Genomic DNA, 72089 nt, shown 5'->3' with positions numbered 1-72089 from the left:
ACGAGTGAAGTAGTTGCTTACCTCTTGGAGCTCCTATGCTATTGCTTGGCGTCTCTGGTGGCTGCTGCAACTGCGAGTGAAGTTGGTGCTGGTAGTGAAGATCTCCAGGAAAACCCCCCTTCTCCCTTGAGTGGCTGACCTCTCCTTTCTCTTTGCTGTAAAAATGCTGGATGCTCTGGATGATGATCGAAGATGAAGGTTCGAAGACGCCGTCTCCAATCCTCCTCCCCTTCTTTTTTTTTTATCTCCAGCAATGGATTTCTCTCCTTTGATGAAGGCCCCTGTAGCTCCTCCCAAAATCCCACTTTCTCTATGCTTTTCTCTGCTTTCTGTGCCACCCTGCCATTCCGTATATCAAATCGTGTATGTGCCATGCAGGCTCCAAAACGTCTCTGCCATCCCAAAACGTGCCTTGTCCTTGCCTGCTCCCAAAACCAGTTTGTCTCCCACAGCAGGAAACCGTTTTCCTCCATCGTGTCCCCTCGCCAATTTGTCCTTTTCTCATTTTTGATTCATTTCATTTGTTATATTTATATATTTTTTTTATTTTTATTTTATTTTAAAACCTTTTAACTAATAATAATTATGAAAAGATAAAAATTTAAGAAAAATAAGAATTAAAATGAAAACGAAGAATTAAAAGAAAATAAAAATAAATAATAAATAAATAAATAAAAGGAAAAAAAAGTAAAATAAATGAAAGAGATAGAATAAAAACAAAATAAGCAATAAAGAAAAAGGGTAATAAAACAATAAGATAAAATAAATAGAACTAAAAAAGAAATAGGTAAATGAATAATAAAAAGGTTAAATATGTGACAACCAAAATGCAATAAAACTATAAAAATAATCCGGACGAAATTGGGTATTGACAGCTGCCCCTCTTTACTTAGATTTTACTAGATAATATGACAATGTAATGTCTTCATATTATTTAGTAAAAGATAAGTAAAGATAGAAATACTAATTTCGTCTGGATTTCTAAGGAAGCAAAATGAATACGAAACATAAGTTAAACAAATCGATGAAGAATGTGAGATTGCAGCATAAACGATCATTGCCGAGCAGAGGAGCCCAAAATCAAAGAAAAACTAGAGGCGCCAGACAAGACTGGGCTTAAAACGTCAAACCAAAACCGTGCCCGAGGGGAACGAGGTGTACAAACCTCGTGGAGGGTGTACAAACCCTGAATGAATGATATGAGGTGTACTAACCTCGTGGAGGGTGTACAAACCCTGAATGAATGATGTGAGGTGTACTAACCTCGTGGAGGGTGTACAAACCCTGTGGATGAATGGTGTGAGGTGTACTAACCTCGTGGAGGGTGTACAAACCCTGAACAAATGATGTGAGGTGTACTAACCTCTTGGAGGGTGTACAAACCCTGTGGATGAATGATGTGAGGTGTACTAACCTCTTGGGGGGTGTACAAACCCTATGGATGAATGCTATGAGGTGTACTAACCTCGTGGAGGGTGTACAAACCCTATGGATGAATGATATGAGGTGTACTAACCTCGTGGAGGGTGTACAAACCCTATGGAAGTGAATGATGTGAGGTGTACTAACCTCTTGGAGGGTGTACAAACCCTATGGATGAATGCTATGAGGTGTACTAACCTCGTGGAGGGTGTACAAACCCTATGGATGACTGTGTGTGAGGTGAGCTATCGTAGAAACAACTCTGGGATTCAGATTTTTTTTGAAGAAACATTGGTAGATACTGAGAAAAACATTAGAGAGATTTAGATATAAAGGTCTGCCAACCTTTTTCATCACTTCAATTTCCCCTTACGGATTTTTGAAATTTTTTTGCTTTCTATGAAATGATGTTATGTTATGATGGTGCATGAATGCATATGAGCCATTGGTTTCGTTCCCTTCTTTTGCTCTCGCTTTCTCTTTCTTACACCCTCTTTTTTTTTTTTTTTTTTTTTTTTTTTTTTTTTTTTTTTTTTTTTTTGAAAATTCTATGCATGGAATCCGTCGTCGATGTTGACGTCAAACGCGATGTACGTTCGAAATGCATTCAGTCAAAATAATGGCAAGGAGCAGTGGGTTCTTTGATGCAAGGAAGCGAACGTAACTAGGGGTTCAAATTCCCTCTAGCACTAGCTTGAACCTGAAAAGGGTGCGGGAGATGAGTACGAAAGGCAGATGGTTGAATGACTACCTGTGGGTAAGGTTAGCATTTGAATTTTTCTTACTTTGGGAGGTGTTATTAGTATCTACACACGCATGACCCGCAAGGGCTGCCCCAACTTTGTTGCGTATAGTAAACTCGATTTGGAGAATTGAAAGGTTCAGGTAGGAAGGATTGCCCCAATTTGGCGATTCTTGATTGACGGGGAGACTTCACATTTTTTGTCTTTTTTTTTTCTTTTTTTTGTTTCATTTTCTTTCCTTCTTTTTTTTTTTGTTCTTTTGAGTGATTGTGTCATTCACCACATCGTTTCGTTTCAGGGTTAAAATCGTGAGAAAGATTAGGACAAACAGTCTTCAGTCAGCGTGGACTTTTATTGGCTTGTACCGTGGCCAAAGGTCAAAGGGTTTTGAAAGAAATGGATAATGAAGGCTCAAATAAGTGTTTGGCGGTTAAATTGTTTCAACAAGAATCATTTGCAAGGTATCGAGTCAACTATCCTTAAAGATCTGAAACTTCGGGCATCCTTTTATTTTCATTGCTGTTTTTTTTTTCTTTCTTCCCCTTTTGGGTCGCTTGCTTCGTGGTCTCTGTTGTGTACTTCTTCGAGACTTTATATATTTTTTATTTCTTTTTTCCTTCTTTTTTTTTTTAGAAATCCCCTCCTTGATTTCGGATGCCCTTGATGTACCCTTTAGGTTGACGTCGATGTGCTAATGATTCTTGTCGGGGGTGATGAAAACAAATATAATTTATGGCTCAAAAGGGGTGCAATTGGATAAACTTCTTTTAACGTAAAGAAAAAATGGCCACACGTCACTCTGAATCTTTGCTTACCTTACTTTCTCGCGACCTTAGCCCTGGAATAAAACTCGGTAGTGGTTGACACATTGACTTCATTTTTTTTTATTTTATTTTTTTTTATCTCCCAATCAACAGATCGTTGGGGATGTGTACCATGATGAACACTGCCCCAGTATTGTATTCATGACAATCCTTTGTTTTAATGGGAAATGAAAAGGTTGAGGGTTCAAGTAGTATGAATGCAGATGCTCTAGCTGGAAAAGAACGATGGTTACCCCCGAAACCTTGCATCAGGAGAAGACCCAACTTTGGTATTTTCAAAATTTATTTGGCTTTTGCTTTTCGAAAACACTACGCCCTTGACAACCTCATTGACAACGAATTCAGCATGTGTCTTTTCTTTTGCTTTCTTTTTTTTTTTTTTTTTTTTTTTTTTTTTTTTTTTCTTACCTTTTTTACGACACCCACCAGGACCGAGCTAAGCCGACTGAATACCCGTGATGCTTTTATTGACATTTGTTCAATTATTTTCGTTTTCATTCCTCTTTATTTACCTAAACAGCTCAGCGCGACATGCAATAATTTCAGAAAGTATGAACAAAAATTCAATATGCGGTATTTATTGAACGAAATAACACAGATTACAAGAATTTAAAAGACAATGTTAATATTCGCTAACGACAACCCCTATCACAGAATCATCATACATAGAACTTTTTGACCGCATCAGAATTAACCGGTAACGGTAATTCCTCCCCATCCATCCTTGTGAGAATTAGTGCCCCACCAGAGAATGCTCTCTTCACCACAAATGGCCCTTCATAGTTTGGGGTCCACTTGCCTCGATGATCTTTTTGGATGGGCAAAATCCTCTTCAACACCAGTTCGCCTTCATGAAACTCTCTTGGGTGCACCCTTTTGTCAAACGCCTTTTTCATTCTCCTTTGATACAGCTGTCCATGACACACTGCTGTTAACCTTTTCTCTTCGATAAGGTTGAGTTGGTCGAATCGGGTTTGAACCCACTCAGCTTCCTCTAACTTAGTTTCCATTAACACGCGTAAGGAGGGAATTTCGACCTCAAATGGAAGTACCGCTTCCATCCCATACACTAGCGAGAACGGCGTGGCCCCAGTTGATGTTCGTACTGATGTGCGGTATCCGTGCAAAGCGAAAGGAAGCATTTCGTGCCAGTCCTTGTAGGTGACCACCATCTTCTGCACAATCTTCTTGATGTTCTTGTTAGCAGCCTCTACTGCCCCATTCATCTTTGGACGATAAGGAGAGGAATTATGGTGGTGAATTTTGAATTCCTCACATAACTCCGCCATCATCTGATTGTTCAAGTTGGTAGCGTTATCAGTGATGATCTTGTTAGGTAGCCCATACCTACAGATCAACTCCTTCCTTATGAATCTAACCACAACCTTTCTAGTCACGTTGGCATACGAAGCAGCCTCAACCCACTTGGTGAAATAGTCGATTGCGACTAGTATGAAGCGATGTCCATTTGACGCTTTTGGTTCTATAGCTCCGATGACATCTATTCCCCACATCGAAAATGGCCATGGTGCAGACAACACGTTCAGAGTAGTGGGTGGCACATTGATATTATCTGCATATATCTGACATTTCTCACACTTCCTCACGTGTATGCAACAATCGTTTTCCATGGTCAACCAGAAGTAACCAGCTCTTAAGATCTTCCTGGCCATCGAATGTCCATTCATGTGTGTACCAAATGTACCTTCGTGCACTTCTTTCAATATCAACTCGGCTTCCTTTGCATCCACACATCTGAGGAGGACCATGTCATGGTTTCTCTTGTATAAAACATCCCCACTTAAGATGAAACTGCCGGCCAACCTTCTTAGTGCTCTTTTATCGTTTTCAGACGCATCCTCAGGGTATTCTCGGGTTTTAAGATAACGCTTGATATCAAAGTACCAAGGCTTACCGTCTAACTCCTCCTCGATGAAGTGGCAATATGCTGGCTCTGCATGGCTTTTCATTTTGATTTTTGGTAATTCTGCATCTTGATCAACCTCAAACATTGACGACAAGGTGGCCAGTGAGTCTGCTAATTGATTATCTTCTCGAGGTATATGGTTAAATGTGATGGAATCGAAATACTCCATTAATCCCCTGATGTAAGCTTGGTAGGGAATTAATTTTGTATCCCTAGTTTCCCATTCTCCTTTCAGTTGATGGATGACCAAAGCCGAATCTCCATACACATCCAGAATTTTTGCCTTAGACTCAATTGCTGCTCGAATACCCATAGCACAGGCTTCATATTCAGCGATGTTATTTGTGCAGCTAAAACACAACCTTGCCGTCATTGGTATATACTGACGCTCTGGGGAGATAAGCACTGCCCCTATTCCATGTCCCATCACATTCGAGGCTCCGTCGAATAACACCGTCCATGCTTTTTCGTTTCGGTCTTCTTTGTTCTCTTCGAATAGAGCCATGATATCCTCATCAGGAAATTCAGGTTGCATTGGTTGATAATCACAAAGGGGTTGATGAGCCAGGTATTCTGCTAGTGCGCTACCCTTGACAGATTTTTGAGTGACATATACGATGTCGTACTCTGACAATAGCATCTGCCATCGAGCTATCCTTCCAGTAAGAGCAGGCTTTTCAAAAATATACTTGATAGGATCCATCTTGGATATCAACCATGTAGAATGACTCAACATGTATTGCCTTAAACGATGAGCGGCCCACGCCAATGCGCAGCAAGTCCGCTCTAACGATGAATATCGTTGTTCGCAGTCTGTGAACTTCTTGCTCAAGTAATATATAGCGTGCTCTCTTTTGCCATCCTCATCATGCTGACCCAACACACAACCCATTGACTCATCCAATACAGTCAAATACAAAATGAGTGGCCTTCCTGGTTCTGGTGGACGTAATACAGGAGGGTTTTGTAAGTATTGTTTGACTCTCTCAAAAGCGGCCTGACAATCCTCATTCCACACCACAGCCTGATTCTTTCGTAACAACTTGAACAGTGGTTCACAAGTAGCAGTTAAGTGGGAGATGAATCTAGCAATGTAATTCAATCTACCCAAAAACCCTCGAACTTCTTTTTCCGTTTTAGGCGCAGGCATTTCCATTATCGCTCGCACTTTATCTGGATCCACCTCTATCCCCCTCTGGCTGACAATAAAGCCCAACAATTTCCCGGATTTCACTCCAAATGTACATTTGGCGGGATTCAGCCTAAGCTTATACTTCCTCAATCTCTCGAATAACTTTCTCAAGTTGAGGACGTGTTCTTCTTCTGATTCGGACTTCGCGATCATGTCGTCCACATAAACTTCAATCTCCTTGTGCATCATATCATGGAAAAGTGCCACCATCGCCCTTTGATATGTTGCCCCAGCATTCTTGAGTCCAAAAGACATCACTTTATAACAAAATGTGCCCCACAATGTAATAAAAGTAGTCTTTTCCATATCTTCTGGCGCCATCTTGATCTGGTTATACCCCGAAAAACCATCCATGAACGAAAACAGTGAATACTTGGCTGTATTATCAACCAGGGTGTCGATGTGTGGTAATGGGAAATTGTCCTTTGGGCTTGCGCGGTTCAAATCTCGATAATCGACACACATCCGAACTTTACCATCCTTCTTAGGCACCGGTACAATGTTTGCTACCCATTCTGGGTATCTTGCCACAGCTAGAAACCCTGCATCGAATTGCTTCTGTACCTCCTCCTTGATCTTCAAGGACATTTCCGGCTTCATCCTTCTTAGCTTTTGCTTTACCGGTGGGCATTCCGGCTTGAGTGGGAGCTTGTGTTGTACAATATCTGTATCGAGGCCTGGCATGTCATTGTAAGACCAAGCAAACACATCCCTGAACTCCCTCAATAAGTCACACAATTTTTCTTTCACTTCTGCTTTCATGGCTGTACCTATCTTCACCTCCTTTACCTCATCCCCATTCCCTAAATTGAGTACTTCAACATCTTCCTGGTGAGGTTTCATCTCCTTACACTCTTGTTCCACTAGTCTCAACAGTTCAGGAGGGGGTTCCGGGTCATCATCACAATCATCTTCCGTATTATTGACAGGGCGCCCAAAATCAGGAATATCAACATAATTACTTTCAAAACATTCATTGTCATATCTGCATTATTTGAGTTTATGAAAAGGAAATAAATAAACGAAAAACGACGAGGAATGCAAAATGATGATAAAACACAAACAAACACACTTTGATTATCGCGCTGAGCATAATAAACTAAAAGCGTCAACCCGTAAGTCATGAATCCTAAAGCCCCGGGCAAAGCTATAGGATTAATTAAAGTTATTACATCTTATTCAAATTAAGCATCACGGGCAAATCCAGCATCTCCCAGTTGTCGAGTCGTGCATCCGGGGAGCAGGCCCACACGAAACTGGAACCTTCCGATCCATCTTCATCTCCCACAGCTGCTATGTGGCCAGCGTTAACCCAACCAGCACTGCGAAAGCTCTCCTTGAGGTCACAGATACGAATTCTTCCCACTTTGGGCTCCCGTCTTTCCATCCGAGCCAGACTGCGCTCCCTCCTTTCTTCTATCAGCCTTCTCCTATCCTCCTTGGTGGGCTTGTATCCCAGGCCATACCTATTCTTGTTCTCGACGACCTCCAGAGGGAATGCTCGCCCCTGTCCATACCTACCCAAACCTTTCCCATGCATGTAACCTTCTTTTATCATGACTTTGGCCATCATGATAGAAGCACGCGACAGATGTGGACTGATCGCGAATGGCTCCACGTAGGTGTTTCCCACGATCTCCAGAGATTGGAAAGTTGCCTCGAGAGCTTCCTCGGCTACTTCAATATAACGGGAGGATGATGGTCCGCTCACAAGGAGGTCCTCCTCTCCTGATACTATCACCAGCTTATCTCCCATAACATATTTCAGCTTTTGGTGTAGTGTGGAAGGCACAACTCCTGCAGAATGGATCCACGGGCGACCCAACAAACAGCTATAAGCCGGGAGGATATCCATAACTTGAAAGGTCACTTGAAAGACACAAGGACCGACTTGAACGGGCAATTCAATTTCTCCCATTACTACCCTTTTACTGCCGTCAAATGCCCTCACAATCATAGAGCTCGGCTTCATATGCATTCCATCACAGGGGAGCTTCTCCAATGTCGATTTTGGCATGACGTTCAGAGAGGAGCCATTGTCCACCAAGACACGCGCTATAACGTGATCCAGGCATTTCACAGAGACATGAAGAGCCTTGTTATGCCCTCTCCCCTCAATGGGTATCTCCTCATCAGTAAAGGTGAGGTAATTATTAGCGACGATGTTGCCAACAATACCCTCGAACTTGTTCAGAGAAATACCTTGTTCCACATGAGCCTCACTGAGTATCTTCATCAACAACTTTCGGTGCGAGGCAGAGTGCATGAGTAATTCTAGCAAGGAGATCCGGGCAGGCATGCGATTCAACTGTTCCACCACTTTGTACTCACTCTGTTGTATGAACTTTAGGAATTCACCAACTTCTTCTTCAGATATTTCCCTCTTCTCCTCTGTGTTGGGGGTCTCCTCGGCCTCCACGTTCTTCCCCCTCAAGAACTCCTTTGCTTTTGCAGCCATTGTTGCTTCCCTATCATTGGTCCTTTCTCTCGCCAATTCTGGTGGTGTAAAGATTCGACCACTTCTGGTCATCCCACCAATGCCTGATATGTTTTCCACAGTCGGATTTGCATATTCTCCCTCATCTAATGCAGTTGCCCCATATCTCCATGGGACGGCTTTCTCGTTCATATAAGGGAAAGGAGTTGGCACTCGGATGACCACAGACGGATTTCCTTCAGTTACCAGTGCAGGGGTGGTCCTAGTAAAATGGATCACCAAAGGTTCGGGTAGAGTCACATCAGATTCTCCACCAATTTGTGCAAATACTTCCTCCTCTCTGACCTTGCGGCACACTTGCATCAGATTTCTATCAAGTAAGTCTTGTAGAAAAATCTCAAATTCCATACATTCCTCAATAGAGTGCCCGGCCTCCGGATGGAGTGCACACGTTACACCCAGATCATAATCGCCCTTCACTAGGCCCTCCTTCAACAAAGCTTCAAAGATAAACCTCCTAGAACTTCGGATTTCGCCCACATCTCTTATCAGATCATGGTTTCCCACCTCGACGGCGTTCGTCGAGGAACTCCCGTGCCCGGACAATGGATTAGTATTGACGTTGGGCTGGTCCTCTTGAAACTTTAACCAACCCGAATCTATCAGAGCCTGAACTTTGTATTTGAGAGCCATACATCCTTCGGTCGAGTGGCCAATGCCTCCTGCATGATAACTACACCTGGCATTTGCGTCATAACCCCTAGGGTACGGCGGCTGTACAGGCTTCATCGGGCAAATGGCGACCAGACCCTTTTTGACTAGGTTCGGTAACAATTCAGTGTAGGTCATAGGGATCGGGGTGAACCTAACAAATTGATTTCCCCTTGGGATGTTGTTGTGACCCACATTCAGATTTGGGCCCATGTTTGCGGCCGGTCTTGGAGCTTCGGTTGGGATACGCTGCGGTGGATAATACACTTGTTGCTGTTGAGGCCTAGCTTGGTGAACAAACGTGGTGTTAGCAGCATAAGGAGGTGGGTTTAAGTATGGCCGATAATTAGGATTGGGAGCTCGTCCTCTCCACGCAGGCATTACCGACGCAGCATGTACCTCCCCCTCTTTTTTCTTCCCCTGATTGAAACTGGGCTTTTTGTAGTTTGTAGCTGCAGGTGGGCCATATGCTATCTTCCCGTTTTTCAATCCAATTTCTATCCTCTCACCAATGATGATGGTGTCAGCAAAATTGACAGATACATTCCCAACCATATGCTCATAAAATGGCGGCTGGAGTGTGTTTACGAACATCGACACCATCTCCTTATCAAACAACGGCGGCTCAACCTGCGCAGCCAACTCTCTCCATCGCTGGGCGTACTCTTTGAAAGTTTCATTGTCCTTTTTTGTCATATTCTGCAGCTGCAGACGGTCTGGAGCAACATGAGTATTGTATACATATTGCTTTACGAAGGCATCAGCTAGATCCGCCCAACAACGAATTCGGTGTGGCTCCAAGTGGGTGTACCAGTTCAATGCCACCCCAGCCAAACTTTCCTGAAAAACGTGGATGAGTAGCTGCTCATCATGAGCATACGCAGCCATCTTTCTGCAGTACATGGTCACATGGCTTTTAGGGCAAGCGTTACCCCTATATTTTTCAAATTCCGGCGCCTTGAACTTAGGCGGGATTTTCAAGCCCGGAACCAAACTCAATCGGGCCGCATCTCCAAACCCGTAGCTCTCAACCCCCTCAACAGCTCTCAACCTCGCCTCCAGACTTTCCAACCTACCCGTAGCTCCAACGAGGCTACCGAATCCCCCAACCACCGTGGCGTGTGGTGCAGCTTCGGCTGAAAAATCCTCCCTAGCAACCACAGGCGGTACTGGGGTCACCCGAATTCCATCAGTGGTGTTGGTCTCATTCATTCCCGTGCCCACCGTGGGAGCCGACACTAAGACAGGTCCCTGAGTGCCGATTGGTGGTATATTGACAGTCGCGGGAAACGAGAATGAAGCGTGCTCAGCTTCTGAGTACTCTCCTACAGGAGGAGTGTAACCCGTAGGTAAACCATACAGTGGGAAAGGAACAGATTGGCTCGCAGCGTTGAACATTGGGGGATAAGGGTGAGCATTCCCCTCAACATGCGCAGATGAAGACTCTCCAGTAGTCTTCATGGATTCAAGCGCCGCCAAGATCTGGCCGATCTGGTCCTTCAACTGGCCAACATCCGCTTTGAGAGACTCTTGTGACTCCTCCCAGCTTGCCATGGCTTTTGAGTTTGCCCGGGTCCGGTAGGGATGTCGTGGAAATTTGGTCGTCGTTTTTTCTCACGCGTACTGCTTTATTATTTTAATTAATTAGATGGAAATGAAACATGCTGAACAAAAGAAAAGATGATGCATGCTAGTAATAGGGGGAAATCACAATATTGTAATGACATTACTGATGGAAATTAACACAAGCAGATGCTAAACAACATCCCACACCTTTCATTTAAAGGGAAACAAGTTCATTACATTTCTTACAGGACACAAATCATAAAGATCTCAAAATACATCAATTCCTATCCCGAGTGATGAGGGATTTCATCTCGTCTATCAACTGTTTACAGTGATTAATAAAAAGCTCTATCTCTACTGGTGGGCTATAAAAGTGGGTACTCGCTTCAGCTTCCGACACCATTCTGGGGATGTCTTCAATTGCCCCATTTGCCAAAGCAGCCAACTGAGAGAAGCTTTCCTTCCAATGCTTTACGGCCGTTTCTTGCTCTGCGATGTGCTCTTTCATCCGCTTTATCAAGGCCTGATGCCTTTCTTCAAATTCCATCGACCTCCATCGCTCCTCCTGTTCCTCGATGTAATCCTCCATCTGCTTTAACATGGCTCGATATTCCCCTTCAGCCTCTGCCAGCTTCCAGCGCTCCTGATTCAACTCCGCTTCAAATGATGTAGCCATTTCCTTCATTTGATGCCCCGATTCTTGTACTTGGACTTGCGCTTCCCTTAGTCTTTTTAGGGCTTCCCTTTTATCCCTCTTGGCTTCTTCATAGAGTTGTTTCCACTGTCTGCCCTCTTCTAGAGCCACATTCTTCTCATTCACCCTCATGGATAACTCCTTACTCGCGGCCGCAAGATCCTGTTTTACTCGGAACGTATAATCTCTCTCTGCCTTCTGGCTTTTGACAATGTTTTCATAAGCCTGTGACTTTTCTACGTTATCATTCCTCATATCCACAAAATCATTGCGAGCTTTCTGTAATTCATTTTCCAACCTAGCATTCCTCACCCTCAATTTCTCCACCTCAGCCTTCAGCTGTTTCACCTCTTCACTTTCTGGGGCTTGGGATGTTCCTTCACTCGCCGATTGATCATTGATGGGCTTGAAAGGCAACTTGACTTCTCTTACCCTCTCCAGAATCCAGGTATGATAACTAACCCTGCTATCCATCACTCCACTCCTCAGGTCCTTCTCTGCTCTCACCACATTTTCCCAGGCACTTCTGACTCTCCTCAACATTTCAGTACAATGTCCGTCCTCATAGTAGATGAAGAAGGCTGTGAGATAATCTGGTGAAGGCGCTCCCTTCATAGGATATCCGAACTGTCTCTGGACCAAAATAGGGTTGTAGTTAATACAATACCTAGCACCTATGAGAGGTATGTTAGGGAAGTTGCCACAATGTTGGATAGATGGTTTAGTCTCAAGCCAAGGAAGGCGCCATTTTACGTTTCCCTCTCTCAAACCGGCAAAGAAAAGAGCCCACCCATTACCTCCTTGATGCGACAGATTCTCGGGTGAACTTCTAACATCGACTACCCCCTTAAATACTCGTGCCGTCATCCACGCATATAACGCCGGCAAACAACAAAGAATCCTCTTCCCTTTTCTCTCCTGGCAAAAACTCATAGTCCCATACACATCTGCGAGGACTGCTGTTACGGGGTTTTCTGATCTCGTCTTTTTTGCCACGAAGACATCAATAGCAGTGTAATCTACAAAGTCTTCCAGCTTGGGAAACAGGACAATGCCAAACACAGTGAGGGCTAGTACATCCATAAAGGTCTCCCATTCTTCCCTATCCCCCAGGTCGTGCAAATATTGTTCAAGGTAACCTTGTGTCAGCCCCCGAATTTGATGTCTCGTTATCAACCGGTTCTCCAATTCATTGGGCTGTAATTTCATTATAACAGCAAGGGTAGAAACAGAGGCATGATGCTCCAAGTGCTGATATGGCTTGGTACCCTCTAATGGCAAGCCCAGAATATGCTCAAATTCTTCTACAGTTGGTGCCAGCTGGAAGTCCTGGAAGGTAAAACATCTCAGGGGAGAATCATAATACTGAGCTAGAGCTGTAATAGCGGGCAACTGTACTTTCACCTCCATTAAACTCAACAAATTCCCATATTTCCTCCCGAAGGCTTCTCTCTGTATGGTCTTGAGTCTTCGGCCTAAATTTATCAACCCGGTCAAATTTCCAACATGTGTCCTTAGGCTAGACTTCTTTCTTAAAATGGCGGAGTTGGTATGCAGTGTAGCATCAGATCTGGTGTCAACATCCATCTCGTGTGAAGTCAAGTGTATACCTGTGATTTCCCCTAAAACCAACATGTTACTAAATGATGCATGAATATGATGCATGATAATAAAACAACACGATGAATCAAATGCATGCATGGTATGAAAATGCAATAACATAATTTTCGAAAGAGAACGAACAGCGTGAGGATTATAAGAATACACGTTTCTCCCTTCGTGCCCTAATAAAGGTTCAATGGCTTGGATTCGATGTCAAGTATATGCAATCTCACAAGGATGGTCTCCTGAACCTAGAGGTCAATGGTCACTAGAGCTATGGCCCCCTTCATAGCATCTCCACAACAGTCGAGTAATCAACTAGATGAGGAGACACAAGTGAAGAGAACAAACTCTAGCTGGAGTTCTCACGATAGCCAGACAGGAAGTACATCCCAGAATGACACCGCTACACAACTCCTCTAATTCTAAGTTGCGCTCAGACCCGGGTATAGGGCCCCACTCATGATATGCACAAAGTGTGTGTGTGAAGGGAGAATGCAATGCATACCCAAACCCTCACCTGCAAAACAACCAGAAAAAATTCCCAGGCAGATATAAACATGTTTTCTACCCTAGGGTTCCATATTCAACAATTCACATGCAGTTATTCCAACTATCAGACACAGATAAAGAAAAGACAACAGGGGAAGAAAAACACAAAGAAAAATCATGTCAAATTCGCGCATCTAATTAAATGGCCTGACTCTCGAGTTCCCCAGCGGAGTCGCCATCTGTCGCAACCGGAATCGCGACGGGACGACGATCCAAAAAGAAATCGGTTTTGGAAAAGAGATTTTGGAGTCGCCACCATAGTTTATTTTGGAAAACTACGGAAAAACCATAAAACGATAAAGCATGGTTCACGAAAACCAAAGATTGGGTTCGGGAGTCGGTTACGCGTGGGAAAGGTGTTAGCACCCCACAACGCCTGCCCTAAGGCAGTACCTTTAACTAAATGCACGAATATGATGTGATTTTCAAAATGTTTAACTATCCCCTAAAATAAAATCCTAAAATAAACAAAACATATTTTTTAGTTTTTTGGGCCCGACAAGGATTGACCTTGCTCCTACGTATTCTCATTCATAATGAGAAATCAGGGTTACGTAGTTCTTTTTGAAGATGTTTGAGAGATTTGTTTGAGAAATTGATTGAAAGATTTGTTTGAGAAAATGATTACGGATAAATTTGGATTTTTGGGAAAGTGAACCTGACAAGGACTAGCCTTGCTCCTACGTATCTCCACTCTTGATGGAGAATCAAGGATCACGTAGTTCTGGGTAGCAAGACTACTTGTTGTTTAAAATTGTTGATGTTTTCGGGTTTTTGAAGATTTTATACCCTTTTTTGTATTTTGTTTAAGAAAGAGAAAAGGTTGTTAGCACAAGGACGATGCGTGCGATCACACATGTGCATAAACCTTTAAAACTTACTTTTTTTGTAATTTTAATTAAGAAAGCGAAAAGGTTTTCAGCACAAGGACGATGCGTGCGATCACACATGTGCCTAAACCCCTAAAACATATTTTTTGTAATTTTAATTAAGAAAGCGAAAAGGTTTTTAGCACAAGGACGATGCGTGCGATCACACATGTGCCTAAACCCTTAAAAACATATTTTTTTGTAATTTTTAAATAAGAAAGAGAAAAGGTTTTCAGCACAAGGACGATGCGTGCGATCACACATGTGCCTAAACCTTCAAAACATATCTTTGTAATTTTATTTAAGAAAGAGAAAAGGCTTTCAGCACAAGGACGATGCGTGCGATCACACATGTGCCTAAACCTTTAAAAACATATCTTTATAAATTCCTTTATTTAAATTGTAAATATTGCATTATTAAATATATATTTAGGAAAAGTAAATATCTAGAATAAGTAGATAGAACAAAATAAAATAATAAATAAAAATAAATAAAACAAATGAAATAAGACAGACAAAATAAATAGGATAAAATAAAATAAGAAAAAACAAACAAATAACGAGCGTTAGGGGATTTATGAACGGACGTTGGGGGTGAATGTGAGATAACGAGCGTTCGTTGCGAATGACGAGGACGAACGAGTGTTAACGGACGCTCGTTGAGGATGAGAGTAAGACCGAGCGTTCGTTCGTTGTGAATGAGGAGGACGAACGAGCGTTGGTGGGAATCTGGATGACGAGCGTTCAATGGGAGAGATAACGAGCGGACGTTGAGAACAGGAGGGTGGATGACGAGCGTTCGTTGGGACGAGCGTTCGTTAGGGTAGGGGCTGAAGGACGAGCGCTCGTTGGGATGCGCGTTCGTTGGGAAGATCGAGACTGGATGACGAACGGATTCTGGGAAAGGGGCTGAATGACGAGCGCTCGTTGGGGACGAGCGTTCGGTTTGGAGTTGAATGATGAGCGTTCGCTGTGGACGAGGTTGAATGACGAGCGCTCGTTGGGGACGAGCGTTCGGTTTGGAGTTGAATGCGAGCGTTCGCTGTGGACGAGGCTGAATGACGAGCGCTCGTTGGGACGAGCGTTCGTTAGGGTAGGGGCTGAAGGACGAGCGCTCGTTGGGATGCGCGTTCGTTGGGAAGATCGAGACTGGATGACGAACGGATTCTGGGAAAGGGGCTGAATGACGAGCGCTCGTTGGGGACGAGCGTTCGGTTTGGAGTTGAATGATGAGCGTTCGCTGTGGACGAGGTTGAATGACGAGCGCTCGTTGGGGACGAGCGTTCGGTTTGGAGTTGAATGCGAGCGTTCGCTGTGGACGAGGCTGAATGACGAGCGCTCGTTGGGGACGAGCGTTCGGTTTGGAGTTGAATGCGAGCGTTCGCTGTGGACGAGGCTGAATGACGAGCGCTCGTTGTGGACGAGCGTTCGGTTGGAGTTGAATGCGAGTGTCTGCTGTGGACGAGGCTGAATGACGAGCGCTCGTTGTGGAGTTGAATGCGAGCGTTCGCTGTGGACGAGGCTGAATGACGAGCGCTCGTTGTGGACGAGCGCTCGTTTCGGAGTTGAATGCGAGCGACGAACGCTCGTTCTGGACGAGGCGTTCGTTGGGAAGGAAGATTGGTGCTCGTTGAGAAGATGTGGATGACGGATGACGAACGCTCGTTCTGGACGAGCGTTCGTTGGGAAGAATATTGAAAGCTCGTTACGAACGAGCGTTCGTTTGGAAGATGTGGGAAAGGACGAACGCTCGGAAAAGGCCAAATAACGCGCGTTCGTTCTGGGCTTGGCCCACCCGGGTGGTTTCTGACCTAGAATTCCCCTAGGGGTTCCGCCTTCCCATCCCCATTCCTCACCCACTCAGACCCAACACTCTCCCAGAGATCCAAGGTCTCTTGCTCTCTCCGCAGGCCCACCGTCGCCTATGCCAGCGCCGACCACCGCTTGTGCCACCGGAGCCCTCGTTAGCTCAAGCCGAGTCCGCAAGCTCTTTCTCTTCTCGCGCGGCTCGAAGACGGGTTTCTGCTTCCTCTCCCTTTCTTCTTCACGCAAGACCCAGACTCAATCGCCAACACACGCGGTTGCCGGGGGAGCTCCAGATTCGGCGCCAGTGATAACGGCGACAGCCTCGGTGGGTGCTTGGATTAATTATTTTTCACACAGGAAAATGGCATTGGTATGGGGTTGTGTATGAAGGATATCAGTTTACAGGTTTGGATTCTGCAAAGAGAGCATTGGTCTCTTGTTGAAGGTCGTGGGGCGTGTTTGGGTTGTTGGGAATGGATGAAGGAGGTATCTGCAGAGTGAAGTGGAGGCCTTAAGGGTGTTTTTGTGCGATGATAGGTGTAGTGGATGATGGGTTATGTTCCTCGATGGAGGTGTTCACGGGTGCTGGAGATGATGGAGAAGAGTGGAGAATCAGAGGGGTTGATGGAAGCTTGCGAGGGAGGGAGACAAAGGTTGGAGTAGGGAAATGGATGAAGATGGTTAAGGGTAGGATGAGGCTGGGGTGGTGAGTCTGTTTTGGTGGTGATGAAGGTGAAGGCTGATTCGGGGATGAAGATGATGAAGTGGGGAGCGGCGGTGATTGCGTGAAGGAGGATGACGGGTTCACGGGGTGATGGGCAGACGTTGGAGGTATAGTGGATGACGGAGTTGAAGGTGATGAAGATGAATATGAAGATGGCGGAAGTTAGAAGTGGGAGCGTGAAGGTTGTGGGTTAAGGTGTTGTTGATTGGAAATGAAGGGAAACTTGAAGGGTGAAAATTGGGAGTGGAAGAAAAGGGTGGCTGAAAGGGTGTTGGTTACTATAGTAGCCGGAAACGATGGTGAAGGTTCAAATACACCAATCTTAAACAGAGCAATATCAAGTGTAAAAAACGCAATAACGAGTATAAAAAGGCAATAGCAACCATAAAAGCTCCAGTGTTCATTCCATCATACAGGACAATATGAACGAGTGAAGTAGTTGCTTACCTCTTGGAGCTCCTATGCTATTGCTTGGCGTCTCTGGTGGCTGCTGCAACTGCGAGTGAAGTTGGTGCTGGTAGTGAAGATCTCCAGGAAAACCCCCCTTCTCCCTTGAGTGGCTGACCTCTCCTTTCTCTTTGCTGTAAAAATGCTGGATGCTCTGGATGATGATCGAAGATGAAGGTTCGAAGACGCCGTCTCCAATCCTCCTCCCCTTCTTTTTTTTTTATCTCCAGCAATGGATTTCTCTCCTTTGATGAAGGCCCCTGTAGCTCCTCCCAAAATCCCACTTTCTCTATGCTTTTCTCTGCTTTCTGTGCCACCCTGCCATTCCGTATATCAAATCGTGTATGTGCCATGCAGGCTCCAAAACGTCTCTGCCATCCCAAAACGTGCCTTGTCCTTGCCTGCTCCCAAAACCAGTTTGTCTCCCACAGCAGGAAACCGTTTTCCTCCATCGTGTCCCCTCGCCAATTTGTCCTTTTCTCATTTTTGATTCATTTCATTTGTTATATTTATATATTTTTTTTATTTTTATTTTATTTTAAAACCTTTTAACTAATAATAATTATGAAAAGATAAAAATTTAAGAAAAATAAGAATTAAAATGAAAACGAAGAATTAAAAGAAAATAAAAATAAATAATAAATAAATAAATAAAAGGAAAAAAAAGTAAAATAAATGAAAGAGATAGAATAAAAACAAAATAAGCAATAAAGAAAAAGGGTAATAAAACAATAAGATAAAATAAATAGAACTAAAAAAGAAATAGGTAAATGAATAATAAAAAGGTTAAATATGTGACAACCAAAATGCAATAAAACTATAAAAATAATCCGGACGAAATTGGGTATTGACAATAACAACATGAGTTATACGATTGTACAAACACAAATAAGCAAGGGCGAATACATAACAACTCACCTACACTACTCAAACCAACAATTACGGAGTTAACATATAAACAATATGGAACAACCCACAAACAACATGGTTCAACACTTTATCAACATGTATCAAAGCTTAGAAGCACAACCATAATTACATAGAACTCAGCTTTAACCATCAATGTACTTTATTCAACATCTAAACATCCCACATTCAATCTTAAACAACACTATTGTTCAAACTCCAAACAACCTGGTACAACCATAAACCACCAGTGCAACGAAGGGTTACGACAACGGTTATTTTGGACATTTGACAGCGATTTTCGAACCAAGATATATTCTGATGCGGTAAAAAATAGGGAGTTTTTTTGTCTTAGTTCAAAAGAACCGAAGCAAAATTGTCATCATTTTACCTCAGTTCAAAAGAACCAAAGTAGTAAACCCAAAAATAATAAAAGAAAATAAAAAAAGTTGGGTTTCTGGCAACGGTTCCTAAGAGAACTGTCGTCATATAACCTTAAAATAAAAAAAAAAACATAAAAATCGTCAATTTGTCGATTTGGTTATAATATTTGATTCGGTTGGCCAATTTAGCCATATTATATATCGATTTAGGGTAGAAAAAAATGTTCAACGCCGTAGCAGCCCGTGTAGCCGGCTGTTCCTTCTAGATTTAAAAAAAATGATTTTCTATTTTTCGTCAATTTTTTTTTCAAACTTCGCAAAAATATTTCACATACTTACACTTTAAATTGTCATCCAAATTTTTTTGTGGGAGCTTTTTATGGTATTTTGGTGGTTTGAAAATATTTCTAGGTCATTTGAATATATTTTCAACTTTACCCTATGGTGTATGAACAACAAACGAGCTTAAAAACCGAAAACAAAAACGAAATTTTATTAAAACATAAAATGAAACTAACCATAAAGATGAGTTCAGTGTCGAAATAAATCTCTGCATTGGTGAGGGACAAAAGATTATCAGTGAAAATGAAAGAGTACATGTACATGAAACTAATCAGTCAAAACGAAAGAAAATCAACCCTAAAGCAAGTTAATCAACAAGAATTTGTGTAAAATGAAAGAAAAATTACCTATGATGGTCGCTTAAAGCTTCGTCGTAGCAGAGAAGAAGGAGAAGAAGAAGAAGAAGCGAAGAGAAAATGAAGAAAAATGTAAAAGGAGACTTTGTTATTTTGCAAAATATAACCATAGGACACCTCTATGGCATTGATTCTACTAAGAACCATTGCTTAAAGCCTTCTGAAAAAGTAAAAAAATAATATTTTCAGGTGAAAATTTTGAATTTTTTCCAAACTATATGCTTCGGTTCGCGGTATAACCGAAGCATAAAGTCCTCTATGACATCGGTTTTCAAAATAACCAAGGACATAGGATTGCCAATTGAAAAGTCAACATGCAACGTCAGGACCCTAAGCCAACGGTTCTACAAAGAATCGAGGCCAAAAGTCCTGTCAAATGAAAAGTCTTAAATTTTCAATTTCGCAAGACCTTATAACAGCAGTTCTGCAAATAACCAAGGCCAAAAGTCCTGTACAAAAAAAAAATCAGTTGAAAAGTCTTAAATTGCCAGTTTCGCAAGACCCTACAACATCGGTTCTGTAGAGAACTGAGGCCAAAAGTCCTGTACAAATTTTTTTTCAATTGGAAAGTCTTAAATTGTCAGTTTCGTAGAACCATATGACAGCGGTTCTACAGAGAACCGAGGTTAACAATCTTGTACAATAAACTTTTCAGTTGAAAAGTCTTAAATTGTTAGTTTCGCAGACCCTATGACAGGGATTCTGTAGAGAACCGGTACCAAAACTACGCTACGGCTTCAGGTTTTTTAGAGCCGAGGTCTATATGTTTGCGAAAATTGCAAAAATGTTACCACGTCTTTTTATGCTTCGACTTCGTGAGAACCGAAGCGTAATAGGCCCATTAAAAAGTCCTTTTTTTACTAGTGAACCAGATTGGTGGAAAACCTAACTAGCACTTATCTAGACATAGAGAGCACATGTTCAAGCTTAGACACCATGGATTACACTTCCAACATCATGAATCAACGCCTAACAACTCGACTTATGGAAAAATTAGAAAATAATCCACTATAACTTAAACCAACACATTCATACACTGCACAATTCAGTCCTCTAACAAAATAATTATTTCATTGACAAATAAACATCATTGCATTATGCCTATTACCATGTATCAACATCTAAAATTATCAACCAGAAACCATGCATTGCACACCCAAAAACATGACCAGTGATAAACCTAAAATTTTGCAAAAATAGTATGCATACAAATCACTAAACAACTTGCCACAATCATATTAACCCTCAAACATAACATTATCCACAACCACATCACAACACAAATAAATCATAATTGCATACACTAAAGGATCAATCACATACTTGCACTTTCTTCTCTTACAATGAAACTATGAACCATGAAACATAAAATTTTATTCTACACCATCAGGATAAACAAATGCTCACAAAAAATCATTAACAACAACCAATATATACTTCCCAATAGCACACGATCAATGTATAACCACCACATAGAATAAAAGATAAAAACAACTTCCCTTACATTCATCATACTCAAAAATTCATACCAAAACCTGTACTAAGATTAACACCCCTTACCTTTTCTTCGCAAAAATGTTTCCCTCCTAAACAACTCTTGCTTTTCCTCTTTCTTTACATTGCTAAATAGCTAGCTTTCATTTGAACAAAATAAAGCTCTTCCCAACCCTAAAAGAAAGGTTGTGCACTATCTTTTAGTAACTACCACTTAATTCATCTTAATAACTCTTCATATTCTATAAATTCACAGTAAACCTAAAAAAACCATACTTTTGCTCTAGCCAAGGCTTGAACACACTGCCCCAAGTTGCATACAACCACGCCAAACCTAACAAACCATCATAATTAGCTTACTATAAACATACACCTCAAAAAATACAAATATAGACACATACCACATGGTCAATTAATATAATTAATATAAATAATTAATATACTTTCAAAGGCACACAACAAGAATCAAACACATGACTACTAATTATGACAAAGAGTTCTAACCAACTATGTTACACTTAACTTGTGTATAACTTAACATTTCTTGTAGAGCTGTCAAAATGGGTCACAACGGTTTGAGTCGGGTTGGGTTTGAAAAAATTATATTTTTTTATGCAAGTCAGATTTCAACCCGGCTCATTTAAACCCGGCTCATGCGGGTTGAACCTGTGGTAGGCCGGGTTGGACCACCAACCTACCTACCTAATTTTATTTTATTAAAATTTAATTTTAATTTTATAAAAAATATTTATTATTTTGTTTTTGGGAGTGAAATTTGTTTAGATTTAAATTATAGAAAATTTGTAATTTTTTTATTTTAAAAAAATTGTAATTAAGTGAGCTAGTGAGCCAACCCGTTTACCCACCAACCCGTAATGGGTCGGGCCGGATTCGAATTTTTCTAGCTTGCTAATAAATGAGTCGGGTTGGATTGGCTCACTAAGTGACCAACCCGTGATGGGTCGGGCCGGATGGCCCGTTTTGACAGCTCTAATTTCTTGTTTTAATAAACAGTGTTCATGCCCAAATGCTCACATGCAAGAAGAAAAACATGTTAGACCAAGAGAAAAGGATTAGAAAATTAACTTATGCAAATAGATAAACTGATTTATTCAAATTGAAGAATTCGCCACAAGGTTCATTTCTATCGTCTCAGATATTCAATAAGATGAACAAAAGCGAGAAAAAAAAGGTCAAAGAACTTTAGAATAATGATTTATAGAGAAATGATGTGTTTTAAAATAATGAAAATCGTTTATACCAAAACTATTTATACTAAATATTTTTAATATAAATATAATCGAGTCTCATTATTTTTAAACCCTTATCCATTCTAAAATCCTATTTTATAAGTCTTCACACGAAATATAAAACAAATAATATTTGAGCATTTAAAAACGTATTGTTATAAGCTAATTTTCTTATATAATAATAAGAAACTAATGTAATCAATGTTAGGGTAATACCCGTAAACAATTGGGCAAACGTAAATGCAAAGATAAAAGAACAAAATATTAGTAATTTTCATAAAGCTTCCTATCATAGTTATTAAAATGTTAGAATAGTTTACTCAATAATTATTAAAAATGTGAAACATACGCATTTTAAATAAATATATTCATCATTGTTAAAGATTGAAATTGATTGGAAATTTGAATCGTTGTGATTCTTGTTTATTGTTATCATTAATACATGTTAATGTAATACTTGTCTAGAGTAGTTTTTATTTTTTAAGCATTACAAATGTAAAATTTTAAAATTTTAGGTTTTATATGTGTAAATAGGTTTTTCTCTGCATCACAATCAAGTTCTCTTAAAATTTGTAATTAAATAAATAATATATTTTTAGATTTAATTAAGTTTTGAGTAAATGATAAATTTAAGAACTTTCAATTGAATTCTTAATAAATTTTTATAGTTCATTAAGCATATAACAAAATTATATTTTTCAATTAAATCCTTATGGTTTAATTTTTTTGATAACTTTTTGTGATGAGACTGTTAATTGGGTAATATGGTTGTTAACTAAATGATATGATTGATATCTTATTGGTTTAATCCTTTTTGAGGTCCCTATTTGTGTAGGAATGTCTCAGATAGGTCCTCGTTTTCTAAAGTGTATGAAAATGGTCCTTAATTTTGAAAATTGATATCAATTGAGTCCTTTCCGTTAAGTTGGCTGGACGGCGTTAAAAAAATTGATGAGTGAGATGCTGAGATGACGAACGAACGCTCGTCCACCAGCGAACGAACGCTCGTCGACCTCTTACCGCTGGACGATCGTTCGTTCTACACTGGACAACCGTTCGTTCGGTGGTCGCCGAGCATTCGTTCGGTGGTGGACGAGCGTTCGTTCGGTGGTGGACGAGCGTTCGTTCGTCATCTCAGCATCCCACTCATCAATTTTTTTAACGCCGTCCAGCCAACTTAACGGAAAGGACTCAATTGATATCAATTTTCAAAATTAAGGACCATTTTGATACACTTTAGAAAACGAGGACCTATCTGAGACATTCCTACACAAATAGGGACGTCAAAAAGGATTAAACCTATCTTATTTGGTCACCCATATTTATCGCGACATCTAAATTTATAATTTTATAATTTATAATTCTATAATTTTGTACTTTTATAGTTTGAATAGTTATGTACTTCTCTTGTTATACACTTTTATACTTCTAGTTTTATACTTCTATACTTTTATGGTTCATACTTCTATACTTATTTAGTTTATAGTTTTATACTTTTTGTAGTTCTATATTTTTATACTTCTATAGTTATATAATTTTACACTATTTTTATAATTATATAATTTTGTAATTTTATACCTTTATAATTTACAATCCAACATAAATAAATTTTTATCCTCGTCGGTAATCTCTTCATTAGAAATTCTTTTATTCATTGGTAAAGAACTAATAAAGAAGTTTAAAAAAAGTTAGGAGCCTTATCGATAAATATTACAAAACATGGAGGTATGACGGAACTGGAAAGTTGGTTCCATAAGTTAAAACACATAAAGCTTCAACATGATTCCCATGGTGAGAACAAGTATAGAGAAAGTGTTATTTTTTATGGTGAGGTCCTTGTACTCTTTTATTGGGCAAGTATGTAGATCACCGAGAGTACTAAGTCATAGCATCAAAGTTGTATTCTCGTAAGGTGAGTAATGTAATTGTTGGGCGAGTCTCCTTTTAGTGAACACTCACTAAGCGAGACATGTATTCGTCAAGCAAAAATGTACATACTTGAATGATTGAATGTGTTTTATTTTTTTAATGTTTTACTTTATGATTTATATGAATGATGTGGAAGGATAAGAAAATGATTCTTAGGTTGAGAATATTACTATATAGGGTGATGTGAGAAGTGTGTTGACATCCAAGCATAATGGAGACTATCCTAACTCTACTAAATATTGAACTCAAGTAGAAGAGGATACTTAGTTGTCAAAGATGTTTTTGTATTTGGCATGCAGTGTGAAAAAGAAGCATATATCGCAAATATAAGAAATTTATCTTGTCATACTTCTTGGTAAGAGACATAAACTTATCACAATATAGTTATAACTTTTGAGAGACAAGGGTGAGTATTATATGGGCATGGTCTTATAGTTTACTCAATACACTAGTCTTCTAGATATCATGTCAAATGTATGTTTGAGTATGAACATTTTTCATATATATATATATAAAATGACTACCTCCTCTTCAAGCTACAACCATAATTCTAATTTCATCTATAAAAACCCTTTAAGCTAATCAAGAAAGCAGAGAAAATTATCCAAAACCATCTCCGCAATGAGAATCAACCAAGCTATCTTTTCCATCTTGAGAAATCTTGCCCGTTCGAGTATTAGAAGGTTCTTTCAGATATCAACAACGGTATCGAGATCGTCGTCACACAGTTTAACACTAGTAAACTCTTTACCGATCGTTCCCATCTCTTTGCCTAATCTCATTTGCCACGTTAAGCACTTCGACATTGTTCTCGACTAATTAATTATTTGTATTTTGTAAGACCAATTACTCATGTTAATTAAAAGTTTTTTAAATAAAATAAATTTTTTTGTTTTTTAGTATAATTTTTGTTTTTTTATATGTTCCGTTTTAAAGTATTATAATAAATAAATGAAGTTTATTAAATATATAATTTTTCTCAAATAGTTTAGGAGACTTACATTTAAAAATGGTTTTAGAACTTTATCTCATATATCGAGTATCGCTCTTTTATTACCACACTATCATTCTAATTATATAATAATAAAACTTTTCATTATGATTATGAAATTGTCTAATAATGTATTGGGATCGAAAATTTTAAAGAGATAGTTAATTTGTTTTAACTTGAAATATTTTATAATAAAATATGTTGTTCTGTAAGCAATTATAAAAAATTTAAAATTTAAAAATTTCATTAAAATAATTAAATTGCTTAATATAATATTTTTTTATTGAAAACGTTATTTGTTTGAGCAAGACCGACACCCTTGTATACTATTATTTATTTATTTATTGTTTTATATTAGTTAGAATTCTCTCAACTAAGGCATAGAAAATATTTTCTTATATTTGTAAATTATTTTTTTATGTTGCCATTATTATTTTATTGATATTTTGTACTAAATATTTTTATCAAATATTTTGCAGATATTTTGTTTAAAATATTATGTTTGTTTCCTTTAACATTAAGTGAAAAACTTTCAACCTAACATTAAAATATATACAATTTTATCATTTTTAAGATTAATTAATTAAAATAAAAGAAATAATATATATATATATATATATATAATTTTTTGTCAAAGTAAAAAAATTATGCATACGTGAGATAAGTTATTCAGTTATTTTGAAATATAAAACAAGTATTCAATTATTTTATTAAATACATAAAAAAGTTACTTTTATTCATTAAAAATATGAAAATATTCAATTAACAAGTAGTATTAAATAAAATTACTAAATAATATAACCTTTTTATATATTGATGTAATTAAATAAAAAAAATTTATTTATCAAAAGATAAATATGTGATTTACTATACGACAATATCACATAAAAGGCTCAAGAATCTTTAAAGTAAACTATCAAAACTGACAGTTGAACGTTTAAAAATTTGATTAAGAAAATTCAAAAGTCGAAACTGTTAGGAAATTGAAAATTAACATTAAACATTTGAAAATTAGGGTTATATAAAAGAATAATAATACTTTCACAATATTTTTTTTACAATATTTTAATATTATTTACATTGACAATTTTCTTTTATAATATTTTAATATTATTTACAGGTTCAAAATTATTTCATAATTAATAATAATAATTATAAATACCAATATAAAACCAATCATATATAATATAATGACACTTTATATAATATTAAAATGTTGTCAAAATATCGTTATTACGATAAAAAGAAATTTTCACCAAGACAAGGTTGAAAATATGAAAGTATCTTGGAAAAGTAAGACTGAAACCGTTGAAACTGGTAGGAAAATTGAAAATATTTGTTTATTATTTTTCCCAATTCATTTGAAAGTTGAAAATTTATAATTTGTTTATTAAAATAATGCGGTTAGATATTTATAAATACATATTTCTTATAACAAACGGTGTTCTGTCATGAAAAACGGTGTTCAGGACAGAAACCAGTTTAGTAAAAGGAAAGAGTGAAACGGTGTTGGCGCGTAGTGTGTAACCGTAACTGTAACTGTAAGTGTAACTGTAGGTTATTATATATATGTATGTAGTGGTTGCCCAAATCGAAAGCTAGGGTTAACTTCATTCCTTAAGTATTTTCTTTCCCTTTGGGTTTGGTTTGAAATGGAAACCATGGACGCTCAACTCGAAGTTGAAGACTGGGAGTTTCTCCATCCAAACGACGACGTTCCCATCGTCTTCGCCGGGCCCACGCTCAACGCCATTCGCCACGACCACTTCGCCCTCCTCCCTGAAGATCATCAACCCAATTCCAATTCCAATTCCGATTCCAATTCCAATTCCGATTCTAATTCCAATTCCACTTCCAATTCCGATGTCGATCGCAACTTCGATGATTCCTATGTCGCCAATCAGATTTTCTCCAATACCACCGCTCCATGGACTGCAGATTCCGATTCCGACACGGCCACCGCGGTGACGGTGCCCGAGGCGGAGCCTGCGGTGGTGGAGAGTTTGAACGCGGAAGAAGAGCAAGGAGAGAATCGAGAAGTAGAGGAAGTGAAAGAGGAGGGGGAGGAGAAAAGATTGGTGTGGTGGAAGGTTCCGTTTGAAGTGTTGAGGTGTTGGGTGAACCCTCTGCCTCTGCCTCTCCCTGTCTGGTCTCTCTCTGTGGCTGCTGCTGCTGCTTTTCTCGGACTCCTCTTCCTCGGTAGGAGGTTGAACAGAATGAAGCGCAAGACTCAGACCTTGAAGCTCAACCTTGCTCTCGATGATAAGGTCCTTGCTTCCTTCATACACATACATATATACACCCATACATACATTGTTTTGAAGACGTAATTGTTTTTTTTTTTGAACTGTGACAGAGATTTTTGAAAATTAAGCATTTTCCATAGCATGTGTGATTGGTCAAGTTTATTTTGCTTGTGTAGTTGTTTGTCTAATGAATGGAACTTGGGCTTGGCGGAAGAGGTTAGGTGGCAAAATGGGCTAGTCGAACAAATAGACTTTGTTGTTTATGTCCGAATAATCAAATCATACTACAAAAGCCTACGTTTAGTTCAGGATCAAAATTAAAAGCCGAAGCCCTATATTTTTTTAGGTGTGCTTGGGTCAACCAAATTAGCGTAACCCGTTTTGATACCTATAGGCGTTGGTCTAAGTCGTATCGAGTATTTGACTGTCTTAAATTATTTTTCTTTTAAAATAAGTATGATGCCTTTTAGACAGAAAAAAAAAAGATGTTTCTCTTTATCAAAGAATAATAAGCTGTGACTTTTGGAAAATTAGCAAGTGTGTTTGGTTTGGATTATTTTCAAGAGATAATTGCTTGCTTGTCTTTAGGGATTTATTCCTGAAATTTGAGTGTTAATTTTTCCTGAACATGCATTGATTAGCTGCTATAAATTGGTTGGGATTGACTGTGTAAGCATGCTTAAAGTTAAATTGTTGAATGGGTACATATATAATTCGATTCCTGAAGATGTTACTCGACGTGGTTACTTTGATTACTCCAATGTTTTGTCTTGTACATGATTTGGCAGTTTCGGAGATTGCTTTGCATATATGCAGGGACTTTTAAGGATAAATACAATCCAAGAACATATTTTTTGGGAATAAATTGTATGTTTACTCAATAGTGTTTGCTGATTTTTGTTACATAATGACAATATATGTCTCATCTCAAATTGGCTGCTGGTATCCGTAAGAAAATTAATTGTAAATTCTACAGCCAGGTCTGTGTTTTATGCTATTGACTTTAATGCTGATCAAAAAACGAGAGAGAATGACTTATGCATTATGCTGGAATTTCTTGTTGTAGCAACTAAATTTTATGAATCGAAACATGATTAGATCGAGATTCTCAATTAATAAAAAAGGTGTGTTTAATCTGCTGTTGTGCCGCTATCACTACTAACTCTTGAGCAGTTTTGGACAGTTCATCAACTTTTTGGTACATACTGAAACCAAAAGAGGGCTGAAGTTTATTGTCTGTGTGATTGTGTGTTGTCTTATGGTTTACCCTTCAACATATTATGGAGTACAGTATTGTCCATGGGTTCTCTATGGCGTTTTAACTTTTCTTCACTCTGGAGTTTTTGTTCTCCCCTTTAGTATCTAGAATTTTTGTGACGATGTGAGCAGAAGCCAATGCGGGCTCTTGATTCAGTAGAGTTCATCGAGCGAATGGTAGCCAATCAATTGAGGTAGTGGAAGACTTAAGAAACCCTCGTCTATAAGTTTTTAGCGACAACTTTGTTCTTGTTTGAATAAAGTGGAGTCGTCCGTGTATATTTAGCCTAACCAACCTTGTGGAAATAACTTTCATTTCCATTGTACCTAGATTTTTTTTTTTCAATTTTGAGGTTGTCTGTTCTTTCCCCAAGTTCCACTTTATGCATTTTGTCTGCAATGCTAATTCTTATCAAATAAATGCGTCATTTGTTGGAGGTGGCTATATGTAATAATAAAGGGTACCTTATGTATTCATTCAGTTAACCAAAATATGGTATTTGAACCTTAAATTCAGGAGAACTGAGAGAGAGTAAGACAAATGCAAATATGCTTGCGTAGCCTATATCTGCTTGATATCTGTCTTGGATAAGTTCTTATTCTATTTGTGCCCTGCACATCGTGGGTCAATATGCTGCCTTTTAAAGAATGCAGACCATGTTTAGTGTGTGGAGCAATTGGTACCTGTTTCACTGCAGTTCATCAGTTAAAAAATGTTTGTGGAGATCATAAATTAAAAAAATCGTGACTTCAAATATTATGATTTGAAGTTGTTGAGCAGTGGTCATGCATCCATACATCCATACAAACTTACATGCATATGATGGTTTTGTTGGTACTTGTCTATGTGGTGATATATTAAATTTTGTGGGTCTCTCAAAACAACTTTTTCAGAAGGTGTCTCAGCTCATGGGTCGTGTAGCACGTCTTAATGAAGCATTTTCAGTGGTGAGACGTGTTCCAATAGTGCGACCACCATCTCTGCCAGCTTCAAGTGTGACTCTGAGGCCTGTGATGAGCATGAGATGAAGGGATTTACAGATTACATGGTTGAAAGTAGTGTGAAATGCAATAATAATTGTTTAATACTAACTCTTGTATGAATCATGTACGTACGTATGTTGTATCTATTACGTGTGTGGAACTTGGATTTTCTGAAGCTTTTCAGCAGCTTCTTGTATATCATTATATCCTATCATATTACTTTTCAATGTCTTCCCAATGTTTGTGCTGCCAAGTTTACTTTTTGTTATGATAAATTACAGGCTAGTTTCCAGTTATGATTGTTAACTACCAAATTCACAGAAGTAATGGATTGTGTCAGTGCTATTGGTTTTATTATAATATTTTAATTTGTTTTCTCTATTTCCATCTCATCATTCATCTAACATTTATTTTGGATTATATTCTACTTTAAGTCAGTCATTTATGATTATATATATTTATTGTTTGTAGTACATTCACTTTCAAACAAGTAAAACATGATTTAAAGTTTCAATAGAATATTTTTGTTGCACTAAAATAATTTTAAGTTTTAATTTATAATTAATATTTATTCTTGAAATCATTAATTATATAAGTTGGTTATATTAATTTCTTTCCTATCTATTTAAGTATTTTTTGAAAAATTATCGAGATAAATTATAAAATAAGAAAAGAATGTATTCATGTGGTAAATGTTTTTTGAAATATCACACATTCCCATGAAAAAAAATCTGAACTGAGAAGGTTGTGTGTAACATCCCAATAAATGATAATTACCATAGATCAGAAGTAAATTACATTTACAGTAATTATAGTGCAGTCTTAAGATTTACAGTAGCTGCTCTGAAAAGAAACAGCACATTCAGCAATTTACATCAACTGCTCACGCATTTTAAACTGAATGTGCAGCACTTTACAGTATTTAGAAATTCAAAAAGGTACAAAACCAGTTACTGGACAAACGTTCTGCAGAAATATACAGTCAACGTCCCAAAATGCTATACAGAAAGACTAAATACTACTAATACTGTATGAACAGCGCTGCAAGACTATACACAGAACTATCAAAAATACATCACTGAAAAGTGCTAAAGCTAATACAGAAACGGGTCTCTACTGCTCAGCTTTAACTTCAACTTCCACAAGGTTGGCATCCTCCAAATTTTCTTCTTCCAGTATAGTTTCAAGGGGTGCCTCACCATCTGCTCACATCCACAACGGATGATCATTGCATTGACAAGACGGACATACAGAAACAGTAGACAACACAAGGAAATTGCAAGGGTAAGCTTAGGTAATTTAATTCAATAAAATCAACATAATTTAACTTATAAAATCAGTCATACAATTCATACAACATTAAACACATATCCATTCAAACAGTAACTCATCCAATTCTCATAATTAAAGACTGTCCGGACTGTATGATCCATGTATCTACAGGCGTTCTTTGCACCCGGGTGATGTAGTAACTGGGATACCCTCAACAGCTGCCACCCGAGGTTAACCCTTATCAGCCCAAGTACTATAAGGACTAGGGCCTCCTGCCATTCCCACGCATGAACTACTCTCCTCTACATGAGGATGAGCAATCATGGAATATCAGGATGAACAGCCATCAGTAGCTTAATCCATGGTCATACTACACTACTTCTCATATTCACATCATGGAGACGTTCCTCCTTGAAACGCTCTTTCATAATCCAATCCAATAAATCCATTCCAAATACCATTCGCATATATTCACAATTTCTCTTATTCAAATTTTCATTCTGTGTTCACTCTCTTTATTTTAAAGAACGTTCATCACTCAATAAATAGGGACGAACATAATACAGTACTCAAACATTCACGTTTCTGAACAATAGAAACGTACCATTTATCAACTTAACTACATTACAACACTTAATAATTGGAAGAAAACTGATCTGAGAAGAGATGAGTAATACTTAGAAGAATCTTAAATCTAAAGACTCCAGGTAGAATCCAAAGGATAAAGCCAATAATAAATATTTAGATAAACAATCAAATGTAATTGAATTCAGAAAAACAACACTGCCAGTCAAAGGCTGAACGTTAATTAACAATTTGAACGAACGTCATATACGTTCGCTCACGAAGCAATAATAAGACGAGCGTTCAATTATAAAAGCAAACATTGCTCAGGACGAACGCCAGGTCAATGACCGAGCATCAAATAGAACGAACGCACATAGAAACGAATGTGCACGGAAACGAACACGCATGGGAACGAACGTTCAGTATCAGACCGAACGCTAACTGGGACGAACGCTCAATCTAAGATTGAGAGTTCATTTGGACGAACGCTCAGTATAATACTAAGCGCCCCTTATGACGAACGCTGGTAAACAAAACCGAGCGTCCTAACTATACTTCACTTTACATTTTTAATGGTTGGACCCGCTAGGCTAAGCCGAACGCTCACCTAACTCTTAACACCAACAACGCTCGTTCTTGATCAGGTCCTTTCCAAATGAAAGAGCCCTTATTCTAAGTGATATTCCAGGGAAACCGAACGGTATAAGACCGTTCGATAACGAGCGTACATGATCAATCAGAGAAGATCAGATTTCCAGATTTTTCAGACACTATACTTCACAGTTTTTATACGATTTGTAACTTAGAATTTTCATCTTCACCATAAATCTTATACATTACAGAATTCATATTATCTCCTCAAACTATACAGAGTTTTCCATCTTTCCAGTTCAAACATATCACCATCAACATACAGTAAAAATCATCTTTCCAAATTATACAGAATTCAATCAAATCTCAACTCATACATATCATTCTCTGCATACAGTTCAAACAATAACATCATCCACATACATTTCCAAACTTTATCAATCATATACAACCAGTACAACAGACTCATACATGCATACTCCAAAATTCATACAATTCAAACATCCAGTACACTTCATTACTGTCATAAACATCAACCAAGTATTAAATCAAATTACTCAAGCTTCCCTTACCTGTTACTGCAGTGTACTTCCAATTGCTCAGAATTTCACTCTTTCACTCACGGCTTTCTATCCAGAAATTCACTGAACCACTTCTACTAAATCTAATACACCAAAAATCATAACAGATCAGACTTCTAATCCTGCATGCAACCAGAATTTTGGTTCGCATGAACTAAGTGGACAATTGTGCAGAAACGAGAACTTACCAGTTCAGTTCTCAATTCTGTTCGGATCAGAATAGTGCTCACGGTGCAGGGAAACTTTCTCCTATGTCTGAAATGAGATCAGAGGGTTTGATGGTAAGTTATCTTAAAGAGGAGATGAACAAGTTCAGAGAAATATCAGAGAGAATTTGAGGTTAGAATTTTCGAGAGAAGGAAGGTGATTGCATGCAGAGAATGGGAAGAGTTTTCCTGAAAATTTACTTCCTTCTTTCACAGAAACTAACTCCCATTCTCCATACACCACTTGTCTTCCATTATCATTCGCAGAGTGCTTCCACTGTGACACATGGCAGACACATGCAGTGGGAATGTGAGTGGATTTTGACGTGGCAAAACGCATCATAAGAGTGATCAGAGAGTGGTTTTGTGTGCTAATTAAATCAGGTTCTCACATTCCCCCTAACTACAAAAATTTTCGTCCTCGAAAATTCTAAAGCTTACCAGGGAATAGATGTGGATATAATTCTCTCACAGCTTCTTCAACCTCCCATGTTGAGTCACCAGTCTTTGCATTCCACACCACTTTCACAAGACGAACCTCCTTCCCTTTGTAAAGTCTGGTGCGAATGTCTTCAATGCAGACTGGTTGCATCTCCAGTGTTCTATCTGGCCGAAGTTGGATATCTTCTAACTCCAATACGTGTGATGGATCCGCTATATATTTGCGGAGTTGAGAGACATGAAAGACTGGATGAAGGTTGGACAGTTGAGGTGGTAAAGCCAATTCATACGCCACTGCTCCAATCTTCTTCAGAATTAGATAAGGTCCAACATACTTGGGAGAAAGCTTCTTTGGACGAAAGACTCTTCCCACACCAGTGATTGGATTTAACCTCAGAAACACATGATCTCCAGCAGTGAATTCTAAGGGTCTTCTTCTCTTATCTGCATATGATTTCTGCCTGCTTTGAGAAGTCTTCAAACGCTCTTGGATCAGTTTCACTTTCTCTGTTGTTTGCTGGATTAATTCTGGTCCAGTGACTGCAGTTTCACCTTCTTGGAACCAACACAAAGGAGTTCTACACTTTCTTCCATAAAGAGCTTCGAACGGTGCCATTCCTATGCTTGCTTGATAACTGTTATTATACGTGAATTCCACAAGCGGCAGAACCTCATCCCATACTCCCATATGATCTATAACGCAGGTCCTCAACAAGTCTTCAAGAGTTTGGATGGTTCGTTCAGATTGGCCATCCGTCTGAGGGTGATATGCAGAACTCATTTGAAGTTTGCTTCCCAATTCTCCTTGCAATGACTGCCAAAAACGAGATGTGAATCTCGTGTCTCGATCTGATATAATGCTTGAAGGAACTCCATGCAGTCTAACAATCTCATTAACGTACAGCTTGGCCAAGTTTGTCATAGACATCCTTAAATTAACAGCCAGGAAGTGAGCACTCTTAGTCAATCTATCCACAATCACCCAAATTGAATCATGGTTTCGGACTGTACGTGGCAGATGAGTCACGAAATCCATAGAGATGCTGTCCCACTTCCATTCTGGAATTTCCAATGGCTGCAGTAATCCTCCTGGTCTTTGATGTTCAGCTTTGGCTCTTTGACAAGTTAAGCAAGAGGACACAAAACGTGCAATGTCACTCTTCATACCAGGCCACCAGAAAGACAAACGAAGGTCATGATACATCTTAGTCATGCCAGGATGCATGCTAAGACGGCTGTGATGTGCTTCCTCCAATATGATTCTCTTCAGCTCGCCATCATTAGGGACACACGTCCTTCCCCGGTAACGCAACATGCCATCTGTTCCTGCATTGAAGTCCTTATCTTTACTCAAACTGAGCGCGCTTAATATCTTCACCAGCTCTTCATCTTCACGTTGCTTCTTCCAGATTCGGTCAAATACATCACTGGAAATTCTGAGATTACAGCATCTGATAACATCCGTTCCCAAGTCAAACTGCAATCTTAGATCTCTAAAGCTTTCCACCAAATTCAGCTCCTTCACCATCATTGCAGAGACCCTTACGGCTTTCCTACTCAAGGCGTCAGCCACCACATTTGCTTTCCCAGGATGATACAACAATTCGAATTCATAATCCTTCAAGAATTCAAGCCACCTCCTTTGCCTCATATTCAACTCCTTTTGATCAAAGAGGTACTTGAGACTCTTGTGATCACTAAATACTTGAAACGTTGCACCATACAGATAGTGTCTCCAGATTTTTAAAGCAAACACGACTGCTGCCAGCTCCAAGTCGTGTGTGGGGTAATTCTTTTCATGGACTTTCAACTGCCTGGAAGCGTATGCCACTGCCTTTCTTTCCTGCATCAGTACACAGCCCAAGCCTTGATACGACGCATCACAATATACTTCAAAAGGCTTGGCTGTGTCTGGAATCACCAACACAGGAGCACTTGTTAATTTCTTCTTCAGTTCTTGAAAGCTTTCCTCACATCTATCTGTCCAAGCAAAAGGCTGGTCCTTCCTGGTGAGGTAAGTCAGAGGGGCTACTATCTTAGAAAATCCCTCAATGAACCTCCTATAGTAACCAGCGAGTCCCACAAAACTCCTAACCTCCGTGACTGAACGTGGACTCTCCCAATCCAGCACTGCCTTCACCTTGGCTGGATCCACTGCAATACCACCAGCAGACACAACGTGTCCCAAAAATTGGATCTCCTTCATCCAGAATTCACACTTTGAACGCTTGGCATACAGCTCTTTCTCCCTCAACACGCTCAAGACAATTCTCAAGTGGTCTTCATGCTCTTCCACGTTCTTGGAATAGATCAGGATGTCATCAATAAACACCACAACAAATTTATCCAGGTACGGTCTAAAAATTCTGTTCATATAATCCATGAAGATTGCAGGTGCGTTAGTCACTCCAAAGGGCATCACCACATACTCATAATGGCCATAACGAGACCGAAATGCAGTCTTCTGAATGTCCTCCTCTTTAACTCTGATTTGATGATAGCCCGACCGTAAATCAATTTTTGAAAATACGCAAGCACCATGCAATTGATCCAGCAGATCGTCTATCCTCGGCAGTGGATACTTGTTCTTGATGGTCAGCTTATTAAGTTGCCTATAATCAATACAGAGACGGGAGCTGCCATCCTTCTTCTTTACCAACAATACAGGTGCTCCCCACGGTGAAGCACTTGGACGGATGAACCTCTTGTCCATCAATTCCTCAATCTGTTTCTTAAGTTCCACTAATTCAGCTGGTGCCATTCTGTAAGGTTGAACCGAGATGGGTGCAGCAGTGGTCACCAAGTCAATTGTGAATTCTACCTCACGAATGGGAGGTAAACCAGGTACTTCATCCGGAAAAACATCTGAAAACTCATCCACTACTGTTCTCCCTCCACTGTTATCAATATCAGATGAACACCCCATCTCATTGCCTTCATATGTCATGATAAGGAAACAGCTTGCTCCTTCCATGATGTCTTCCTTTAACTGCCCAAGAGTGATTGACAGTTCTTCATCTTCTTCAGCTGGAAAGACTAATTCCTTCTTCCCACAGTCAATGAGGATCCGATTGGTAGCCAACCAATCCATCCCCAAAATTACTTCTAAGTCCTGAAGGGGTAGGCAAATGAGATTAACCTTATATCTACGCCCCTCAACTTCTATAGGACATCTTACACAAACTGTAGATGTCTTAATCCCACCAGCTGCTGGGGTTGACACCACCAGATCAAACTGTAACTCGCTCTCCACTAGCCCCAACTTCTCAACACATGCCTTCGATATGAAGGAATGAGTTGCCCCCGAATCATACAACACATCACACGGTTTTCCAAACAGTAAGCAAGTGCTGGTGATGAGTGTACCTGAACGAGCAGCTTCAGCACCAGTAATAGCATACACCCTTCCTGTTGCTCGAGCACGTCCACCTCTACCTTGTTGAGCTCTTCCAGCATTTGGCGGTCTCATTACCGCACGGCCTCCCATATTACACTCCTGATCCGAGTGTCCATTTCTCCCACATTTATTGCAATGCTTCACTCCAGTCAATTGAGGACAAGCCCATCTCAAATGTGGTCCTCCACACTGATAGCACGTTAAAGTCCTTGGCTGTCCAGTTTGGCCAACAGTGACCAAGGCCTGTGATCCACCAGATGATTGAGTTGGACGAACGTATGGGGATCTTCTTACGTTCGTATTGTTTCTGGATACAACCTGCCCCCTATTCAACTGCTGTTTCTTCTGTTGCTCGGCCTCAGCAACGTTCTTCTCCAATACCTTTGCTCTTTCAACCATGGCAGGGAAAGATCTGATACATAAGCAGGATATTAACACCTTCAAATCACTCCTCAGCCCATTTTCAAATTTCCTGCACTGCCATTCTTCACTGGTTGCCATGGTATTAAAACGGACCAGATGCTTGAATTTGTTGGTGTATTCTGAGACAGACATACCACCCTGTACCAACTGAAGGAACTCCACCTCCTTTGCAAACCGCACACTGTCCGGGAAATATTCTTCATAAAATTTTGCTCTAAAAACCTCCCAATTAATGGGATTCTGCGCGTCCCTCATTATGGCTTTCATACTCGCCCACCAGTGACTAGCCTCACCGGTTAACAAATATTCTGTAAACGCCAACCGGTTGTCATCTGGACATCTTTTTGCATCATAGATCCGTTCCATATCCCTCAACCACTGATCCGCTTCATCCGGCAGTCCTTTCCCATTAAATTTGGCTGGGTGGTGTTGTAAGAAACTCTCCAAACTCCATTCTGCATGGGGTGCAGCATTAGAGGAGGAGGCTCCTGGTGTGCCTCGGCCAGCTGCCAAGATGTCCATTAGTTGTCTTTGCGTTGCTTCTGAGTGAACACGAGAAGCCTCCATACTTTGCATTGCTTCCTGGTTTTGCCTCATCAAGGCAGCATTCTGCTCAACCAAAGTTGTGTTTTGTTGTTGAAGCCTGTCTATGACTGCCTCCAACACACGAGCACTAATTGGTGCATCAGATTCATTCGGCTGAGGTGGGGGAGGAAGTCTAGGAGCCATTCGTTTTCTGGATCAGAGAAAACTTACGTTAGCTATGTTCAAGAGTTAAAATTTAATAACTCATCAAACACATATCAAGCACACAACGAAAAGCACAGTGCACTCATACCCTATATGTCCTTAAAAGAACAAAACTGCTCTGATACCAATAAATGTAACATCCCAATAAATGATAATTACCATAGATCAGAAGTAAATTACATTTACAGTAATTATAGTGCAGTCTTAAGATTTACAGTAGCTGCTCTGAAAAGAAACAGCACATTCAGCAATTTACATCAACTGCTCACGCATTTTAAACTGAATGTGCAGCACTTTACAGTATTTAGAAATTCAAAAAGGTACAAAACCAGTTACTGGACAAACGTTCTGCAGAAATATACAGTCAACGTCCCAAAATGCTATACAGAAAGACTAAATACTACTAATACTGTATGAACAGCGCTGCAAGACTATACACAGAACTATCAAAAATACAGCACTGAAAAGTGCTAAAGCTAATACAGAAACGGGTCTCTACTGCTCAGCTTTAACTTCAACTTCCACAAGGTTGGCATCCTCCAAATTTTCTTCTTCCAGTATAGTTTCAAGGGGTGCCTCACCATCTGCTCACATCCACAACGGATGATCATTGCATTGACAAGACGGACATACAGAAACAGTAGACAACACAAGGAAATTGCAAGGGTAAGCTTAGGTAATTTAATTCAATAAAATCAACATAATTTAACTTATAAAATCAGTCATACAATTCATACAACATTAAACACATATCCATTCAAACAGTAACTCATCCAATTCTCATAATTAAAGACTGTCCGGACTGTATGATCCATGTATCTACAGGCGTTCTTTGCACCCGGGTGATGTAGTAACTGGGATACCCTCAACAGCTGCCACCCGAGGTTAACCCTTATCAGCCCAAGTACTATAAGGACTAGGGCCTCCTGCCATTCCCACGCATGAACTACTCTCCTCTACATGAGGATGAGCAATCATGGAATATCAGGATGAACAGCCATCAGTAGCTTAATCCATGGTCATACTACACTACTTCTCATATTCACATCATGGAGACGTTCCTCCTTGAAACGCTCTTTCATAATCCAATCCAATAAATCCATTCCAAATACCATTCGCATATATTCACAATTTCTCTTATTCAAATTTTCATTCTGTGTTCACTCTCTTTATTTTAAAGAACGTTCATCACTCAATAAATAGGGACGAACATAATACAGTACTCAAACATTCACGTTTCTGAACAATAGAAACGTACCATTTATCAACTTAACTACATTACAACACTTAATAATTGGAAGAAAACTGATCTGAGAAGAGATGAGTAATACTTAGAAGAATCTTAAATCTAAAGACTCCAGGTAGAATCCAAAGGATAAAGCCAATAATAAATATTTAGATAAACAATCAAATGTAATTGAATTCAGAAAAACAACACTGCCAGTCAAAGGCTGAACGTTAATTAACAATTTGAACGAACGTCATATACGTTCGCTCACGAAGCAATAATAAGACGAGCGTTCAATTATAAAAGCAAACATTGCTCAGGACGAACGCCAGGTCAATGACCGAGCATCAAATAGAACGAACGCACATAGAAACGAATGTGCACGGAAACGAACACGCATGGGAACGAACGTTCAGTATCAGACCGAACGCTAACTGGGACGAACGCTCAATCTAAGATTGAGAGTTCATTTGGACGAACGCTCAGTATAATACTAAGCGCCCCTTATGACGAACGCTGGTAAACAAAACCGAGCGTCCTAACTATACTTCACTTTACATTTTTAATGGTTGGACCCGCTAGGCTAAGCCGAACGCTCACCTAACTCTTAACACCAACAACGCTCGTTCTTGATCAGGTCCTTTCCAAATGAAAGAGCCCTTATTCTAAGTGATATTCCAGGGAAACCGAACGGTATAAGACCGTTCGATAACGAGCGTACATGATCAATCAGAGAAGATCAGATTTCCAGATTTTTCAGACACTATACTTCACAGTTTTTATACGATTTGTAACTTAGAATTTTCATCTTCACCATAAATCTTATACATTACAGAATTCATATTATCTCCTCAAACTATACAGAGTTTTCCATCTTTCCAGTTCAAACATATCACCATCAACATACAGTAAAAATCATCTTTCCAAATTATACAGAATTCAATCAAATCTCAACTCATACATATCATTCTCTGCATACAGTTCAAACAATAACATCATCCACATACATTTCCAAACTTTATCAATCATATACAACCAGTACAACAGACTCATACATGCATACTCCAAAATTCATACAATTCAAACATCCAGTACACTTCATTACTGTCATAAACATCAACCAAGTATTAAATCAAATTACTCAAGCTTCCCTTACCTGTTACTGCAGTGTACTTCCAATTGCTCAGAATTTCACTCTTTCACTCACGGCTTTCTATCCAGAAATTCACTGAACCACTTCTACTAAATCTAATACACCAAAAATCATAACAGATCAGACTTCTAATCCTGCATGCAACCAGAATTTTGGTTCGCATGAACTAAGTGGACAATTGTGCAGAAACGAGAACTTACCAGTTCAGTTCTCAATTCTGTTCGGATCAGAATAGTGCTCACGGTGCAGGGAAACTTTCTCCTATGTCTGAAATGAGATCAGAGGGTTTGATGGTAAGTTATCTTAAAGAGGAGATGAACAAGTTCAGAGAAATATCAGAGAGAATTTGAGGTTAGAATTTTCGAGAGAAGGAAGGTGATTGCATGCAGAGAATGGGAAGAGTTTTCCTGAAAATTTACTTCCTTCTTTCACAGAAACTAACTCCCATTCTCCATACACCACTTGTCTTCCATTATCATTCGCAGAGTGCTTCCACTGTGACACATGGCAGACACATGCAGTGGGAATGTGAGTGGATTTTGACGTGGCAAAACGCATCATAAGAGTGATCAGAGAGTGGTTTTGTGTGCTAATTAAATCAGGTTCTCACATTGTGGAAGTTGAAATAATGGAGATTAATTTAAATTGATTGGTGAAAATTTCAGAAGATGATAAATTAGAAGGGAATATGAAATCTATTTCACCAAATCCAACCCATCTATTGTTGATCAAATTATCCAACTCAATATATTTCTATAACACAGCAACAATTAACACATGTGATAAAACAAATGAATGTAATGCTAAAAATAAATTTACAAATAAAATGAAAAGAAATTGGAAAAAATCTAACAAGTTTATGAAATGCAAAGATAAAAATTGAAATACATGATAGCTAGGAATTATGTTAAAAATTAAAAAGATTCGATAGTTTCGAAATCTGTGAATTAATTTGTTTTGATGATCTCAAAAGTCTCATTTTACAATGAGGCTAATGATAGTTTATGCATATAGCTTAAAAAATATATTTAATTTATCTTAATAATTCGTCTAATGATATTCCACGTTCTCTTTTTGATAAAAACTTATTATAGTTTTTATGCTAATAAGGAATGATAACGAAAATAACTAAAATTCTAACATCCCAATATATATAGTGTAAACTATAATAAAGAGAAAAAATATGATGATAAAGTAGTACAGTTATCCATCTAAGACATAAGACATAAAGTGATATCTTTACAGTCATCCAAAAATAATTATAAATTTAAAACTTTATTTACAGACCGAAAACTATTCCAAAACTATACACAAGACTCTAAAGAACCAAAAGCAACTAATCAGTAGCAGCATCACCTCCATTCAATGCTTGCTCCAAAGAAACCTCTTCTTCCGCTGCTCAGATCCAAAGGATGGTCATCGCAGAAGAAAACAGCCGAAACATACAAAACACAAGCATACAACATGGTAAGCTAGTTTAAACAAAGACTAATCATACAACAATTTATTTAACATCATACAAGCATATTATACATTCACATCACTTAAACCATTCACACATAACACACACTGACTCTGACTGTCCGGACTTAGAATGATTGCCGAGCTATGACAGGTCGTGCACTCGTGGTGGCTTCTACTGCTTTGCAAAGCCATTGTCAATGGGTTTCACCCTACCACACTCACGAGGTTAATCCGTTATCACTCACCTTGGGCCATACTGGAAGCACCCAAGACTAGGACCTCCTGCTACTCCTCACGACATGGATCAATCCTCTCTACTTGAGAATGAAAGACCATTGGAGTTTCAGGATAACCCCCAAGACTAAGCTCCTGCATCCATTCTAAACTTACTTAAATCTCAACTAGAGATTCCACTTTGAATCACAACATAGGGCACCACCATGTCTCCTCTCCCTGAGGATCATGGAATTACGTCCATACCATACTTGAACTTTACACTTTTGATTACAACATACCACAATCACCACAGATATTACATGATACAACTTCAACTTGCTTCATACAACACTCATTGATACATATCAGACAACATAAGAATACACAAAACTGGAACTATAACGTACCTCTCGCACAGCGCACACCTTCGCATAGTGAGACCATAAGCTTCTCGCACAGCGACCTAACTCGCCTTGCGAAAGCCCTAGATAGAGACCAACTACTCTGGATCTCTCGCATAACGACTAAACTTGTTATGCGAATAAAATTGAAAAGCATCAGACCCCAACCCCTCGCATAGCGACTCAATCTCGCTACGCAAGAATCTCATCCAGAGACTTGACACCCCAAACACTCGCAGAGCGAGACCCACTCGCTAATCGAATAAACTGAATAATAGTTCCAGACCCCAACCAGTCGCATAGCGATCCAATTCGCTTTGCGGATTGACAAACAGAGAGCAACCCTCTCAATTCACTCGCACAGCGCACCCATTCGCTATGCGAGTACATTGGCAGATAGCACCTCGCCAAGGTAACTCGCTATGCGAATCCATTCGCACAACAAGTCTGCATAATCTGCAGAACGAAATTCTGCAGAATTACACAACTCAACCAGTCTTTACCAATTCTACTCAACCTGGCCAACTTCTAACACTTCTAATTCGATGTATATACTAAATTAAACTTGCCTAAAGGATTCTAAACATTCCTAACACCAATCTAAAGTGTTTATGCACCAATCTCTACTCTAAAACCTCCAATTCACCAACTTATAGGCCCAAAACCAATTCTACCACTTGGAACCTGTTTTTGACCATTTTGATGACTCAAACCAGTCACATATAACCTATCTACACTATCCCAACATTCACCAACAGCACTTGACCACAAATTCTCAAATTCACTACCTCACTTCCTCTAAAATACACTAAACCAGCCCAAAATTCACATTACACTTTACTTCCTCAACACTACAACACATCACAGTCAATAACCATCACCAATTTGCACACATTACAACATATAGATTAATCCAAATCAGCTCATCAATCACAATTCACAGTTTCTACCATTTTAACCGTTAAGAGCATACATTCACAAGCTGAAATGGTAACTGCACAACACTTAATCACAGAATTCATTACATACAACCACAACTAATAATTAAATCATAACCTAGCTTCCCTTACCTCAGAGATAACAGCCACACATACAGAAACGTTCCAGCCGTACCTTGCACAACAAGGAAACTCAACAGAAACCTACAAATCACCAATTGGTGATAGAGAACCACACTTAGAACCTAAATTGAGCTAGAAAAGGAAGAAATAACTACTAATCACATGCAACGAGAATCATTGCATGTTCACAACTCAGAGAAGAACAGACAGAAAAAGGGAGACAACTTACCAGCTGAAGAACGAGAAATTGATCGGTCCAAACTCAAGCCCTCAACGTCAGGATCGCTTAGACACTTCCTGATCGTTGAACAGATAACTCAGCAAGAAGAAATTGTAGAGAATTCAGAGAACTCTGAGGAATAGAGTTCTAGAGAGATGAAATGTTCTTAGAATAATGAGATATGTTTATAAAAATTCTATTTATATTATAAGATTATTTTAAAGTAAAATAATCTATCTCATTATTTTAATACATCAATCTGCTCTATAACACTCTATTTTTCAGGTCTTTACAAAAGTAAATTCAAAATCTAACACCATACTTATTAAATAACAACTTTTCTTTTCTTTCTTTATTTATAAATTTATTTTTCAATTAGTATTAATTTGTTTTCAGTTATATTTGGTAGATATCAATAAACAAGGGGAATGTTCTTGTTTGCCTATCCTAGTTTATCATTTTACTCTAAAAGGAATTTTATATTTAGAAATAATTATTGGATTACGTGAGATAATAATAAATCTAGCTACACTACATTATTTTTCTCAAATTTCAAAGAAAAAATATCTTACATTATCGAAAATAATCTCATTAAATTTTAGAAGTAATAATTACATAAGAGGTGTCTTTTAGCGTTATAATAATAACAATTAAATAAAGTATAATGATGAAGTATTAGGGGTAAAACATTACCTTCGTCTTTGGTCATTAATGTTATTAAGCAAAATATCTAAATTTTTAATTTAACGGTCATTAATTAATAATCCAAAATATTTAAACTGTAAATTTAATCTTCAATAGTCAATTAATATAATTTTTATAAATCAAATAATTCAGTATAAACAATCGTATAACACCCATTTTTTTATTATCTGTCATGTTCTAGACTAATGTATAGCTTAAAGTCAGAAAAGAAAGAAAAAAAAAAGAAAAAGTTAATCATATAAAAAGTTGTATATTAACTAATTAGGAATGATATCAATGTTCAAAATTGATTTAATTATTATCTATAAATATTATTGAACAATAAAAAAGGTTTCTATGTTTATGGAAGTATAAAAGTGAAAGTTATATTTTTTTAGCTTAATCTACTAATTAATTATTATAAAATTTAATGATTAAACCATTTATCATGTAATTGGAAAGAAAAAACATGAAGTAAATTTTTTCCATGTAGTTTTAGTTATGTAAGTAACATTTTTGTTGTTACCATTGAAAGCAAAAGAGAGAGAGAAAGAATGGTTTTGAATTCAAAAGGAGTGGACAAGACAAGACAACCTGGATGCAGTTTCCACGCGTTGTGTTCCTTCTCCTACAAACCCCATTTCCTTCATTCACTCAACATTCTCAATGATTCCCAATTGCTAGAACAACACTTTCTCCACACCCAAGTTCACTGCTTCTCAATCCCAAAGGTCAAACTTCATCATTCAATTGTACTTATTCTATGCATAATTTGTGTTTTGGATCCCACATCTGATTTCTTGTGTTTCACATCGAATTCTAGCTTGATTTCATTACCCTTTTAGATTTCATGCCTGTTCTCTTCTTGTTATGAACCTTCTCAGTACAGTTTTAGCTATACTAATGATCAGTGAGTGTTTCTTGTTTTTGTTTTCGCTTGAAGTAGTGCTTGTTGTGTTTCACCAATCTGAAAATCTATCTCTAGGAGATCTCCTAGCTACTGTATCTAATAGGGTTATCTCAGTGATTGTGATTGGGAGAAACTGCCTATGAATTAGGCTTAGGTGGTAATTCTCTTGGTGACAATCTCAGCATGTCATTGAACGTATCAGTTTATTAGTATTAGTTGTGTCTCTTCGTTCTACCACTTTTTCTAATACAAAGAAAAAGGTTTGAATTGGGGTCAATTTTCTATGATGAGTCTTGGTTTTGCTGATTTGATTTTGAGTGAAGTCTTGTCATGTTCGTTTTTGGTGGCACGTTATTGCTTTTCCTTTCTTTTGCTTTACTATGAAGATGGATGAATTTGATATACTGATTGAAAATTTTCATTCCGTGTAATTGGGGCTTTGCTTACAATTGAACTTTTCCTTTTTTGTTGGTCGGAGTGGGATATTTGTATTTTACTGCATTCACCTTTCAGATTTGTAAGAAACTTCTACTTGTATCTCACTCCATGTTTGTGTGCTCTTCAATTGCTGTGATCCATCACAACTTTGCGGAACTCAAAAGTTAATTGATACATTTCATACCCTTTTCTTGCTTTTGCATCTGTTTGAGCCCTGAATGAGGAAACTAGATGTGTTGCACATTGTTGCAGGGGCGTTGCAGTGAATTGGGTTGATGTGCGATGCAGAGATCACGAAAAGCTCTTCTGGAGAGAAGGGCTGTAGAGAAGAAGGCTACAAATGGGAGGAACTATCTCTATAAAATATCTCTTTCGTTGGTCTTTGTTTTGTGGGGCTTGGTCTTTCTCTTCAGCTTATGGATAAGCTGTGGCTATGGTTATGGAGGTATTAATTTCGTTCTCTGCTAGCTGTGTTTTTAGCTATTGAGGCATGCTGTGTGTGAATGACACTCAATTCCCTCTCAGCATTTATAAAATGTAATTTTACGGAAATTAGATAAGCATAAGTACAACACAACGTGAAAGGTGGCATATAATCTTAAACAGGAATTGCGTATTATTAAAAGAGTTACAAATCTAAAAAAATGTTCTTAAACTTTTACAATCTTTACTCTCGTTTTTCAATACCATGGAATTTTGACTTTATTGATAGGGAGAAGAAACCTTCGTATTGACTTGTAAGTGCTAAGTAGGTGAATAAATCTGACAATTTCATCACTCTAAATTTACAAACACTTTCCATGCTTCATAATATAAACAGAGGTCAGCTTTGTATGTTACTGCCATTTTTTCTGAATAACACCTGGAAAACCTTTTTATTTTGTTGCTTAATAATTGGATCAGCAGTCTAGTTGCCATACAATATACAGAAATGCTGAACACTTTAAAGTGAAAAAAATAATTAAAAAGAAGGATTTCAACAAACCAAAATTCACATTAAGCTTTAATCTAATCAAAGGAAAGTCCAAAATCTGACTACTGATTGCTCAGCCCACAATTAAGTTTATTCTGTGTGAGGCAACTTCATACTGTTATCAGTGAAGAAATGTTATTGTTACTAGTGTTTTATTACTTTGAAGTTTTGAATGCAAGAAAGTCCGTGCTTCGTTGTTTTTCTTGCTCGATTATCTACTGCACACATTTATTTCTTATTGCATTTCTATATAAAAAATCTTTTATTTTATATTGCTGCATGCCCTTCATTACCTTGGAAGAAAATTTGCACCTTGAGGACAAAACAAACAAACATACATGAAAAAAACAAAAGAATCCTTTTTCCTTGCATATGTATGTAGCCTATTCTTATCTATTCAATTTATCGTCTACATTTAGATGGGTGTAGAGAAGTTCCAGTTGGTGTATCAAATTGGCATGAAGATGAACACAAACAATGTAAAAACTCTAACTCTGCTGATGAATATTCGACTAAAGAGACAGATGACACCTATACTCCTTCTGGGACTTTCTCCTCTGATGTTGCCAAATCCAATGGTTTTATTGTCAATTCACTTTCCAGTGGAGAAAGTATAAACAATGTTGTACCGCGTGACAAAGAAAATTACATTCCTCCTAAGATAGAGGAGCATGAAGTTGAGAGATCTGAATCTTCCGTGAAACTTCAAAATGATGCGCACAAGAACAATCACTTGTCTCAGGCAATGCCTCTTGGTCTTGACGAATTCAAAAGTAGAGCAATCGGTTCTAAAATTAAGTCTGGCACTAGTCCGCATGAAAATGTAATACATAGATTAGAGCCTGGTGGTGTAGAATACAATTATGCTTCCGCAGCAAAGGGAGCAAAGGTGCTATCTTCGAACAAAGAAGCCAGAGGTGCCTCTGATATCCTAAGCAGAAACAAAGACAAATATCTCCGAAATCCGTGTTCTTCAGAAGAGAAATTTGTTGTTATAGAACTTTCAGAAGAAACCTTGGTAAAAACAATAGAAATAGCTAATTTTGAGCACCATTCATCCAATTTCAAAGATTTTGAATTACATGGCAGTTTGGTCTACCCAACAGACAGTTGGATATTTCTCGGGAACTTCACGGCCTCAAATGTGAAGCAGGCTCAAAGGTTTGTTCTTCAGGAGCAAAAATGGGTGAGATATCTAAAATTGAACCTTCAAAGCCACTATGGTTCAGAATTCTATTGCACACTTAGCATTGTTGAAGTTTATGGGGTGGATGCCATTGAGAGAATGCTGGAGGATTTGATATATGCTCAAGATAAACCATTTGTGTCTGGGGAAAATAATGGTGAGAAGAGGGTAGCACCATCCATCCTTGCTAACGCTGAAGATTCTGGTGATGTTCAACAAAATACTTTCAGAGGGATCAATCCTGATTCTAGTTCAGAAATCTCTTCTGAAAACAAAGAATCTGTAATTGTGAACAGTAATATTCCTGATCCAGTTGAAGAAATCCGTCAACAAGTTGGCCGGATGCCTGGGGATACTGTTCTTAAGATTCTGATGCAGAAAGTTCGCTACCTAGACTTAAATTTGTCTGTTTTGGAGCAGTATATGGAAGACTTGAATTCCAGATATGTCAGTATTTTCAAAGAGTACGGCAAAGACATGGGAGAAAAAGATCTACTTCTACAGAAGATCAAAGAAGAAATTAGGCGTTTCCTTGAACAACAAGATGTTATGGTATGATGTTATGTTTCTTGCTGAATATTTTTGGCAATATCTTTCTATAGTTATAAAACATCACTATGGTTTAACTTTCTGTTCACCTAAAACAAATTTGTTGTCTATGCAGATGAAAGAACTTAGTGATCTTGATTCGTGGAAGTCCCATATTTCTGTGCAACTGGATCATGTACTCAGGGACAATGCTGTTTTAAGGTGAGAACAAATAGTACTTCTTTTTTTTAATTTATTTTGAAGGTTAGTTTCAAAATCTACTCCAAATTAACTTCTCAAAATAACCAAATATTTTTTTTTATGCTTCTGTTTTTTTTTTTTTATTTCTTCAAATGTGTTAACTAACACAAGAAGATTTTTTAATGTGCTTTTTTTAATTCAAAATACGAGTGGTTTTTCATAAAGAAAGATGAAACAAAGGGCCTTGTGAAGATTATTATAATTATTTTTTCAAATAAATTTTTAGTCCCTATATAAAATATTGTTTTTATTTTGGTACTCAATTTTTTCCCACTTTAGTCCTTATATATTTTTTGGTTCTTATCTTTATTAAGTGATGAACAGAGGATGAAAACATGGGTAATGTTTCCTACATAGTGGATTCAAATTAAAATGAAGTTGTTGGTAAATTTGATGGGGAGAAGTTTATTTATGGCCTCAGAAACCAATATAAGTAAACTTTATACCATATTAATCCAAAACCTTAATATGTAGGATTTGATATTCATGCTCACCCTTCAAGAGAAATTTTAAAGAAGTCATCCAAAAGCACAATCATCCATTTGTTTTTTTGGTGATGCAGGTCTGAGGTTGAAAAAGTCAGGGAAAATCAAGTGTCAATGGAGAATAAGAGTGTGGTTGTGTTTTCTGTGTGTGTTATTTTTTCATTTCTTGCTATATTACGGCTATCATTAGATATGATTATGAGCATCTATAGAGTGTTCTTCAGTTTTGAAAGAACAATAACAACCTCCAGGAAATTTTGCCAAGGGTTCTCTTCCTGGTTTCTCCTATTACTCAGTTGTAGCATCATTATTTTCACATTAACTTTATGATAATCCATTTCTAAGCCATCTTCTCCATGATTCTTGGTGATTCTGTTGTTTCATTCTTTGATTTTGTATGGATACTTTCATTCTGGGAAGTTATTGGAATTGGAAAAGTTCTTTAAAATTGCGTGAGAGAGTTCTGTTACTTCACAAAACTCCAATGAAAGATAAACAAGCCACGGCATCTGGTGCATATCAATAAGAGATTGAATATGGATTAAGTCTTCATCACATTGATGATGACAATGATGTTTAAGTCTTCCAATTTCTTATCTTGCCAAACTTTTTAATTAGACAACCTTCGATCTGTAGGAGTGTTGAAAGGAAATTCTCCACACGTAATAAATTACACATAATTGCTTTCATAATAAGCTTAACCATTTGGTTATGCTGGATTAGATGTTTTAAGAGAATAGTTTAGATATACAGAAAATTTCATAGACTTTATGGTGAAATGAGTTGTTCTGGTATATTTTGTCTAAGTTGTTTCTTGATCAATGCTTATTATAGTTATTTTTTTTTACCAACATAGATTGAAGTTATTTTTCAGTTGATATAAGTAAGAATTTTCTTAACAAAGATAGAGCTATTTTGCCACCAATCATTCAACATTTTTTTTGTCGATACTAATGAAATTAATTTTTAAATAATGTGTTAGACAATATTTTATAGTTATCAATAGAAATTAATTTGTGATTGATATTGTTAATTGTTTTTCCTATCGTTGGAGTTATTCTTTATTTAATATTAATAAATAATATAAAATTTATAGTACGAATAAAAAAATTAGTGAAACCATTAAGTATAATTTTAGTGCAATGAGATTAATCCATAAATAATAAAAACTTAATATTTAAAAGTAAAAATGGATAAATGACATGTAATACAATAACAAGCAAGTTGTCGACTAAATATTAGCCTTAATTAATTATAAAGCTAGTCTTGAAATCTTAAGTCTAATTAGTTTAATTACAGATTTTCAAAATTTACAAAAAATGTCCTAGAAAGCTTGTAAGACTTACAAATCAAACTCCTTAATATTAGAAAGAAGTTACAATAGTTTAAAATTGTTAAACCATTTTCCTTGATAAATTTTATATTTTATCGAGTCTATAATAGAAAGTTAAAGACATTTTCATTCACAAAAATTTAGTCATTATATATGTTGTTAATAGATCCTTCCCACTTTTCTAAATTAAGAACTTTTGTCTTTATATATTACTTATAGGTCCTTACCAGTTTTCTAAATTAAACTTTAGTCTTTATATATTGCTAGTAGACCCTTAACAATTTCTAAATTAAGAATTTAATCACAATATGTTGCTAATAGGTCCTTACCAATTTTCTAAGCCAAGAACTTTAGTCTTTACATATTTCTAATAGGTCCTTAGAAATTTCTAAATTAATAATTTAGTCCTAATATGTTGCTAATAGGTCCTAACCAATTTTCTAAATTAAGAAAGAGTTGAATGATTAGAAGTATGAGATGATAGATTTGAATAATCCTTAAAATATTCTTTTGGGTTTGTTTTCCCTTTTCCCAATTCCTAGTGTTGAGCTCCATATTTCTTTAATTCATGCCTGCATACTAAATAATACCTATCTTCCATCTTTACTTTTTGATGTAACCTTCATTCATTTCATGTCCATTCACATGCATCTCTTTTCGACAACCTTTGTTTTTTTGGTTTTTTTTTCGTGTTTCCCATTCCTCTAGTGTATGTACCTACACTTCTTTCCTTTTTTCACTTTATCTCTTCTATTTTAATTCCATTCTTTTCCTTAGATTCTTATCAACTCACCCTTGTTTTGGATCTTCTTTGATGCCATCTTCAATATATATTTAAGTTATAAAAAACAAAGTACCAAAATATATGATGCTTTGTTTTACATGGTCAATTGGTCGTGTAATGCCAAATCAAAAGTTTGGACCATCATAAGACAGGCCATGTCAATGCCTTGAAAGATGAAAATTCCATCATAATATGATAACATATGATAATTGTGTAAATATGAAAAGGTTTCTATCTTGGTTGTTTAAATTGATTTAAAAAATTATATTTTTTAGTCATTATGGTATAATCTATGATTCACCAATTAATATTAGCTAACTTTATAGGAGTGATATGATAATCTTGGTTAAGACATAATAAATAAATTTTGTACCATTTCATTTAGTAATGTTTTTATTTCCAAAATTTGGAGTTGATATGGATTTGACTTTGTGAGACAATTGAACCTAAAGTCATTCACCATTCATGTAGAAAACATAAAAAAAAGAGAGAAAGAAACCAACCTTCACTTAACTAAATTTTAGTTTACAAAAGTAGGATAACTTTTCTCCCCTTTAACTACATTTTGCTTTTCCATCTAATTCTTTTAAATACAAAAATAGTTATATTTAGGTATGACAATAGAAAGAACTTAATCAATTGCATGCAAGATATTATACTATATGTTATCGTCCTTTGAGTAAAATAAAACCAGTAAGGTATAAATATATATCAGTTGTTCTTTAACAGATGTCTTTCAAAATACATGTTACAAAAACAACTTTAATTAGGTATGCCTACTTATATAAACTTTATCTTCTTTTGCTAAAGGAAATGTTAGATTTTTTTTTTATCCCACTGAAAAGTGCATGAACTTCATATACACTGCAAATACCTACATCCTTCAGGTAGGCAACTGAATAAATTATGAAGGCAAATGGAGAATATAGCAAAAGAATAAGGATATTTCATATTTGGTTAACATAATACCTCTCTAATAGTTTTCATGCAAGGAATATGAGATAGGGAATCAAATCAAAGCCACCCATTTCTTATATTCTCACAAGCTTTCAAAAAATGTACATAATATTCCCTCTTATTAGTGGAATATTTTATAAAAAAAAAAATGAGGTTATGAAGAAAAAGAAAAGCCTTTATAAAGAGCTTATTATGCTATCCTTGTGCAACTCAGCTTCAAACTACAACCGTTTCTCACAACTCCTTCTTCTACCTATCTGTTTATCTTTCATAACAAAATTTCAATTTGTTTGTATGCATTCAGCAATCAGCAATGGTTGAGTTACAAAGCATACAATGATGTCACTGAACTTCAAGTGGGTTACAAAGTGAAGAAGTTTGCTTGATTTTTGTTCAAACATGGCTGCTGTGAATGAATGGGTAAATGGTTATTTGGAGGCCATATTGGACGTGGGAAGCAGTGTGAGGAAGAAGAAGAAGAATGATGATAAAGTGAAGATTGAAAAGTTTGAAGAAGATAATAAAGATGAGAGGGTAGAAAAGTTGTTTAATCCCACCACCAAGTACTTTGTTGAAGAAGTTGTCAATAGCTTTGATGAACATGACCTCTACAGGACCTGGGTTAAGGTTTGTCTAAGCTTCTTTCTCTCTCTGATTCTGTCACTGAACTTTTGATCAATATGCCACAAAACCAGTTTTCATTAATATGCTCTAATGTTTTATAAATATAAAAAAGGGAAGGTTAATGACAAATTATATCTGAATTTTGTCTGGCACAAATTTTGGATGTTTTGTAATAAAGTAAAAGAAGAATATTTACATTTTATTGGGACCACTTTTATAGAAAGGGAGAAATTGTAGCTTCTGAATACTTTCTTGTGGGGTGGCAGATAGCAACAAGATGATGGTGTTAACCAATTGTTGCTATCATTAAATCATTTAACTAACTTTCTTACAACTATAATCTAATAATAAATCTATTAATTTTTACAGTAATTATTTATAGTCCTTTTATTGATTTGTAATGTGAAGTTATCTCTTTCTTTCATGGTTCCTTTAGTTTTTGAATAAAAACAGGATTACTGAATTAGTTGCATGATTTCATGAGTAAATTCAACCATATGCATGAACTGACAAAAAGGAAAAAGAGTTTTCAACTTGCCAGTATATTTTAAGCTTCAAGATAAATGCAAAGGTATATGACATGATTTTCTAAGGAAAAATAACAGGATTTCCTAACACCAACATGAATTTAATTACCTGATGCAATATTTATTCAGCATGGCAAGTGAGAAAAGTCTTTTGGCATCCACAGAATAGAAAATGCAGTTTATCATAAAAGTCTATAGAATATAATCTCTTGGCAAAGATGGATGAAGCCATAATTTTGGATGAAGGAAGCAGCATGAAAAAAAATTGGTAGTAAAGGGGAAAATGGTTGGATAGAAAAGGATGAAGATGCTCTTTTGTGTAATCCTAAGTGGAAGCAAGAGTAATGGAGATTGATGCATTATGCAGGTAACAGCTACAAGGAATAGCCGTGAGCGTAGTAACAGATTGGAGAATATGTGCTGGCGCATATGGCACCTCACTCGCAGAAAGAAACAGGTAATCATCATATGCTTTCTCATTGTCTAGAAAATCCTACATCGACTAAAAATAAGGTCAAATAATATATACATGCGATGCAATCCTCACCTAATAAGCTAGTTCTTTTGTAGTTGAATTATACATAAACCTACTTCCTCAAGATCATTGAATTATTATGCCACAGGAATTATTATTGAAGACACTTGTCTGTGCTTCATATCTATCATTAGTACATTATATGTCACTTTGAATATGGAATAGACTGTCACATTTAATTTAGCCTATCTTAGCTTTCATCACTTGAAGATAGTTAAATCCTCTTATATGTAATATCAAACTTAAACTTGATTATTCCCAGAACAGAGGTTTAGGCTTAACTTTAATTGATGCAGATTGCATGGGATGATGCTCAAAAGCTTGCAAGAAGGCGTCTTGATCGTGAAGAAGGGCGTAATGATGCTGCAAATGACCTTTCTGAGCTCTCAGAAGGTGAGAAAGAAAAAGGTGATGCCAATAATAATGGTTTGGAACCTCATGTCAAGGATGATATTTCCAGAATCAGTTCGGAAATGCAACTTTGGTCGGAAGATGATAACTCTAGGAACCTTTATATTGTCCTAATCAGGTATTACGTACATTATTCATTCAATCAGAAATCATTTTGGTATGTTACTGCAAAAGCCATCAAATTTCCCATAATAATGGATTCTGATCACACAATAGTATAAAACTGTTTTACATTCTCATTGCATAACTTTTTGGTATTCATGACAACAGTTTTAATGTTGTCTTGTAGTATTCATGGTTTGGTACGAGGCGATAATATGGAACTTGGGAGAGATTCTGATACTGGTGGTCAGGTATCTGTTTACTTTAACAACCGAACTTTTGTCCTATGGCTATTATATATATATATATATATATATATATATATATATATATATATATATATATATATATATATATATATATTTTTCCTGTGGCTATCTATTACTTTGTCACTCTTATTTGTTTTTGCTTCAATTTCAGGTGAAATATGTAGTGGAACTTGCTCGTGCTCTAGCCAACACAAAAGGAATTTACCGTGTTGATCTATTGACTAGACAAATAGCTTCACCAGGAGAAGTGGACTCCAGCTATGGAGAGCCTATTGAGATGTTGTCTTGCCCCTCTGATGGCAGTGACTGTGGAGGAGCATATATCATTCGTCTTCCTTGTGGACCTCGTGATAAGTAATTCCCACACATGAGTTTCCATTTGGGTTAAGGTCATAAAATGGAACTAGATCAGTAGAATGCATTGATTCATGCAGGTACATACCAAAAGAATCCCTTTGGCCACACTTACCTGAATTTGTGGATGGTGCTCTGAGTCACATTGTGAACATGGCAAGAGTTTTGGGGGAGCAAGTGAATGGTGGAAAGCCAACATGGCCTTATGTTATCCATGGTCACTATGCTGATGCTGGGGAGGTAGCAGCACACTTATCTGGTGCATTGAATGTGCCTATGGTGCTCACCGGTCACTCGTTAGGCCGGAACAAGTTTGAGCAGTTGCTGAAGCAAGGGAGGCTCTCTAGGGAGGCCATAAATGCAACCTACAAGATCATGAGGAGGATTGAGGCTGAGGAGTTCAGTGTGGATGCTGCTGAAATGGTTGTCACTAGCACAAGGCAAGAGATTGAAGAGCAATGGGGACTGTATGATGGGTACGATCTCAAGTTAGAGAGGAAGCTTAGAGTCAGGAGAAGACGTGGAGTAAGTTGCCTTGGAAGACACATGCCAAGGATGGTGGTATGTATGCACAATGTCACTATTTGTTTCATGGTTTTATCTTGTCAAACAATGTTCACAGATGCTGATGTGTGTCCTTCTGCTGAATCTTTCATCAGGTCATTCCACCAGGCATGGACTTCAGCTATGTCACAATACAAGACACAGTGGAAGGTGAGGGGGATCTCAAGTCACTCATTGGATCTAACAGAGCTCAAAGCAAAATGAACTTGCCTCCAATTTGGTCTGAGGTCTTACAATCTTCCCTCCAGTCACCATTTTTTCACTACAGCAATTCTTGCATAGCATTAGCACATTGCTTATAAGCACAACAAATGAAAAACTGAGTTGTGTTTTGCCATGCAGATAATGAGATTTTTCACAAATCCTCACAAACCAACAATATTAGCCTTGTCACGCCCTGACCCTAAGAAAAATGTCATGACTTTGCTCAAGGCCTTTGGGGAATGCCAAGCCCTAAGGAAACTAGCTAACTTAGTGAGTTTTCCATTTCTGTTTGAAAAACAAAATGTAGATTTGTCATATGATTATCAGCTTGTGATCGAGTGACATCTTTCTACTCTTGTGGCAGACCCTCATACTTGGCAACAGAGATGACATAGAAGAAATGTCTAACAGCAGCTCTACTGTTCTTACCATGGTGCTCAAGCTCATTGACAAGTATGATATGTATGGTCAGGTTGCTTACCCCAAACATCACAAGCAATCTGAAGTTCCAGAGATATATCGTCTCGCTGCAAAGACAAAGGTGCATTCTTTGAAGTAAACTTGAAAACACCTAATTATGTATTGACTTTGATAGGATGAGAAATCAAGTCTTTGGTGGTATAAATAAACTACTTAGAGGAAAATAGCAATATTTCAACTTGATAGGCAAAGCAGAGAAAGCAGGCTACATTGATGAAAGTATAAAAACTCAAATTCAAAATACTTGGAGCTTAGTTCTCAGTCCTATTGAAGTCATTTGTCAAATAATCAAACCAAAAATGTCTTGATTGTTGTCTGGACAGCTAATCTGACTTTATCTGCCTTGTCTTTTTGGAACATTACATTTGCTAACAGTAACACAGTGGTTTTGTCTCTTGAAGGGAGTTTTTATCAACCCTGCCCTGGTGGAACCATTTGGTCTCACACTAATAGAGGTAAATCGCTGAACTAGATCTTAAGATGTTAATTTTCAGATGGCTAATAGGGTCAGTGACATTCAGCTTATGAAATATGATTTACTCAATTCACTATATGGCAAATTACATTGTTTCCTTGGTCTTCCCCCATTTCAGGCAGCAGCTTATGGTTTACCTGTTGTTGCAACAAAAAATGGAGGGCCAGTGGATATTCTAAAGGTATAGTATAAATTATAAATCCATTTTCTCCCATTTTTACTTCTCACTTACTACACCTTTTATTTGTTTTCTCTTTAAAGTATATATTTATTTATGTTAGTTCATCATGTGTTACACATCATTGCAGGCACTCAACAATGGACTCTTGATTGATCCACATGACCAGAAAGCCATAGAAGAGGCACTCCTAAAGCTTGTTGCAGACAAAAATCTTTGGCTAGAATGCCGCAAAAACGGCCTAAAAAACATCCATCGTTTTTCATGGCCTGAACACTGCCGCAACTACCTCTCCCATGTTGAACATGGCAAGAACCGCCGCTCCACCTCCCTCTTGGAAATTACACCAATTGCTGAAGAACCAACAAGTGACTCATTGAAAGATGTAGAAGACATTTCTTTTAGATTCTCCACGGAAGGGGACTCCAAGCTGAATGGAGAGACGGACCCTGCAGCAAGGCAGAAACAGATTATTGAAGCAATCATGAGCAGGGTCTCTTCCACTGGCAATTCTAATAACAGTTACTTCCCTGGTAGGAGGGAAAGTCTTGTGGTAGTAGCTGCTGATTGTTATGATAATGATGGAAACTTGGCTAAGGCTTTTCAGACCATCATATTGAATGTAATGAAAGTCGTGCGACCAGGCAGAATTGGTGTGGTGCTGCTTACTGGTTTAAGTTTACAAGAGACAATTGAAGCATTGAACGGCTGCCAAGTGAACATAGAGGAATTTGATGCTGTGGTTTGCAACAGTGGAAGTGAAATGTATTATCCATGGAAAGATTTAATGGCCGATGCTGATTATGAGGCCCATGTTGAGTATGCTTGGCCAGGTGAGAATATTAGCTCAACAATACCAAGGCTTGCTAGAATTGATGATGAAGAGGAGAACGACATTGTAGAGTGTGCAAGTGCTTGCAGTTCAAGGTGCTTATCCTATAGTTTGAAAACAGAAGCCAAGGTAAGATAACAGGTTTCTTTTCTTAAATATTGTAACTTAAAATAGAGACAACGGTTAATAAGTGAATTTTAAGCCTAATTTAATCTCATAAAACCGACTTGTAAGGTAAGTTTGTACCTACTTATATACTATAAATTAGCCTTTCGATGTGAGACTTCCAATATATCCCTCATGCCGAGGTATAAACATATCGAACGTAAAACTAGATATTAATGGATGATTCGATAACGAGTGGAACAATATGTTCACACAAACCTCGTTAAGATAGACTCTTACCTGGCTCTAATACGATGTTAAGAAATGAACTTTAAGCCTAACAAGATCCAAGTGAATGGTTAAACTTTTAAATGTTGTAACTTTTTAAAGTTGTGATGACAATTTGCAGACCCGGAAGATAGATGAGCTGCGGCAAAGGCTTCGAATGAGAGGCTTACGTTGTAACATTGTCTACACGCATGCAGGAGGGAGATTGAATGTGGTACCACTGTTTGCTTCAAGAAAGCAAGCACTAAGGTGAGGAGGAACATTGCTGATTCTTCCCAACACAACATATATAGGAACTTCAAATGCTGATAAAACTACATGTGAAACTTATGATGTTGTTGTTATTGTGTATGCATTTAGGTACCTGTCAGTTAAGTGGGGGATTGATCTAGCGAAAGTGGTTGTATTTGTGGGAGAAAAAGGAGATACAGATTATGAAGAACTCATGGCTGGCATACAGAAGACAGTTGTTCTGAGAGGGGCTGTTGAATGTGGCAGTGAAAGGCTTCTTCGGAGTGAAGACAGTTACAAAAGAGAAGATGTGTTCTTCCAAGATAGCCCCAACATTGTTTATGCAGAGAAGAGCTATGAGGACTTTGATATTTCAGCAGTTCTGGAGCATCTCAAAGTATCATGATTTCTGTTTTGGTCACTGTTTCTAAATGTCACCATAAACATAGAAATAACTGCAGTATACATAGTACAATGTATACCTCAGCTTCAATAACACACAACAAATACATCTTCAATTTGGTTTTTCACTTTATCATATACTTTTGGGACTCACTGATGCTTTACTGAAAAAATAAATGTGCAAGTAATTATTGATATATAATTAAAATTAGATTGATTATATTTTTAATCTGAAAACTTTAAATTTGAATTTAGTTGCTATTACAAACTTTGTAACACTTTCATTCTATATTTTATAAATCAATTTATAACATTTTCATTATAACATAAAATATTTTATGATATAATAAATGGTGTCATTGACTTTCAATGACATCTTACATTTATTTATAAATTACCAAATAAAATTGGTACAAAATTTATAATATACATGACACTCAGTTTTTTTTTCAAGTTTAGAGATTAAAAAGTAGAATTAACCTTTAAAATTATTTATACAATTAATAAAAGTAATGTTAATTATTTTAAGGAGACAAAAGTTCAAGAAAATTTTAGAAGAACAAAATAGCCAAATTGGTGAAAGATATATTTAGGTTAACTTTTTATAAATTATAAAAAGAAATGCTAATTAAATGTTTCCAAATGACACTGTTTTTGTAGGAAGGAACGATTCAGAAAATAATGAAATTTTGTTGACATTTGGCATGAAAATTAGGTCATCAATTGTGCTATTGGTTTCGGTCGTCTCCTTCAAAGTAACTCCAGAAAGAAACGAGACGAAAGGATCGGCGATTTGATAAAAGCGAGAATGATGATGCGAAGCTCAAGATCTAGAACGGGAAGAAGACCGTTGAAGCTTCCTTCGCGGAGCCTCATCGTTGTCTCTCTCGCCATCTTCGCCATTCTTCCTCCAATTTTCTTCCATTTTCGCCTCCGACGCTTCCACCAGGTTCCATTCCCCTCTCACTCGCTCTACGCTAATCTGAATTTTTCATAAACTACGTTGTTTTCGTTTTCTTATGTAATTCATCATTATAACTATAGCTGCGCCGCAGATTCAACTCATGAAGTGCCGTTGGCTCAACAATCCTCCTCTCATCTGTGCGCACGGTGGCGATTCCTCCAAGGCTTCTCCCAACACCGTAGCCTTCTCTCTCTCTCTCTCTCTCTCTCTCTCTCTCTCTCTCTCTTCATTTTACGTTTTTTCATTTTATGTTATAGCTGAAATTTTGGATTCTTCACTCTATTTTCTTCGTTTAACCTTTTTCTTTTCTTTTCATGTTATAGTTTATAATTTTGGATTCTTCGTTTAACCTTTTTGCAATTCATGTTATAATTGTTAATTTCGGTTTCTTCGTTCATTATTTGACGTTACATTTGTTCATTTCGGGATTCTTCATTTATTATTTCATGTTATTGTTGTTCATTTCCTATTCTTTGTTTAATCTTCTTTTTTCTTTCCTATTTCATGTTATTGTTGCTGATTTCGGATTCTTCCTTTAACATTTTTTTCTCTCTTTCATTTCTCGTTATAAATTGTAATTTCGGATTCTTCTGATTTTTATGTTCTTCGTTTTGCATTTTTCATTTCATGTTATGTTGAGGTTGCTGATTTCGGATTCTTTTTTGCTGGCAGATGGCTTCGTATTTCCACGCTATTCAGGCTCACGCGGATTGCATTGAGATCGACGTTTCTCGTTCTTCAGATGGAGTTCTGTTTGCCCTTCACGACAGGTACTTTTGCCTTCTTCTCAACGTCGTTAAACTCCAATCTGTACTACCATTTTCTATTTCACTTCTGTTGCCTATATGAAGTCAACAAATTTGTATTTAAGGTTTTCTTGTGATCACTGGTTAGTATACGTAGGCTCACCTTGGTAAAAACACATTTCTTAACTCAATTAGATGAAGTTCTACCTTACTTGAAAAAATTAGGCTAACATAGAATTGTGTTCCTTTATCTGCATTTTGGTTAGGTTTCAGTTTCGTCCCTTCAGAGACCAAAGTGAAACTTCTTGAAAACAACTTGTTAAGTCAATTAAATGAAGTTGTATCTTATTTGAAAGAATCAGGCAAAAATAGACTTTGTTCCTTTACAATTAGGTATTAGTTTAGTCTCTTAAGTTGAAAAAGTTTCACCTTGTTAGACTAAATTAATGTGTTCATTTTTGCCCATATGGGTATCAATCTTGGCTAACGGGACATCTTCTTTCACAGTTTGCCACATGTCACTATTTTGACTGGATTTGTGTGATAAATTAATGGAAATTCAGATTTGGTTTAACAGAACAATTTTAAGGGACCAAGGGGAAACTTTTGAACTTAAAGGACCAAACTGAAAGTTAAAATATAGCTATAAACCCAGATTCAATTTTAGCCAAAAAAATCAAGTTCATTTTTTTGTATTAATTATTATTGTTTTTAGATTGAGTTAAATCTTTTTGTGTGAAGAGATAGGGTTATAACCACTTTGAGATTCATTCTCACACGATGCAGGCAGGGATTTGCAGCAGTTAACTGGAAATGATAGTATAAAAGTTGGTCACATGAACTCAAAACAGGTGAGACTGCAGCTTTCATTTTGTGCATCCTTTTCGTCTAGCTGCTAGTGTATTGTTTTTGGGGTTTCTAGTTTTGTTTTCCTAGGTGGTCCTGCTAATTTATAAGCACCAAAGTTGACTGCATTTTTGCTGCTGGTACACGTTCATACATTTTAAGAACATTTCCTTTATTCTATTTCTCCCTTATTGAGAATTCTTTGAGACTACAGAAAGGAGTAACATTGACTAAGATTGTGTTCAGTTTATTTCTGTAGATAAGAGAGCTTAGTCTTTCTCAACAGTCTAAGTCCAAGTTTACTGATGAAACTATACTTACAATCCAAGATGCTCTGATGGTATGTTCACAAGATTCAGATGCTCTTTCTTTTCTTCCCTCTTGGTTTATTGAATAATTTTAGATCTACCCTTTCACCATGTTTGTTATACTTGCTTCATCTTTTATATTGTATTTTTTTTATTCTATTGATGACAATTATCTCTTTAAATGTTCTTTCCACTGTTATATATTTTGACTGTGGTTCCTTTATACTTTTTTCTAGTTGACTGCGAATTCAGTGCGACAGATAGTTCTAGATGTCAAGGTTGGACCCCCATTTTATGAGAAAGAGCTTGCCAAAGATGTTCTCTCTGCTGTAAGTATAATACTTCTGTGCCTTACATGTTCATCTACTTGTGATTTTCAGTTCCTTTTTCCTTTATGATTTGTTTGAATGAGGACTAAGATAGAGGTTGAAAGAGGATGAAGGAATGAAATAGGAATGATAAAAGCAGGAGTTAGAGTAAAAAAGGATGAATGGAGAAAATTGATATTTTATAATAGTTAGAAAAATGTAGTTTTTTAATATATGTAATCTTTTATATATTATCTTTTTAAAATTAACTTATAATATTAAAAACTATCGCAAAAAAAGAGAGATAATTTTTCTCCCATTTCATTCAAAAGGAATTTTTTTTGTAAGGGTAAAGGCTTTAGATTGCCCCCTTGAGTTGATAACCTTCTGGAAGATGTATAAGCAGCATGATGAAAAATTTCTCGGCTATTGTGCATATAATTTTAATGTTGACTTGTTGGGCTCGTATTTATTTAACTTTTTCCAATGTTAATTTGTTAGATTATGAACTCAAACAAATTAATGACAAATAAGCAATTAAACTCTTTAATAGAAAAAGCAATTCCCAATACCCAAAGAGCAGTATGCGAAAGTGTACCTAGATTGGTCATTGGAAACAATGTAGAAAAATGGTATCTGAACTTCCATCTATAGAGCACCAAAATGTTTCCTCTTGATTTTCTCTTCTAATGGGGATGAAGAGAAATTAACAGAAATATTACTTACGTGTTTATATATGGGGACCATAACTCCTTTATGTAACCTATGTCGGTTATTTTTTCTAAAAATCAATATTTATAATTTGGTCCCTCATCAAATTACAATATTATATATGATATCTACACAATTAATATTTCATGAGATATATGCTCTTAGTCATAAATTTAATTAATTAGATCACTTTAATACTTTGGCTAAATAGTACAATGACTCTAACACATTTAATTATTTATTATATAAGTAAAGAAGATTTGAGTAAAATTTGTGTATTCTTACCCTTAGCATTTTTCTTAACCAATTATTAATATAGCTTGTTTTCTACAATCTTTTCAATATACCATTATGCCGTAATCAATCTATAAAAGTACCTTTGACATTTCTCCGTCATCACATTCAAAGAAGTTTTAACTTTCACTTAGAAAAACATTTTATCTATCTATCCAAATCAATTCTAATTTGGGTCACACACACACATATATATACATATACATATATATATATATGTATATGTATATGTATATGTATATATATATATATATATATGTATATATATATATATGTATATATATATGTATATATATATATATATATATATATAATAAATAACTAAATGTGTTAGGACCATTATATTATTTAGCCAAAATATTAAAGTGATCTAATTAATTAAATTTATGGCTAAGAACATATATGTCATGAAATATTAATTATTAATTGTGTAGATACCATATAGAATATTCTAATTTGATGAGGGGCTAAATTAGAAATATTGATTTTTTTGAAAAAGTAATCAGGTTACATATAGAGGTTTTAGTCTGTCCTCATCTGTAAGCACATACATTATAATCCTATTTCTTTCTCTTCATCCCCATTAGGAGAGAAAATAAAAATGAATTTAAGGCTCCACAGAAGATCAGATTTCATCTACATGGTTCCCAATGGTCAATCCAGGTATGCTTCCGCATACTGCTCTTTGGGGTATTGGGGATTGTTCAATTAATTAAAGGGTTTATTTCTCATTGATAATTAATCTATATTGGATTCATAATCTAACATAAATTTGTATTTGTGGTAGACTTATTTAAATATTAAAATATCCTTGAGGGGGTTGAATACAGCTTTTTTGCCTGTCTTAGGGGGGAGGGGGGGACTACATCAACCCCCTTAAGGTTTATTCCTTGTGATCTAGGGATATCAGGAGGTTAAATCCTAGAAATAGCCTCTCTGCTTGTAGGGTAAGTGAACATTTGCTATCCCCATACTTGATGGAGTCCTCTTTAGGAAAGGGATAATCTAACAACCTTTGAAAGTGTTCAATCCAAGAACACTAACAATCTTATGGAGATGATGAAGGGATGTTTTCAACAAAAATAGAAAAAGCACAATAACAAAGAGCAAGATTGAAAAGATGGAAAGGGAAGAGATTATTAGAACACCCCACCTTTTTTGAAGCAACAAAGACAAGTACTATGTTGATTTAGCACTTGATGAAGAAACTCTCTAAGATAAGAACTTAAGCTAAGAGTATCCAACTCTCAAGACACAAAATCTAACAAAAACATCTAATTTTATATTTCTCGTGTAGTTTGTACATGGAAGAGGCACTTTTGTTTATAGATGAATAGAAGTGTGCTCAAGAAGCTAAACAAAACTAACCTAGGTGGTAAACACATTTGTTAGTGTTTTTCTGATAGTGTCAATAAAGGCAGCTCATACAAAGTGTAGTAAATCAACTTTTTAGCTCTCCTTGTCAAAACCATTTGGATTTAGTTATATATATCCCTTAAGTAGATATGTTTAAAGATCCCTTTGTAGATATGTTAAGAATGCTCCTAGCCAAGACCTTATTTGTTAAGGTAAGAAGAATACTCAAATTGTTGTGTTCTCTGACAGGATTGGCTGACCCAATAATAGATGTTCCACTTTGGGGTATTACGTTTTTGTTGTGTGTAATTTGATCTTTTAGAAAAATCAATAAACAAGACAATGACTTTAGTCACTTGTTAGCTCATATTGCTAAAGCAACTTTTAAAAGAGCTTAAATTTGAAGAAAATTCTCAACTATGCCTTATATGTGACAACCATGCTGCATTACATAATGTCTCTAATCTTGTCTTTCTTGAAAGAACCAAATATATTGAGGTAAATCTCCATTACTTAAGAGAGAAATTGGAGTATAGAGATATTTGTACTAGTGAACAACTGGGTGATATTATCACCAAATCTCTGAGGGGCACTAAAGATCAATCACAAATCACATTTGCTGCAAGTTGAACAAATATGTCTTATATGTTTCAGCTTTAGAGGAAGTATTATAATTACAAAAATTAGAATCATATATTCATAAATACAGAAATATATATCATATTTTCATGATTACATATATAAAGATCATATTTTTTTTAGTAAAATTTATTTTTATTCTACTAACATCTTTATTATTAGAGGAACCAAAACTCCTCTATTTGCTATATTGATTTTGTTTTCTCAATATTATTAAATTCCCCATGCTCTCAAATAAACACATGGTTTCAACTTAATGTTTCTTTTTCTTTTTCCATGTAGTTTAACATGTATGTTCCAAATATTTTCTGCTTTTGTGGGCCTGTAGTTTTCATCTGTAAAATAGAAATATATCTGTTTCAGGTGGGGAAGACACAGTGCAGCAACTGCCTCATATGGGCCAAAAGTGACAATGTAGCAAGGGATGTAATTAAACTCTCATCAAATATTACTGTAAGAAGCAGTTTATTTAGCTCTGTTTGCATGTCTTCTCATGTTTTTGATGTTACCATTTTGTATGAAAATCTTCTGCTGTTTTTATGATAGTTTTTCATTAATTTTTTTTTGAAGATTTCAGTCTAAAATGGTAAGTGAACATAAGAACAAAAGATCATAGTTTTGGTTATGTTGGCTTGTGAAAATCTTACTTAGCATTGAAATTATGGCCGTTGCAAGTGATTTAATATAAAATGTGAATGATAATTAATGCTTAATAAAAGATAACGCATCTGAGAGTTGGTGTAAAAGTGGTGCGACAAATAACAGAATTCTTTCTTCAAAGCATGGAAATACCCTGGGCTGTCAGATATCTATGCTGATTCATTGCATTTTAAGTCATTATTGGGAAAACGAAGTCATCAGGGCCCTCGAAGCATTCTAATAAGTGATAGATACATTGCAGCTCTAAAGAATACGACTTGTGATTCTTTCAGAGAATGGAAAATTGGATTTTAGATAGGAATAAATAAATATTATTAGAGAAGGGGGAAGATAAGATATAGATTCTCCTAGGATGAACCAAAGAATTGACAGAAAAGAAAAACTGAGCCGTGTCTTCAAAGCCAGACAGTCTTTACTCGTGGCTAAACGAAAAACTCATGCATGACTTCTTCCGTGAACTTTTTATACATACCTTGCAAAAGCTGCCTGCTTTAGTCATGTGGGCTGGTAAAAAAGATCAAACTGCACTAATTTGTGTGGAAGTTGAAATAAACTGAAAAAAGTAGTTTAAAGAACTAAACTGAATTGAAAAACAAATTGAATAAATTGATCTGAACTATTTATGAATTTTATAAACTTTATTCGAAATATTTGAACTAAACTGTTTTTAAAACCAGCTGGACTTTTCTTTTCTCTAAACTGGAGTGCATTTTAAAATATTACATTTTTATTATTCTTAAACCTCATTCTAATTGAATTGAATTGAATTATGTCCATACCAATTCATTACACCTGATAACATTTTAGATAAAAGTACTAATACTCGAAAGCTATTAATTTGTTACTAAATCCAAATTCTGCAGAAAAAATTTCCAATTCTGACATTTTTTTCTCTGTAAAACTCTTTTTAGCATATTTAAGCATGAACTCATAACTAAGACAATTGTCATGAAGTTGAACTACAATTCTATTAGTCAATGACTTCAACTTTTTAAATGAAAAAAATTGTGTATCCTTGTTTCATACTTTTGTGTTGTTTATCTTGTTTTATTATTTAATATTGTACAACTGAACACACTGAAGCTTTCATGTTACGATTTTTCCAATTTGTGAACTGTCATAAAACAATTTAGTTCAACAGTGCACTGAACTACTATCTAACTGCCATTTTAACTGTTTAGTATTTAAAACTAAACTAACAAAGTGATCAAGTTCAATTTTTATTAAAAACAGTGTAAAGTTTAAGTTTACTTTATTACAGATCTTAGAAGTTTAATTCAATCCAAATACTTTTGCCCACACCTAGTCATCTCAAAACCTGTATAAAATAGCATGACATGAGAAAGTGCTCAGAACTGTGTCTTCGTTAACCAAAAGTACTAGTTTATTATTCTACAAATAACAGGCTGAGGCAGTGTTATCATGATTGTGCATATTGGCGGTATTCTTATTGAATATTTCAGTACAAATAAAGACTTACCTTCGTTAAAAAAATGGAGGTCATTCATTCTTGTTTGGAGATAAGGAAGTGGAAAAAAGATTCACGGTAACAGACTGCAAGTATTTGGGGGTTTAGTTGAATATTTTAGCTGTGCCTGATTAACTTTTTGTATAGGTGTATCTATTGATGACATGAAATTATTGTCATCATTACGAAGCTGCCGCAAGCTGGAACTGTATTATAGATGTGTTATGCTTGCTTGAACTTCCATTGAGTGGTGTGTCTGTCTGGGATGATGCAGGTTGGATACATTGTAATGAGAGAATATTCAAGTGGAGTTAGGTCAACTTTGTTGAGAATGAAAGGTGCGGAGGTTGTTGGTGTCTATCATGGATTGATTGATGAAAAGATCGTGAGAGTTCTGCACAGGTATGTTTTTTTATTAAAGAATGCAACTTGCAGCTGGAACACATGTTTTTACCATATTTTGCTTTGTGACGAACAGGAGGAACAAAAAGGTGTATGCTTGGACAGTTGATGATGTAGAATCCATGCGAAGGATGTTGGTGGAACATGTTGATGCTATTATTACGAGCAACCCAACTTCTCTTAAACGCATAATGCAAGATATCAAGCTTCAATGTCTTGAAGAAGGTTTTTCGTTACCACACTAAACAAATTTTCAAGAATTTTAGAGCTTCATTATATGTTGTCATCATTAAAGTACTAATCCTTTCTGTAACATACATTTAACAAGAAACTCAAGTATATTTCTTTTTTTAATGCCTGTTTTTAAAATTTCTAAACGCTACTTTGAATACTTTAAAAATTATAACCTCTTTATGAATATAATTCCGTACTGGAAAAATCTAAACCATACATTAATGCAACTACTTACATATAAAAACCGTGTTAACTACAAACAATATTATTTAAAAAAATAATCATTAACTAATGATTATAAAAGTTCAAATAATATATTCAAATTAGTTATTATTTTAATATTTATAATCTCCATTTAAATATATTAAAATCTATTATCGCAATGTGGTATAAACGAACTTCTTAATCATAAACAACACTGACTCAACTCTGGAAGAGGAGATTTTTTCAAATAAAACAATTAAATGTTCTCATACGGGAGATTTTATTATAGTAACGCAGTGACTAGGGATGGCAAAAATGGCAATAATATGTATTCACATGTATTCATGGATTTGTTGGATATAGTTAGTATGAACAGGTAATACATACATGTGGACAACATATAATTCATTACTTATTTATACAGGTTTGGGTAATACTATCAAATTCTTCCAAGTCAGAATATTTTTCAAGTAATCTCAAGTGTTTTGTAAAAAAAACTCTTAATCAAAACAAAAACAAAGATTTTGCTAACAATTTAAAAATAATTAAAGATTATCAAAACTCAACTAAATTAAATATATTTGTGTTAAGATAAAAAAAATGAAAATAAATAAAAATCAAAATATTAAAAATACTAATTTTATTCTTTAGCAACGAATATCAAATTTGATAAGTTATAGTTGACCTTATAAAATTACTAATTAAAAAGACAATTTTAATATTGTCAAGTTAGTAGTAAATAAATTAGATAATGTTAAAGTGATCCTCACTTAAATTGTTCATTCTAATCCATAAGTCATTCAATAACTTATACCCAAATAGTCATTCAATAACTCATACCTAAATTATTGACACATCATTCAAAAGGATCAACATATAATCTTAATTTATATATTGAATGAACAACGAAATACTCACGTACAATTACAAGGTTAAATGTCACCTCCTACCACTCTTAGGGAGCTTCACACTAGTACACATTATGATGTCAAAACACAATATCACTCCATACCACTCTTATATAGGGAGCTTTACTTGGCAAGTACACCACTTCCCACTACTTTTTGGGAGGCTTCACTGAACAATTCCTACCATTCTCTTAGAGTTTCATTGGGTAAGTATATACTCTCCACCACTCTTTTACAGAGAGCATCACTGGGCAAGTACAAGTTCTACTCTCTACCACTCTTCCAGAAGCTTCATTGAGCGAGTATAAAGGTGTCACTTTCCATCACTATTTCAAAGAGATTCATTGGACTAGTACACCCAAACATCATTCGTAACTTGGCCAAGACACATATTCATTGCGTAAATATACTAATCCACTCATTCCACCATAATTAACTCAACATGCCCCAAGCTTATTCAAAAATCAACAATCATACATAGGTAAGGATTTCCTTCAATGAATAGAATTCATACACATAAACTAAATAACAATTTTCACATCCAATATTTTCTTCTACTCAAGTCAAATAGTTCAATACACTCAAAATCCAACATACATGATCCACACAAACATTAAGGTCATTCATCTTACTAACCTTATTCATCAGCTCTTCTCATATTCTCAACTGAATATTTCCAACCAAGCACAATCGCAAATACATCATGTTCATATCAACCATTTCATCGTAGATTTTCATATCACTTTCTTAAGTATATTGCACAACAACTCAACAACATATGTATAAACTCTTCGGGATTTCAGAAAAATAATTTCAGCGTCCACAAAACTCAAAAAATATCTTTTCTTACATTTAAATTAAATGTAATTGAATGAGTAATGCAGTGCAAAAAGAATCAACTCAATTGGATATATGTGGAAAACGTTATGCACCAAACAAATAACAAGGGTCAAGATTATCAACAACCTAAACTACTGAAATATTACATGGAAACTTTCTCTAACTATAGGCCTCAAATTGAAGATATGACCACTGAAAGTAAATAAATATATATCTAGAACCTATGGTAAAATTTCAGTTTGATCTAATGGTTAATGAAGAAGAAATCTTGACTTTACCGAGATGACTCAAAAACAGGATTAAGGTGGTGTTGAGTTTCCTAAGAAATAAGAAACTAATTTCTTTAAAAATAGATATCCAATTAATAATACGAGTGGTCACATTTAATCATATTATCTTAGGAACTATATATCAAAATTTGAGATTAATCTAACGATTAACTAGGTGTGAATGAATGTTTTTATTAAGAGGACTCAGAAACATAACTAAGGTGGTGTTAAGTTCTCTAAGAAATATGAAACTAATTTCTCTTAAACACAGACATCCAATTAATAATCCAAGCGGTTACATTGAATTAATATATCTTAGGAACTATATATCAAAATTTCAGGTCAATCTAACGGTCAACGATGTAGAAAATTAAGGTTTTACAAAGACAACCTGGAAAATAGGAAACAAGGAAAGCATAGACAAGAAAACCAAAACCCAAACAAGTGGAAAAAATAGCTACTTACTAAAACCCAACAGGCTCATATCTCATAAATTCAAATTCTTCATCCTAAAACATATCATTATCATACAAAAAGAAGAGAGTTAACTCTCCCTACCTCTTGTCTTAAATAACTTTAATCATTCTCTTCATGAATTTGAGTAGCTCCACAAACCAAGATTACCTCTGCACTTTGAGAATCTCTCTACACTCTAGAGACTTAGACTCCTCTTGCAACCAAAGGTGGTTCTCTTATCCCTGGTAGTATATTTTTTACTTCTTCATTCTTACCTTATTTATAGGAAACCAAACTTAACTCTGTTTACCTTACTTAACACCATACCATATCTAACACCTTACTAAACACCACACCCAACACCTTACTTAACACCACACCTAACACAATATGTATTTTACTGTAGCATTATATGTGTTTACTATAACAGTATTATAGCATTATATGTATTTTATTATAGCATATACATATTTTTATTGTACCATAAAAATTTATCTATTTTCCTAAATATAATTATTTTTCAAGAGTCTTACACCAATGTTCTCACTCAAATCTTGGTCATGAACTTTTGGACAGGTGGCGAGATCCTAACGGTGGTTCAATTGCTCCTTTTGTATGAAAAATACCTCCTTGTTGTTCAGAGGTGGAAGATCCACCTACAAAAGACTATTTTGCGTTCAAGTCAATATGAGAGTTATGATCTATTAGAATAAAATGAAAGTGATAAATAAGTAAGTATTTCCTGGGAAATAATGGTTGTATTTATAGGATCAACATGAACCGTTGGCCTAATATATTAGAATAATACTTAGGGATAATGATAACAATATAATAAATAGTAACAAAATGATAAATGGCAACTCAAATACCAAACTACTAAGATTTAATTATAAATGTAATCCAAATCGACGTAGGCTAGAATGCTTCATAATGAAAATGCTTAAAATATTTTATTGGGTCACAATTTTTAATATGTTTATTCGGTCTAGTATGAACAATTCTAATATTGTAACGTGTTCCAAATAACGATATTAGTGACTTATTAACTTAAGATATTAACAACAAAGTTTAATAATAAATTTTAGGTTTAATTACTTGCTTTGTCTCCAGTTTGGTTGAAGTGTGTCAAATCCGTCCTCCCTTTTAGAAAAGTTACAATTTTGTCCACACGTGGTTTAAAAGTGTCATTTGCATCCAAACATAGAAAAATTTGTGCCAATCAAGTCATCTCCGTTAAATGCAGACTAACGGTGTTAACTGATTGATGATTTGGCAGTATAGAATTAAAACGTGGCAAAAGAGTATGGTTTAGCTTGCAAAGGAGAGGTTTACGTGGATGCCCTAAGTGGGAAGTACCCCAACGAGGTTATAAGTGAGAGATGTGTGGTGGGACTTTATCGTGTTGGTTGTCTTCTTCTTCGTTAGGGTTTGCTGTTTACTGTTTTGTGTTGGCAGTAGCTTGGTGAGTTTACTGTTCTTCCTCTACTTCTTCTTTGTCTTCTTCCTCCCTCTTTGGGTGTTTGTTGAGAAATTGTTGTTCTTCGGTTTGGAGTTGGTTGAAGAAGTGTTGGTACTGTGTGGATTAGGGTTGGTTGAGAAAGTGTGGTTGTGAAGTTGTGTCATTTTCGCGTTGGCTTAGGAAGTGGCAATGTCATTGAATCATCAGTGTTGTTCGTCTTGCTCATGTGGGAGCTCTCGTGCTGTTTCATTCGGAGGATTGGTTCAAACCAA

At 36.5% G+C, this 72089-nt stretch overlaps 4 protein-coding genes and 2 long non-coding RNA genes across 8 annotated transcripts; 4 read left to right on the top strand and 2 right to left on the bottom strand.

Moving 5' to 3' along the window:
• Window positions 1-26747: 26747 nt before the first annotated feature.
• Window positions 26748-29887, top strand: LOC124832767 (uncharacterized). The gene is made up of 2 exons (XM_047307047.2): window positions 26748-27434; window positions 29565-29887. Exons 1-2 carry the CDS (start codon window positions 26820-26822, stop codon window positions 29697-29699), a joined length of 750 nt encoding a protein of 249 aa, XP_047163003.1. The 5' UTR covers window positions 26748-26819; the 3' UTR covers window positions 29700-29887.
• An 862-nt stretch (window positions 29888-30749) lies between these two features.
• LOC148201520 (uncharacterized) lies at window positions 30750-32973 on the bottom strand. The gene is made up of 3 exons (XR_015785227.1): window positions 32854-32973; window positions 32657-32748; window positions 30750-30856 (listed from the first exon to the last, which is right to left on the bottom strand). It is a non-coding gene; the product is annotated as an uncharacterized LOC148201520 (long non-coding RNA).
• A 5306-nt stretch (window positions 32974-38279) lies between these two features.
• LOC148201519 (uncharacterized) lies at window positions 38280-40583 on the bottom strand. Its single transcript, XR_015785203.1, has 3 exons — window positions 40464-40583; window positions 40267-40358; window positions 38280-38466 (listed from the first exon to the last, which is right to left on the bottom strand). It is a non-coding gene; the product is annotated as an uncharacterized LOC148201519 (long non-coding RNA).
• A 4296-nt stretch (window positions 40584-44879) lies between these two features.
• Window positions 44880-49450, top strand: LOC124831705 (Galactose-binding protein). Its single transcript, XM_047305779.2, has 5 exons — window positions 44880-45040; window positions 45910-46102; window positions 47050-48368; window positions 48481-48566; window positions 49168-49450. Exons 2-5 carry the CDS (start codon window positions 45940-45942, stop codon window positions 49418-49420), a joined length of 1821 nt encoding a protein of 606 aa, XP_047161735.2. The 5' UTR covers window positions 44880-45040; window positions 45910-45939; the 3' UTR covers window positions 49421-49450.
• Window positions 49451-52372: 2922 nt separating this feature from the next.
• On the top strand, window positions 52373-59521 carry ATSPS4F (Sucrose-phosphate synthase family protein). Of its 2 annotated transcripts, XM_088108255.1 has the most exons (15): window positions 52373-52791; window positions 53683-53772; window positions 54147-54379; window positions 54551-54614; window positions 54784-54986; window positions 55067-55547; window positions 55646-55777; window positions 55893-56024; window positions 56119-56295; window positions 56636-56689; window positions 56828-56890; window positions 57018-57848; window positions 58234-58361; window positions 58473-58740; window positions 59406-59521. In XM_088108255.1, the coding sequence occupies exons 1-15, from the start codon at window positions 52564-52566 to the stop codon at window positions 59439-59441; spliced, it is 3120 nt and encodes a 1039-aa protein (XP_087964381.1). In that variant the 5' UTR covers window positions 52373-52563; the 3' UTR covers window positions 59442-59521. The 2 variants fall into 2 exon arrangements, with proteins under 2 accessions (XP_087964381.1, XP_047161734.2); XM_047305778.2 differs by lacking the exon at window positions 59406-59521 and having other exon boundaries at window positions 58473-58873.
• Window positions 59416-67801, top strand: GDPD4 (PLC-like phosphodiesterases superfamily protein). 2 transcript variants are annotated; one of them, XM_088108256.1, is made up of 9 exons: window positions 59416-59694; window positions 59801-59887; window positions 60382-60479; window positions 61246-61306; window positions 61561-61641; window positions 61846-61938; window positions 65281-65370; window positions 67320-67447; window positions 67524-67801. In XM_088108256.1, the coding sequence occupies exons 1-9, from the start codon at window positions 59554-59556 to the stop codon at window positions 67690-67692; spliced, it is 948 nt and encodes a 315-aa protein (XP_087964382.1). In that variant the 5' UTR covers window positions 59416-59553; the 3' UTR covers window positions 67693-67801. The 2 variants fall into 2 exon arrangements, with proteins under 2 accessions (XP_087964382.1, XP_087964383.1); XM_088108257.1 differs by having other exon boundaries at window positions 59552-59694; window positions 59790-59887.
• The last annotated feature ends 4288 nt before the right edge of the window (window positions 67802-72089 follow it).

This window comes from Vigna umbellata, chromosome 3, assembly GCF_029865625.1.
Source record: "Vigna umbellata cultivar VRB3 chromosome 3, Vumbellata_1.0, whole genome shotgun sequence".
NCBI classification, from domain to species: Eukaryota; Viridiplantae; Streptophyta; class Magnoliopsida; order Fabales; family Fabaceae; genus Vigna; species Vigna umbellata.
Note: the sequence above shows the minus strand (reverse complement) of the source record. Positions and strands in the feature narration are given on the sequence as shown.

Bases quoted from the DNA above. Each gene is read 5' to 3' on its own strand.
- LOC124831705 (XM_047305779.2), top strand. From the start codon at position 45,940: ATGCAGAGATCACGAAAAGCTCTTCTGGAGAGAAGGGCTGTAGAGAAG. The intron at 48,369-48,480 runs GTATGATGTTAT...TTGTCTATGCAG, and splicing joins TTGAACAACAAGATGTTATG to ATGAAAGAACTTAGTGATCT. The intron at 48,567-49,167 runs GTGAGAACAAAT...TTGGTGATGCAG, and splicing joins AGGGACAATGCTGTTTTAAG to GTCTGAGGTTGAAAAAGTCA.
- LOC124832767 (XM_047307047.2), top strand. From the start codon at position 26,820: ATGGAAACCATGGACGCTCAACTCGAAGTTGAAGACTGGGAGTTTCTC. The intron at 27,435-29,564 runs GTCCTTGCTTCC...CAACTTTTTCAG, and splicing joins ACCTTGCTCTCGATGATAAG to AAGGTGTCTCAGCTCATGGG.
- ATSPS4F (XM_088108255.1), top strand. From the start codon at position 52,564: ATGGCTGCTGTGAATGAATGGGTAAATGGTTATTTGGAGGCCATATTG. The intron at 52,792-53,682 runs GTTTGTCTAAGC...TGCATTATGCAG, and splicing joins TCTACAGGACCTGGGTTAAG to GTAACAGCTACAAGGAATAG. The intron at 54,615-54,783 runs GTATCTGTTTAC...CTTCAATTTCAG, and splicing joins ATTCTGATACTGGTGGTCAG to GTGAAATATGTAGTGGAACT.
- GDPD4 (XM_088108256.1), top strand. From the start codon at position 59,554: ATGATGATGCGAAGCTCAAGATCTAGAACGGGAAGAAGACCGTTGAAG. The intron at 59,888-60,381 runs GTAGCCTTCTCT...TTTTGCTGGCAG, and splicing joins CCAAGGCTTCTCCCAACACC to ATGGCTTCGTATTTCCACGC. The intron at 65,371-67,319 runs GTAAGAAGCAGT...GGGATGATGCAG, and splicing joins AACTCTCATCAAATATTACT to GTTGGATACATTGTAATGAG.